This window comes from Camellia sinensis, chromosome 8 (assembly GCF_055761805.1).
Source record: "Camellia sinensis isolate YWXY chromosome 8, ASM5576180v1, whole genome shotgun sequence".
Taxonomy (NCBI): Eukaryota; Viridiplantae; Streptophyta; class Magnoliopsida; order Ericales; family Theaceae; genus Camellia; species Camellia sinensis.
This window is the reverse complement of record NC_138968.1, coordinates 161,190,488-161,251,435: the sequence shown is the minus strand read 5'-3', so window position 1 is coordinate 161,251,435 and position 60,948 is coordinate 161,190,488. Positions and strand designations below refer to the sequence as shown.

General features: G+C 33.1%; 4 protein-coding genes across 6 annotated transcripts; all 4 read left to right on the top strand.

The window, feature by feature from the left end:
• Window positions 1–13,246: 13,246 nt before the first annotated feature.
• Window positions 13,247–15,531, top strand: IQD33 (IQ-domain 33). 2 transcript variants are annotated; one of them, XM_082883989.1, is made up of 6 exons: window positions 13,247–13,510; window positions 13,602–13,925; window positions 14,017–14,226; window positions 14,520–14,633; window positions 14,721–15,071; window positions 15,221–15,531. In XM_082883989.1, exons 1-6 carry the CDS (start codon window positions 13,439–13,441, stop codon window positions 15,392–15,394), a joined length of 1,245 nt encoding a protein of 414 aa, XP_082740115.1. In that variant the 5' UTR covers window positions 13,247–13,438; the 3' UTR covers window positions 15,395–15,531. The 2 variants fall into 2 exon arrangements, with proteins under 2 accessions (XP_082740115.1, XP_028111803.2); XM_028256002.2 differs by having other exon boundaries at window positions 14,721–15,080.
• A 7,128-nt stretch (window positions 15,532–22,659) lies between these two features.
• On the top strand, window positions 22,660–29,558 carry LOC145797272 (lipid-binding serum glycoprotein family protein). Its single transcript, XM_082883994.1, has 6 exons — window positions 22,660–23,352; window positions 24,494–24,636; window positions 25,842–26,193; window positions 27,134–27,382; window positions 27,783–27,908; window positions 29,137–29,558. The coding sequence occupies exons 1-6, from the start codon at window positions 22,936–22,938 to the stop codon at window positions 29,332–29,334; spliced, it is 1,485 nt and encodes a 494-aa protein (XP_082740120.1). The 5' UTR covers window positions 22,660–22,935; the 3' UTR covers window positions 29,335–29,558.
• Window positions 29,559–32,059: 2,501 nt separating this feature from the next.
• On the top strand, window positions 32,060–38,967 carry LOC114309465 (protein-tyrosine-phosphatase IBR5-like). Of its 2 annotated transcripts, XM_082883992.1 has the most exons (6): window positions 32,093–32,782; window positions 33,704–33,803; window positions 36,210–36,317; window positions 36,650–36,707; window positions 37,064–37,170; window positions 38,429–38,967. In XM_082883992.1, the coding sequence occupies exons 1-6, from the start codon at window positions 32,546–32,548 to the stop codon at window positions 38,716–38,718; spliced, it is 900 nt and encodes a 299-aa protein (XP_082740118.1). In that variant the 5' UTR covers window positions 32,093–32,545; the 3' UTR covers window positions 38,719–38,967. The 2 variants fall into 2 exon arrangements, with proteins under 2 accessions (XP_082740119.1, XP_082740118.1); XM_082883993.1 differs by lacking the exon at window positions 36,210–36,317 and having other exon boundaries at window positions 32,060–32,782.
• Window positions 38,968–45,224: 6,257 nt separating this feature from the next.
• LOC145796732 (uncharacterized) lies at window positions 45,225–49,308 on the top strand. The gene is made up of 2 exons (XM_082881893.1): window positions 45,225–45,864; window positions 48,603–49,308. The coding sequence occupies exons 1-2, from the start codon at window positions 45,459–45,461 to the stop codon at window positions 49,064–49,066; spliced, it is 870 nt and encodes a 289-aa protein (XP_082738019.1). The 5' UTR covers window positions 45,225–45,458; the 3' UTR covers window positions 49,067–49,308.
• The last annotated feature ends 11,640 nt before the right edge of the window (window positions 49,309–60,948 follow it).

The following is a 60,948-nucleotide window of genomic DNA, read 5'->3' as shown; positions in this document are numbered from 1 at the left end:
AGGATCAGGAACCAACCGTACTATAGAGCACCAGAGAAGATTCCTGGCGAATTTATGGGAAGAAGCCTTAGGAAGCACTGTGCCTACCACAATGAGGATGGACATCTGAGCCAGGGGTGCAGAGCCTTGAAAACGCATCTGGAAGACTTGGTTAGACAAGGTCACCTAAGAGACCTAGTAGATGAAGCCAGAACGAGGGAAGAGCATGCAAGGCTGTCCCAGGCACCGGCAACACCACTTCCACCAGCACCACAACCGCAAGCAGACGGACCTTGAGTGATCAATGTGATTCATTTGAGGGTCAATGAGAATGAGAATGAGGTACGTGGGGAGACTCAAAGGGTGAAACACTTACAACATGTGTATCAGGTCCAGCAAAAGAGGCCTAGGACAGACGAGTATCAGGGACCAATGGTGTCATTTACGGAAGCCAACCTAGACATGGTGCAATATCCACACAACGATGCTTTGGTAGTAACCCTCAAGATTAGAGAATGCCAAGTAAAGCGCATTCTGATTGACTAAGGTAGCTCTTGTGACATCATGTACATCAGATGTTACAAGGAGCTTGGCTTTCATCAAGATGATTTGGAGCAGTCCAACAGCCTAATGGTCGAGTTCAATAGAACGCCGATATGGCCCCTAGGAGCAATAAATTTGGAGGTACGGGCAGGCACAAAGAAGGTAAGCATAGAATTCACAGTAATTGACCCCTATTCCCCTTACAATGTTATCTTGGGAAGGCCATGGTTGCACGCAATAAGGGTTGTTCCCTCAACACTGCACCAGCTGTTGCGGTTTCCAACGGAGCATGGAATTGAGGAAGTCAGAGGGGATCAAGTGCAGGCAAAGAATTGCTCCATGGCAGCAATAAAATCCACCTGCAAATAGAAACAGTAGAGATTGAAGACGAGGACATGGAGGTCCTCGAGGATGTCAGCAAAGAGCCGACCGACAAAAGTGAGAAAGCCTTGAAGAAAATTCTAGTCCAGCAAAGAGATGAAGAGCGCTTCTTCCTTCTCGGCTCAGGCTTGGTCGAGAAGGAGGAAAGGGAGTTAGAAACATTCTTGCGAGCAAACATTAAGGTGTTTTCCTGGATGCCCTACGAGATGTCTGGCATTGACCCCGAGGTCACATGCCACAGGGTAAACATAGACAGGTTGGCCAAACCTGTCATTCAGTGAGCAAGGAGGCCGACGCTAGTTCATGTGGATGCAGTAGAAGAGGAAATGGACAAATTGTTGGAGGCCAGAGCCATTCGGGAGGTAAACTACCCAACTTGGTTGTCAAACACAGTTATTGTGAAAATGAAGAATGGGAAGTGGAGGGTCTGCGTGGACTTCACTAGCCTGAATAAAGCTTATCCCAAAAATAGTTTTCCTCTCCCCAAGATTGATCAATTAGTGGATGCCACTTCAAGGCATGGAAGGATGAGCTTCCTAGACGCTTACAAGGGGTACCATCAGATAGTAATGTACCCTCATAATGAGGAGAAGACTGCATTTATCACCCCAAAAGAGTTGTATAGCTACAGAGTGATACCTTTTGGATTAAAAAATATAGGAGCAACCTACTAGAGGTTAGTGACCAAGATGTTCAGACATCTAATTGGAAAAACAGTGGAAGTATACATTGATGACATGGTCGTGAAGACCAAAGAACCTGAGAATCACCTGACCGACTTGAAGGCAATTTTTGATATCCTTAGAACATATTGGCTCCGACTCAATACTTCGAAATGTGCATTTGGAGTTAGGTCTGGTGAATTTCTGGGATACCTGGTTACTAGAAAGGGCATTGAGGCAAACCCAGATCAAATCAAGGCCATCATTGACTTGAAGAGCCCAACATTGGCAAAACAAGTACAGATGTTGACAGGAAGGGTCGCAACCCTAAATAGGTTTATAAGTAGAAGTTCAGATAAGTGTAAACCATGTTTCAGTTTATTGAAAAATGCCACAGATTTTTTGTGGACAGAAGAGTGCGAAGTCGCCTTGGCTGACTTGAAAAAAATACCTAACTATAGCTCCAATTCTCTCAAATCCATTACCTGGAGAGGAACTGTTCTTATACTTGGCAGTTTTGGAGTATGCAGTAAGTGCAGTGGTAATCAGAGAAGATAAGGGAGAACAAAGGGCAGTATACTATGTGAGTAAAACCTTAGTAGGCGCAGAGACCAAGTATTTGCCCTTGGAGAAATTGACACTGGCCTTAGTGATGGCTTCCAAAAAACTAAATCATTACTTCAAAGCCCACAAGATTGTGGTGTTGACTGAGCACCCCTTGAAATCCTTACTGCAACAAGGAGGTCTGACAAGCAGGGTGGCCAGATGAGCAGTAGTGTTAGGCCAATATGACTTAGAGTTTAGACCCAGAACGGCAATCAAAGGCCAGGTTCTAGTCGACTTTGTGGCCAAGTTCACACTTGGTACCATCTCATGTCGGGCTCCAGTGAGGCACGGCTTAGGGTGTCCAGGGGAACAAGAAGAGACCCAGGTGGGAATAAAAAACCCCATAGCAGAGCAGAAGAAATAAGAAAAACCCAAGCCCTGCGATATCTACATCGGTGACTCATTCCACGTGTTTGTTGATGGGAGTTCGAACCGTCAAGGAACAAGGGCAGGAGTAGTGTTGGTATCACCAGATGGCCGAATACTGGAATAGTCTATCCGTTTGGGGTTCAAAGCCTCAAACAATGAAGCAGGATATGAGGCACTAATCGCAGGGTTGAAGTTAGCAGCAACAATGAAAGTTGATGAGATGGTAGTCTTCTGCGCCTCTCAACTTATTGTGAACCAGGCAACAGGAGAGTATTTAGCCTGAGATGAAAGGATGATAGCCTATGTCAAAGTGGTTGTTAGATTGTTAGCCTTGTTTTAGGATTACCGAGTACAGTAGGTTAGCCGAGATGACAACGATCATGCCGATGCCTTAGCTAACCTGGCTAGTGCAATGAAATCAGAAGAGGCAAGGACAATAATGGTTGATTATTTGTCAAGCCCAAGTGTGGAACCACTAATCATAGAGTATGAAACAATGTGTGTGGAGATGGGTCCAAATTGAATGGATGCAATAGTGATGTTTCTTAGGAACAGCAAGTTACCGGATGATTGCAAAGAGGGGCACAAGACCAGACTGAAGTCAGCAAGGTTTAGTTTAACAACAAAAGGACATCTTTATAAAAGGTCTTTTACTGGCCCCTTTTTGAGGTGTGTGCACCCTCCCAGGTTGAAGACTTCTTGTATGAAATACATGAAGAGGTATGTGGCAGCCATGCTGGGGGTAGATCACTCGCTCATAGGGCCATTACTCAGGGGTATTGGTGGCCCTACATACAGAAGGATACTGAAGCCTACGTCAGAAAGTGTGAGAAGTGTCAAAGGTTTCCACCTTTGATACATCAACCAGCAGCAGATTTGAACCCAGTACCCAGCCCTTAGCCATTTTCCCAGTAGGGCATGGATCTTGTTGGACAACTGCCCCAAGCAACTGGGCAATGAAAGTTTCTGTTGGTAGCAATTGATTATTTCACAAAGTGGGTAGAAGCTGAACCCCTTGCGAAGATTCGAGATATTGATGTAAAGAACTTCATATAGAAGAACATCATCACTAGGTTTGGGATCCCAAGGGCAATAATAGCAGATAATGATACACAGTTTAACAGTAAGCTAATCAAAAGCTTCTGTGCAAAGTACAAAATCAAGAACTATTACTCTACTCCAAGTTTCCCTCAGAGTAATAGTCAGGCAGAAGCATCCAATAAGACTATCTTGGATGAGACCAAAAAGAGGCTGAAAGCAACAAAGGGAAAATGGGTGGAAGAGTTACCCAATGTACTCTGGGCATATCGGACTATGTCGGGAAGATCAACTGGGGAATCTTTGTTTGTTATGGCTTATGCTACTGAAGAGGTTATCCTACGTCGGCATTGCAGGGATCATAACCTAGGGAGTGGAAAATGGTACTAATGAGGCATTTCTAGCCTGAGATCTAGACCTGCTGGAGGAGAAAAAAGAGAGAGCAACAATTCTGCTGGGGGCATACTAGTAATAACTTGCTAAGGCTTACAACAAGAAGGTCAACCCAAGAGAGTTCAAAGTTGGGGACCTTGTCCTAAGGAAAGTAGTCGGTAACAAGAAGGATCCTAGGGAGGGCAAGCTTGGCCCAAATTGGGAAGGGCCTTATAAAATCATTTCGGTCGCCGGTAATGGTGCATATCGGCTTGAAAACAATGAGGGCAACGAGTTGCCAAGACCCTGGAACACTTGCAACTTGAAGTTTTTCTATCATTAGATTTTTGGTTTTTTGAAGTTTATGTCTTAATTTTATTAGCTAAAGTAATAATAAGATTTTAGTTTGATGAATTTGAAATGTGTATGATAGGATTAACCAGTCCCATGGCGATGTTTTTAAAGTGAAACATGACGAATAACTTAGACTTATTATATGACAGAGTTGAATTATACTTGCATATAATAGAGTTGAACTAAGTTGGTGATGTTTCTAAAGTGAAACATGATGAATAACTTAGACTTATTATATGACAGAGTTGAATTATACTTGCATATAATAGAGTTGAACTAAGTTGGCAATGTTTCTAAAGTGAAACATGACGAATAACTTAGACTTATTATATAGCAGAGTTGAATTATACTTGCATTTAATAGAGTTGAACTAAGTTGGCGATATTTCTAAAGTGAAACATGACGAATAACTTAGACTTATTATATAGCAGAGTTGAATTATACTTGCATATAATACAGTTGAACTAAGTTGGTGATGTTTCTAAAGTGAAATATGATGAATAACTTAGACCCATTATATGACAGAGTAAAATTATACTTGCACATAATGGAGTTGAACTAAGTTGAGATTAACCTGGACTTGCCATATCGGCAGAGTCAAACTCAGAAGAGAACTAAGTTCATTAATGGAGAAACCGAGGTTGACAAGCCTCGGGAAATCTTTGTTTGAAACTGACTTCGGCGAAAGACCATTGACACACACTTAATATGAACTTAAGCGAAACTTAGGTTCACATTAGATGGGCAAAGAGCTGGAGAATGATGAATAAATTTAAAAAGTTTAAAGTGCTTGAGACTTGTTGAAATTTTATAGAAAAAATTACAAGTTAGAATTAGCTTAACACTTGTTGAAATTTCAAGAAAATTTACAGGTTGAAGTTAGCCGAGGTAATATTGTAAAAAGTATCCGAGATACATATTACCCGAGGTAACCAACCAAGTTGTCCAAGCTTGGAAAGGGTGAAGTATTGAAAGAAGATAGCATATGAAAGTAAAAAAGTAATATTGAATAACACTTGTAAAAATATTTTGGTATTTGTAAAGTGTTAGCCAAGGTATGCCAATGGTTGGCCGAGGAAAACATTCAAGGTTTATATCCGAGGTATTACATCCCGAAGTTATTATGAAGTTAAGGCATACAAAAATATTCTAAGTATGAAAGCAGTAAACTTGCATAGAAGAGAAGAAAGCATGCATTCAACACTTGGAAGAAAAAAATCAGACTTACATTCAGGAGTGAAACTTGTTCAGATACAAAAAGGCACTTCAGCCTCGCATAAGAGATTATTTGTTCATCTACAAAGACAAAAGAAGGCACATCGACCAAATTGAAACTTAAAATTGTTCAAACAGAATGGAGGTACAAGTTAAGGAAGAAAGAGTGCAAAATAAAGAAACAATATCCTAAGCACTAGGATTGGTGTGAGATTGCTCAACCTCGGCAGTTGGAGTTGTGTCAGCCTCAGTTGGCCGCATTATATTCTTCTCCGCCGCTATCTCGGCATCTATTTCAAGAAAAGTCTGATCCAAACTCTTTTCGGCGCATTGGACCTCGACCTCAAAAGTGGTTGGTTTGGGAGGGATGCCCTTGGAAGCCAAGTCATCCTCCTCATCTTGAGTCAAGTCTAAGACTTGCTTATTTAGGGTGGGGGACTTGGCATCAGTGGCAGCCTCCTCTTCCTCTTCATCAGCATTACCATCCTCGGCATCATCATCGTCGGCTTCTTCGCCGGAGTCCTTGGGCTCTAGAGAGAAAGGCACTTGAAATTGATTGATGTCGCAGAGGTCGGAGTCCATTAGGACATATAACTTGTTGAGCGCTGTTGTCCAACCAAGGTAATAACCTCAGTTGCAAGCCAAGTTGACTTGCTCTTTGTACTGGTCACGGATGGCGGCATGCCCCTCCTCGTAAGCCTTTTCATCGGCCGCCTTGACCTCGGCCTCCTTTGAGTCAAGGGCCTCTTAAAGCTTAGCCTCTAAATTAGTTGCCTTGGCCTTCGCAGTCTCAAGATCGGCTCTGGCGGCCTTGGCTTTAGCATCGGACATTTTTTATTTTTCCTAGGCTAAGTTCTGAGCAGCCTTGGATGCCTTGGCTTGATCCAGCAAGACTCGATTGTTGGCTTCAGCACGGTTGAGTGAGGTGAGGAGTTTGGCAGCTTCCTTAGTCTTCTTTGCCAACTCCTTCCTTGTTATCTCAGTCTTGATCGCGTATGAATGAGCATGCTAGATAGCCTGCAAGAAGTAAAACAGATTAGTGAAATTTGACTAAGTATAGAAAGACTGTAAAAAGGTAAATAAAGAGGATTACCAAGACTGAGTGCGGCATCATCAGGCCGAAGTTCTTGTACCCATGAAGATCGGCTATATAATTCATGTCCTCAGGAAGGAGAACGACTGTTGACAAGGCGGCACCAACCTCCACATCCTTGATCGCGCTGTCACTAGCCATCAAGGGTCTGTCCCCCACCATGACCTCGAGCGCCCAGGTCATGTTGCGGGGAAAGCTGTTGTCTTCGGGATGATCGGACCTTGGCTTCTTGGCCGATTGGGCGTTGGACGATGGGGCCCCGGCTAGCCTCTTGTTAGCAGAAGGAGTGCACTTTTCACCCTCGACCAGTTTAGAGATTGGTACAGTGTCCTCAGAATCAATCTGAGTCACTATAGCCTTGGCCTTAGCCTTCTTGATCTTCTTTGGCTTAAGCTTGGATTGAGAAAGAGAAAAAGAGGACCGCACAGTCATTACCCCTGGGATGTTGGCTAGAAGGTCCTCAATAACTACTGGTATGCGCCACATTTTGTCGACAAGGGAAGCAACTGTTACTTTGGTGCCGAAGTGTATTGCTGGAAGAGCGGTTAGAAGATTGGCTGGGTCGTAAGCCGATGCCTCAGAATCTCAACGTTTGTGGCTGCGAGTTCTACTGGCAGGAGCAGAAATTAGAGCTCGGTGTCGGTGTTGGCACTGGGATGGAGGAATTAGTTGAGGGGCTGAAGTAGATGGTTACTCAACTGGGTCAAAGGTTAAGGCCTGATCTGGCCTTGGAGATGAAGTTGTTGGTGGAGTTATGGCAAAAAGATGGGTCTTACTTCAGCGTGGAACGTTGGGAAGGACTGACTTGTATGTCGATATATAGTTCAGTAGAAGAGGGGCCTTGCGTTTTTGCACAGAGAGATCTAAGAGCTTCTTTAGATCTTGGCTGGGAACGAATGATTGTCGAAATCCCTTCGCTGGCTGAGGAAGAACTATAGAAAACAAAGAGCAAACATTAGCAGAGATGAATAAACTGGCAAGCCTTAATCAAAATGCAATTTCAGTATGAATGACTAAAGTCTTACCATTACCCTCTTTAAAAACTGTTCGGCTCAAAGGATGGAGATGAAGGTCATCATCAAGTGAAAACTCCCAGTTGCCCGAGACGATTAAGTAATCATCTCCAGCACCCTTGTTGGAGTCTGGGAGGTCGGCTATTAGTTTGAAGGCAGTGGATCTGGGCGTAAGGTAGTATATGTAGCTTTTTTCAGACTTAAGGCCACACATGGTATGTCATAATTGGATATCGGCTAAAGTGATCCTGGCTTTTTCTCGGTGTGCTAGTTCAATTATGTCGTTGATAACCCTATATGAGTTTATGGCTAGCTGCATAGAGTTAAGCTTAGAGTAGTGGAGGACCTCCCTAAAGAGAATGTCTAGGGAAAACCGAAGTCGACACTCTATAAAGGCCACTACTGGGAAGTGCATGGAATCCCCATCCGGTATGATAGAGTCCTCCTCCCCAGCCAACCTGAGTTGAATATCGACTAGGATGGAGAACTCTCGACGGAAATACTCTATTTTTTCTGGGGTATCTACTCTTCACTTGAACATACCCATGATGTCGGCTAGTGAAGATTGGGGCAAAAATTTAGAAAAGAGTGGTTGATATGAGTTTAAAGACCTCGGCTAAAACCTAAGCTGGAACCGGGATAAGGGTTTTTTAAGATCTAGGAGGAATTTGTTTCGATTTTCCTAAAGGATGTGATTTCTACCAAATCCCAAACCTAAGTCTATACGGAAACAATAATCAAGGGCAAGAATCTGGAAACAAGTCAAAGAAAAAAAAAAAAAAAAAAAAACATGATTCAAAGTCAAGAAAGCATCATTTTTTTTTCAAAGAAACACTAAGTAGGTGTGTGCAGATGTGCAAAGGCCAAAGACAGTGGCAAAATTGTTAAAACTTCGAATTTATGAACACTACGTATGTGCATGAATCACAGACAAAACACAAGATTCAAAATATAGCAAGGATTTAAGAACAAAAACTAATTTGCAATGGCAACGAACAACATGTAAACAGGCAATGGATTTTGAAAATCAAGGGAATAATGAAAGACTGAATTTAAAGCGGAAAAAAATTGTGACTTACCGAATCGGGTCGAGAACAAGGACGCCGAAGTAAAGTTCGCCGGAGACGGACGGATGTAAAGGTTTCGCCGGAGCTACGGAACAGAGCACAGTTGCAGAAGGCTTTGAAGGTATAAAAATGGCGATTTGGGAGAGAGACGTTAGAGAAAGAAAGTTTGAAGACAAAATACTCAAAAGTGAAGAGACGGAGAGAGAGGGAGAGGTTTGTCAAAATTGTGAAAAGGCGGCAAACCATAATGAATATGCCTTGGACGACGTGTCTGTCAAGCGGCGTGCACAGAAGCGACGCGACCTGATAGCACATGTCAGGGAGTAAACCGTGCGTGACAGCTCATGAGCAGATTAAACTCTTGGAATTCTTCATTTAATGAGGCAAAAACCTCGGCTAGAGGAACGATATTGGTTAAGAAACTTAAAAGAACTTGGTCATCGGTTCATGGCTACTGATAAAGATGGACAGTTGATGTGAAGCCGATGAGACATGATCTCGATCGAAGAAAACAGAGAACTCTTGGCCAACATAAAGTTTGGACGAACGGTGTAGGTTCCATCACCTCAAATTGCCGAGGTAATAGAACCTAGGGGGTAGTTGTGGGGGCATATTTCATGAATGATAGCATGTGGCTGAGGTGGCGCTGACGTGTCAGCCGGAGTGCCACATGGCTTGGTCATGTGCGATATGATCTTGACTAGGCCGAGGTTATCTTTGGAGATAAAGGAATCCGAGGTGAACGGATAAGGGACAAGAGTCCTAGAATAGAGGAGTATCTCAGTCAGGATAAAGATAAAACTCTTAGAGAATTTATCTCTATCTAACTGGGAGTCCAAGATGATCATTGAGTTAAAGTCCACTGAAGCTAGGCTTCTACAGGGATCAGGTTGGTGCTGGCTATAAAAGTAAGGCACCCTCGCGGGTCTAAGGTATGCTTTTTATGCTTTATCTAATGAGTTAAGCACTATTGGTTATCTTTGAGAGACATTGATTACTGACTTGATCGTTAGAGTGCCCCCGGGTGGACGAACCACCGGCGGATTCTTATCTTTCTGTGTCAAGTTGTTCGGGCTTAATCTATTCTGCCGATGCTCTCCTGCTGAGTTTCCCTGTTTGGTTGTGTGGTCGAAAATCAACACCCATACACACCATTTAAAATTTAAATGAAAATTAAAATAGGAGAAAGCAAAGTAAAATCATAAGATACAAAGTAAAATTTAAATAAAAAATGAAGAATAAAAGTGTAATTTGCTAATACATATACTTACAAGCTAAATCAATTCATTAGTGACATATTGGATTCAAATTTGGTTAAAGGTGCTAAACGTTCAATACTTATACAAAAATCAATCATAGAATTGAATATAACTTTCTCACATGAGTATAGAATTCAAAAAAAAAAAAAGTATAACTCACCTTATGTGAGAAGGTTGTGTCTAATTATACAATCGATTTATGATTTGATAAATTTTCCAAAAAACAAATGAGGATAGAAAATGGAACAAGAGGGGACAAAACCAACTGAAACATTCAAGCACATACATATTCTCTTACACTGTGTTTGGTTGGGAGATTTGAGAAGATATTTGGAAAAGTAAAGAGAAAATATGTGTGAAATTAGATGAAATGTAAGTATATTTTATTCACATTTCACTTACATTTTTCTTTTTTGTTTCCAAATTTCTTTCCAAATTCCTCAACCATACACAACGTTAGTTTTTCTATTTTTGTTTACTTGTAATGTCAAAATAAGGAATTTCACCTTGTTATAAGGAATTTCACCTTGTTATTATAACAAGACATCAAAGAAAGAAAGAAAAAAAAAAGTGATGGTATGAGTGGCTGGCTGTTGTAACTATAGGCAGACTCTGTATATTGTGTCACTGTCATCATCTTCAATTATGTCCATGTGAAAATGTTGTCAAAATAAAGCAAACAATTTTTTTCTGGACCACCTCTGAGAATCTAAGATGATGAATTTTATGTAACTTTCATGCCAAGTTATTCACTTTTATCCAGAGCTCCAACTTTACGCTCACCAATTAATCTGTGCATATTGAAATCCTTCAGTGTGCAGCACATGACACCTTATATTATAGGGGAAAGTACATACAGGTGGAAATTGAGAAAAAAAATTACAGGTGGAAATTGAGAAAAAAAATTACAAACACATGGGAGGTATAAGTATGTCTATGGTGAAATACAAATAAAAAGTTGTGAGAGTGCAAATACTTCCACCCCTCCATGCTGTCTTTAATTATTTTTGTATGAGCGGATTGGATTATTGAAATGAGATCTATAGTAAGCTCTACAAACTTGAATATGATATAGTTAAGTTTAGATTTGAATTTGAGATAAACCTCTATCGCATGCAAGTCATTTTCTATTTGACTGTAGTGAACTAACACATCTAGTTATATGACAGAAAGACGTGCTGGTTGTGTGGTTTGCAAACATGGCTTGTCATTATCACTATCCTTGTTAACACAAACACCCCGTATAAGCTACTCCATTCCATGAAAATAAATAAATAAATCTTTTATTGATTTGTCCCTTCCTATATAAGAAAACAATGAGAGCTTGTTTGGATATTTACGCTGTGTTTGGTTGAGGGATTTGGGAAGAGATTTGGAAAGGCAAAGGGAAAAGGTGTGTGAAACTAGGTGAAATATAGGCATGTTTTATTCACATTTCACCTACCTTTTCCATTTCCCTTTCCAAATCTCTCCTCAAATCCCTAACCAAACACAGCATTAAGATTTAGTTGAGCACCACCTATACCAACCTCTCTGTCTTTGCTAAAGGCCAGCAAGTTTTGTTTGGTTAAAAACAGCTTTTTTTTTATATAGGTGTTCATATACAAACATAAATTGTACTTAGAATTTTTATACATAAATATGTGGCCTTTATCCACCTTTTATTTTTAACTAAAGCCCCCTTTATTATGATTTATTATTTCTAAGTGCCATATCATTCTATTATTTGCACATTGTAAGAGTAGAAAAAAAAAATGTGAAAAAACTTCTGAGTTGTATGCTTTATATTATAAAATATAATAGATGAGGAACCCCCACCAAGGTTGGGTCTCTTTGGACCCAATCAGTGGTGGGAAAATTCACAATACCAACAACTACCACAGACCATAGGTAAAGATAAGTCAAGGTATTCTCAATAATAGTTGAACTCATAAGGTTCTTCCCAAAATATAACTTAGTAATGAAATTTGCATGCATATCAACTGGCTTGATTCGTATCGATTCATAGTTTATTCACAATCAATATAGTCATCAATTTGATTACTACAAAACTTTTTTTTCCTATTGATATTTAAAAAAAAAAAACGATTGTGACATCTAATTCTTAATATATATCACTTGTACTTTTTAATATCGATACATCTCTTAATACCGTTATTTAATATCTTCAGGGTTAGATTAAAGGCAAACCTTCCAGAGAGAGCCTTTGGTCTTGTCAATTTGGTGTGGACTAGACACCACTAAGCTTCTTCTCAAACCAGCCCTTAAAAAGCAGAGACATGTTGGCAAGGTACAAGAAGAGCTGAGCACGTCCAGCACAACCACACTTTAATATATAGTAGAAGGGCAAAAAAGCAATCAAAAACAAAGGAATAGACGTAGCCCCAATGGCAAGCAAACTTTATGAACCCAATATCTGCTACAAGACATGTGCAAAAAGTAAAATACAAAAAAGCAATAAAAACTACATATATATGCACTTCTCAAGTGGGTACATATCCTTTATTTTATCTAATCTTCCACTTTACAGTTTTTATTTCTATTTGTTGATTTAAAAGGGTCCCCCAAGTCCAGCTCTAAAGTTCTGCAAATCTTGCATATCTTCTGACTTAATTCTATCTAACATGCGGTTTATTAATTAATCACCAATAATTAAATCTTTGTTTTAGCTTTAATTATAACGTACACGCAATTGAAGCTTACAAAGTTGAGTACAGCATGGTAGTTGTGCTACTTGCACAAAAAAAATTCACAGAAACTTGCACACAAGAGAGACAATCGGATGAGGCCACATGTGCTTATATTTTCAAATACATTAGTAAAAAATTTAATTATTGGCATATCTTAAGTTGTAAGTAGAAATTACGCCAAATACATTAGTAAAAAATTTCAAATTTAAAAAATATATATAAATAAAAGGGTAAATTATAAATACACTCCCTGAGATTTTTTTAAAATACAAATTGCCTCATGTAATTTGAAAAATTATGAATACCCCTCTGTTATAATTTTTTATTTAACTGAATTAACTGAAAAAATGAAATTCATAATTACTCTCCTAGACAATAATAAAATTACCTAAATTATTAATTGAAACATATTTCTAACATCATTAAAAACTATTAATTGACTTGATAATTTATTAATAAAATGGGTGATTTGTTATGAAATTAGAAATCTCAGGGGTAAAATGTAATTTCTAAAACTATAAGAGACGATTTGTATTTTAATCAAACGTTAGAGGGTATTTGTAATTTATCCTAAATAAAAATTGTAAGCAACTCTAATAAGCTGCACCGAACAGGGCCTTCCTTCTGCACGTTTTTTATACTAGGATGAGACATTACTAGTAATTATCATCTTTTCTACAATTATTTAATATTTTTCTTTTGCACAGGAAGAAGCCTCAGTGATTTATAATGACTTTTTGGAATGGTTGGAAACAACCCACTTGAGAATTTTGCTTTGGGATTGCTCCAACTGAGACATGGGAATCACTGGGGAACTAGTGAGAAGTGTCTTCTCCAAAAGCCACTCTGTTGGAACTCATGACACTAATGTGAGTCATTCAATTCCTCCCAATCTTTAATTCCTATTAATAATTTCACTCCGCTCATGTATTTCTCTCTGTATTGCCTTTGCTTGATTAGGCAAGGAACAGTGCAGTGGAGAGGAGAAGATGGAGGAGCTCAGTGAGGTCATACCTGTGTGGAGATGAGTTCAATTCAGTTGCTGCAGAGGAGGATTCAGCTTCTGTGAGGAGCTATGGACCAACTATGATACAACAACCAATGCTAGAGAGCTCTGAGGCCTCTGTGACACAACCCATATTGGAGGACTTAGCTGAGAAAGAAGATATCCAAAGCAATGACACCAAGCAAGAGTTACAAGAGGAAAAACAGAACTCAACTGCCACTCTGTTTCGCAGAGAAGACGCAGCATTAGTCATCCAGTCAGCATTTAGAGGCTTTCTGGTCAATACAAAATTACCATGAAAATTTGATTCTTTTTTTTAAAATAAATAGATTTTGGTTTGTTATAGCAATGTGAGTGCTGAAATTTCAGGCTAGGCGTCGAAATGGAGCAATTGAGACAGTGGATGGTAAGCTGGGGGTGCTTGGAGGAGGAGAAAGTCCAAGTAAAGAGTCTTTGGGGACATCAATTGAAGTTCAAACTGGAAATTCTATGGAAGTTTTCTCAATTCCAGAGGAAACCATGACTGTCCACCATCGATTCCAACAGCAGAAAGCTAGGACTCCTGTGTTAAAACTAAAGGTAAGTTTTTAACAGTTAGGAAAAAAATTTATAATGTGGTAATCACTTGAGGGAACAAAAAAAAGTGATCTAGTGCACGAGACTCATGTTAAAGCAAAGTACGATCTTAAAATCATTTTGCTAAGAATAAAAAGAATTCGACTCAAATTTCTAGTACACACGCCCAAATGGGAATTCATTTGATTTAGTAGTCTTTGACAGTTTGTTGAAAACTTCTAAAACTTCAAACAAAATTTTTGGAAAACGAGACTTTTTTTCAACTCCTACTATATTTTAATACACAGCTTTTGCAGGAAGATTGGGATGATAGCACAGTGAGTAGCAATATATCAAAAATGAGGATGCAGAACAGACTGGAGGCAACAACCAGGCGCGAGAGAGCTTTAGCTTATGCTTTTTCACAACAGGTACAACAAAAATTTATATACAATATGAGTTTGGGGAACTAGAGAAGAGTGAACCAATTCTGCTTTTTTCCAATCTGTTTATTACAGCTCCGAATATGTTCGAAGAAGAAACAAAACAGATCCGATGGCACTACTGAACCAAACATGGGTTGGAGCTGGCTAGAGCGGTGGATGGCAACTCGTCTTCCAGAAAGTTCCCCTTTTGAAAACAGTGCAAGTTCGATCAACATTAACCAAAGATCAATGGTCGCAAGGAGACTTTTCGATGTAGGAGGTGAAGAAAAGGAGAGTTGTGGATCGAATGATGTGTCTGTTCAGTTTGATAGCATTTCAGTATCAGCAGCAAGAGAGAAAGATGATACTAAACCAACTAAAAATAGGCTCAAGGCCACAAGAAACAAATCAAGACGGAAAACTTTTCCGAGCTACAATTATAAGGTAGAACATGTACGTTTGGTATGAAGGAATGGAATGCCCGTTCTAGCATTACTCTTTGAAATAACATGTCTTACTGCAAACTAAGTCATTTTTTACATCTTTTGTGTACTGTTAGTTTCTTTATATTGTTCTGCTTCTATTTGCTATAGGTAAGCAAGGAGTGTCCAGGGGAGGATGAAAATGATAAAAAGCAGAAGCAGAAGGAGAAGCAGAAGCAGAAGCAGAAGCAGGCAGGAAGAAAGAGAGAAAACACATGTAAAGATGCAACAGTCTCGCCTGAAATTGCAGCCAGCGACGACAGCTGCAAATTGGGTTTTTATTGAATCTGTCAAGAGTTTCTTCAGTTGTGTTTGGGAATGTATTATGTGTGTAGTGGCTGCTTCTAAGTTGAATTCACTTTGTACATGTTATGACTGAAAATCAGTTTCTTGGTTGATATAAATTCTCAAGCATCAACAAACATGTCAGTTTTACTTGCAATCACCCATGAAACACTAGTCAGTGAGGAACTTAAAACGATTCAAGTTTACAACGCTCATCTCCTTAACTACTCATGCAAGTTCTTAATATTCTCCTCAAATTTAAGAGTAAATTATGCCAAAGTCCTAAAACTTGGCATCTTTTTTTTTTTTTTTTTTTAAACATTAGCCCTCTAACTTTTCAAATTGATTCAATTAATCCCATGGTTTCAAAATTGAACTTCTCTATTTCTGTGTTTTACCACAAAAAAAAAAAATTTGTCCTCAATTGAACGGCCTACAAAAACAATCCAGAGGTTGATTGTTCCTTTACTTGTCATTCAATACACTTGTCGAGTAAAGCCAAGTTTGGAAAGTCTCAAAAAAGTCAAAAAGTTACTCAAAAGTTAAAAAATTATTACTATTCACCAAAAGTCAAAAATTACCGCTGCACAATTCTCAATACTAATTTTTCTCTACACATTAATTTATATAATTTTTTAATATACATTTTTCCATAAAAAGTTAAAAAGTTAACCCAAACATTCATATTTTCAATCTCAACTTTTTAGTCTAAAAAGACAAAAAGTACACTTATTTAGAACACCCTAAACAACCCCTAAGCATCATCAATATCACTCACTCACTAGCATATTAGAGGTTGTTTTGACAATTTACTATTTTAATTAATTTTTTTTTTACAAAAAAAATATAAAGAATAAACTCTTTTTTAATAATTTTTTAACTTTTTAATTATTTTAAACTATTGTCAAAACAGGTCTTATTCTCTACATCGAGTTGACAATTGGTATCCACAACTTGATTGTTCCTTTCCTTCCACACAAACCAAAATAAAATTAATAGACAAAAAAAGCACCCGACATATATGTTTTTTTTTTGGGGGGTGAACTAAACCCCACATGACATGAAGTTGAGGCCCTCAAGTTTTTCCTTCACTTTGGTATTGTCATTGATCCACTTGAACAAGGAACAATGATCTCCCAGAATTTCTCGTACATAGCTGCATCCAATTTATTGCTTTGAAGGTGCTGATCAAAAAAAAATTATTGCTTTGAAGGCTATGCCATGCATTCAGTATTTGAAATGCAAAGGAAAAAGGGGAGTCCAATTATTGGGTAACTCACAAATAAGTAGAATGTAAAGAATATGAGTAATGCAGGAAATATTAGTTAGTGCATAATTAACACACTAATTTAAAGTATTAAAAAAAAAAAACTATAAATTCTTTTCAACTAAAATAACCATAACTTCAAAGTTAGTTGTCATTTTCAATTTATCTCTAAACCCTCATCATAATTTCAATTTCAAAGTTAGTCATTTTTAAACCCCCAATCTTTTAAACTCTAAAATTTCATTCTGACTAGGAGTTCAACTCGGGCGGATTCGGAGATTGATAGGTTGTCCAAACCCAATCCAAGTTGTCCTGAGAGCTATCCATGCCTGCCTACGCTCAAATTATAACTTGAGATTGTCTATCCAAGTCTGACTCGTATTAAACCCAAATTGTCTGAATTGTACATAAATTTTAATTTTTATATTTTTAGTGCAGCTAAGTTAATTAATTTGTTAAAATTAGACTTTATTTATACATATATATAACATCAAAATAAATAATTTATATAATGTAAGAGAGATCTTTACAATTTATGAGTCAAAAAAAAAAAAGAAAAAAAAAGGGTAAGATTTTTTGTTGTGTTACTTGTGTATATAATGGGAGTATTTGGTGCAGCTGTTACAACAAATTATAGATTATGATTAATCTGTTTGGTGCAACTGATGGATTTTAAATTTAAGTTATTGAGTAGTATTTGGTAAATAAGCTATAAAATAACTTTATCATATGTAAATATCCTTTACCCATGTTAATTGTAAATTGAATTAAGCTTTATTAATTGTAAATTAAATTTATTTATTTATTTTTGTTATTTACTACTAATCCACATTTTCCATTAAAAATAAATAAATCAATCCATAGTCCATTCGACTTTTTTTTATTTTCAAAAAAAAAATTAAAGATATAATTATAAATTAATATATTTACAGCAGAAGCTGATAATCAAAAAATAGAGAATAAACAACTTCTCAGAATTAGTTTTCTTACGCTAAAAGAAGTTGTTAGAATCAGAAACTATTTAAAATAAGTTTAATCAAACCGTCCAAAATAATTTTTTTAAAGATAGAATTTATAAGTTGGCCAAAATAAGTCATACCAAATATCCCCAATATATATTCAATATGATAATCTAAATTATTTGATAATCTAAATTATTTGAGTAAATTACAAATACACTCCCTATATTTGCTTAAAGTACAGATTACCCCTGTGATTTGAAAAATTACAAATATTCCATTGTCAGAAAAAAATTTATTTAACAGAATTAACTAAAAAATGAAATTCATAATTGCTATTCTATATAATAATAAAATTATTTGAATTATTAATTGAAACATATTTCTAACATCATTAAAAATTGTCAATTGACTTGATGATTTATTAATAAAATGGGTGATTTGTTATAAAATTAGAAATCTCAAGGGATAGAATGTAATTTTCAGAACCACAATGAGTGATAAGGGCTAAACTTCTCTCTAGTCCATGATTGAGCCGGAGCATGCTGTTGGGCCCGTGACAGCCCACCACGGGTCTTGTTTTGATAATCTAAACCGCTTCAATATGTATAACTCATCGAATACTTTATCCTTATAAAAAATCACGTTGATCAGATATCGATGACTACTTGATCGAATTTGATTTTTGTCAACGGTAAATATAATTTTTAAAATAAATTATTGACAAAAATCTGATCTGATCAAGTAACTATCGACATCTGATCAACATGATTTTTTACAAGAATAAAGTACTCAATGAGTTCTACACATTCAACAGTTCGAATTATTGAAACAAAACTCGCAGTAGGCCCCACAAATCCAATAGCACTGTCCAATCCATTATGTGGACTGGAGACAAGTCCTTTCTATGGGGCCTTTTTTGTGTGAAATCCATCAAATAAAATAATGGTTTCAAAAGTCCCTCAAATGAAAAAATATGGTGAAAAGGCTGAAATACCCCTCCATATAATCTGAAACCCTCGTTGAACCATTTCTCTTCTTTTCTATCTCCACATTACTAGTATCCTATATCTCATTCCTTTATTTTCTCTCTTTCTAAACTCTAAACCCTTTTGATCTCCATCTTCGATCCATCTCACAAAATTGAAATCTTGAAATCGTCCATTGAAATCCATCACATCTCAGATTTGTTGCCTATGAACTCATGTTTGAGATCAATAACTTCATATTTGAGATAAAATGACCTCATATATGTCAAAAAAATGATAAATCGATATATTACAATGAAAAATCGAGAGTTTTTTGTTTGTTTGTTCATAGATCTAAAGTAAAATTCGACTATAATTTCTTCATCTAGTATGTACTCTGTTTTCGTAACAGTAAAATTTTACTCTTGTTAATGAAAAATAAAGTTTGCTCTCTTATGCTCTTTGTATGCTTTTTTTTTGGCATTGTGATGTTTTAATTTGCTTAAATGTCAGATGAATGGATTTTATCTATGTTTTTGTGTTGATAATAATGGATAATTTTTTTTTATTACCATATATGGATTATAATGCGAGTTTGTTCGATATTCATTTCCTCTCTTGTTGCTTTTGACCTGAATTGAAACCCTATAAAAGGTCGATTTTGATGCAATTTGGTGTGTTTGGTTGATTTCGATTTTACTTTTCTTGTTGTTTTCTTGTTGCTTTTATGTGATTTAATTGCATTAATTTCGAAAGTAAGTGATAGTGTAGATGCTTGCCTGCTTGTCTGCTGCTTTATTGACTTATGTTACAAACAAAATTGCTAATCAATCAAGGTAAAATTTTACTTTTAATGAAAGTAATATTTTACTTCTAAACAGAGTAAAATTTTACTTTCACAATAAAATTTACTGTTTCATTACAATGTTTGTGCATTTTTCCCTACTCTTTTTTTTCTTTGGCCTCATGAGTATTCTTTGTTTATATGTTAGAAATGGTAAGCTTTATGATTTTCAAATTTGAGTAAATCTAACAAGATTTTGATTTCTATTAATAGTATTGATTATGGAATTATTGTATGTTATATCATGCGTCAAATCATGAGATATGAGCCTATTGCAAAGTCTATGGAAGAAGATGAAATTAACAATTTTCAAGCATCAATAGTGCATTAATTTTTGAATAATTCTTCAAAGGCATGAAGTGAGGATCAATTCAACCTCAAAAGAAAAATAGCCAAGTAATAAGACCTCATGGACGGCGATGTGGACGACTTTTGAGAATTACTCTTTTGTATCTGATGTGAATGTTGAATGTAATTTTGCTTTTTTGTAAATGAAAGAATGTTGAAGGAGTAATTATAGGTGAAAGAGTGCTAAAAGAGTAACAATATGTTATACTTGTTATGGATTAAGATGGAACATTGTTGTAGGAACATTGTTATGGATAAAATACAATGATACAATTCATATTTGTGTCTCTTGATAATATATGTAGTTATGGTGTTATATTATTTTTGCACAAAGATTGCGTTACGAGCAGCAGGGACTTTGTGTATTGTTGTTAATTTTGGTACAGGTTGAAAATGTTTTCCTCTAGAACTCACATACTTTAAAGTAAAATTTTACTTTGCAATAGAATAAAATTTTACTTTCAATTCAGAAAACAAATCAGAAACTTCATAGACAAACATTCAACAATACAGTAAAATTTTACTTTCAATTCAGAGTAAATTTTACTCTAAAATACAGTAAAATTTTACTTTCATGTTAAGAAAACTAATGTTTTACTATCTTTTAGACTAGAATTTCACTCCTATTAAACAAACTCTAACATAGTAAAATTTTATTTTCAATTCAAAGTAAATTTTACTCTGAAATACAGTACATTTTATTCTGAATGGGAGTAAAAATTTACTTTCATGTTAAGAAAAGTAATGTTTACTATTTTTAAGACTAGAATTTTACTCAAAATCTTCATGTTAATAGACTCCATTATAAGTTTTTTTACATGAAACTAGTCCAACCACATGAAAAAAAAAATATATTAAAATGTCAAATTCAACCACAAAGCAAATCATAAATTTGGATAGACAACCATTCATCAATATAGTAAAAATGTCTTTTATTGAACACATAGTAGCGACCCCACACTTGTCATTCTTTACATACACAAACTCAAATCCTATCTCAATGGCATATTTACATAACGTAGTCCTGAAATCCTTTGCACTTCTAACAAATCTTTGACCTACATGAGTAATTTCATTCACCCATCCAGAAGACAACAAAAGTCCTTTCTTCATTGCGACAAAACATAGGAAGTAAATCCATTTCATCATCAATAATGTTGGATCCATTCGCCTCACCCAATTCTCTAATTCCATGTTTTTCATTTGAAATGCCCATTTCAATAATAATCACATCAACTCGGTCAACACCAAGGGGATAAACAAACGACAACATGATTTGAAAATCAGAATCATCATCAATCATGCATTGCGAATGTCCAGGTAAACAGTACGATAATAGTATGCAACCACTATTATCAAACTTCTTCAATATACAACTTAAGAAATCAATTAAGTCCTTCAACGTGCAGTTTGACACAACCTTGAACACAATGGTACGATCACCATACTTGTATAACAACACATTCAAACCTGCAATGAATTGACAGTAAAATTTTACTGTCAATCAAAGTAAAATTTTATTGTCACTAGGAGTCCAAAAATAAATAACAGAAGTACACAATAACAGAGTAAAATTTTTCTGTCATTGTATAAAAAAATAATTAAAAAAAGAACAAATAACACCAAAGTAAAAGTTTACTATCATTTTATCAAACAAAAACATAGCACATACCAGAGTAAAATTTTACTCTCATTTTATCAACAAAAACAGAATACATATCAAAGTAAAATTTTACTCTCATTTTATCAAACAAAAACATAGCACAAACCAGAGTAAAATTTTACTCTCGTTCTGTCAAGCAAAAACAAAGCACAAACCAGAGTAAAATTTTACTCTCATTCTCTCAAACAAAAATAGAATACAAATCAGAGTAAAATTTTACTCTCATTCTGTCAAACAAAAACTAGAGCACACACCTGATTGAACTCAACAAATCAACAAAAATAAATCAAAAACAAAAACAAAAACAACAAAACTAATCAACATACTTGATTGAACTCGAACAATAATCAAACACGTGATTGAAGCAAAACCTCTAAAACTCCATCAACACTCACAATTCTTGATCGTGTATTGTTGACTAAGGACGAGATCGTCGACGGTGAGATCTTAATATTTTGAGATCGTCTTCATCTTCACTGATTTCGTAGATTATCTTGAGCTGAGATTGTTCAAATATATGATATATATATATATATATATAGAAGAGGGCAATATGATAAAAAATATATATATAAATTATAAAATGTCCTTATTAAACTTGGCTTCTCTTACTCGGAGACTTTTTGAAGGAGAATTAATTGAGTAGTCCTTTATCTTAAAAATAAGCCCCAAAAAGGGGGTTTCACCAAAAATCCCTTTGATGAAACCTCGGAAAATGTATGAGTGATGTTAGAGACCTTAAATGTTTTACTAAATGTTCTACCAAATATTTGACACTCACATGATAATTAAGATCCTTAACATTTTTCGAAATGTATTTGTAATTTACCAAATTATTTTAACATCATGCCCCCTAATCCCAACCGCCTACCATCTCCACCATCTACCAGGCACAAGTCATCATCTCCTTGAGCTCTCTCCTTATTTTCCTATTTATAACCGTTGAGATTTATTTTGAGTTAATTTAATAGTTTAGATTTAGCTATTTAAAAATAAAAAGAATAATAAAACAAATTCAAATTTGCTTTTCGCGTTCAAATCTGAACTATCGAATCAACTCAAACTATATCTCCACTATTACAAATTAAGAAGAATAATGATACATACCTCTAATTTGAAAGTTCTAAAAAGAATTTTAGTGAGGTGAAAAAGAAAAATAGAGAGAAAAGTGTAGACTTTACCTTCATATAAATACTCTTTATATTATTAAAATTACATTAAAATTTTTAAATTAGAACTCTAAAAAATTATTGAATTAAGAAAGAATACAAAAGAGACGATCTCAACCCGCATCAGCACCCACCGATTCTCGTTCCCTTCACCTTCCTTTCCCTCCTCTACACCTCAGACGACGTCGTACCAGTCTCGATTATGAAAGTGTCTGATTTTGATTTCTCATCCCAAATGTTCTCTCTCTACCACCCATGAACCTCTGATTACCTTCTCCGATCACTCTCTCTCCCTCTCTCTCTCTCACTCTCTCTCCACTTCAATGTCTCCAACAATCTCTCACCTCCTCCTCATTCTCTCTCTCTTCCTTGTTCCCTCACAATCCCTTCTTAAACAACCACCAGACAATTCCTTCATCTCCCTCCTCATCTCCCAAACTGGCCTCGATTTCGTCAAAGATTTGCTCGTAAACAATGCAATCTCTTCATTCACACCCCTCCAACTTCCCCAAATTCAGAAATCTGTGAAAATCCCAGTTGTGGGTAACGTTCACATGGTCCTATCCAACATCACAATCTATCGAATCGACGTCGAGTCGTCCTATGTCAAGCCCGGCGACACCGGCGTCGCGATTGTCGCCTCCAACACCACCTGTAATTTGAGCATGAATTGGTATTATTCTTATAGTACTTGGGTTGTCCCTCTCCAGATTTCTGATAGTGGGTCTGCTTCTGTTCAGGTATATTTGCTCCTACTTTGCTTATATGGTTGTTTTTTTTAATCAAATTTTTGGTTTTTATTTTATTTTTTATTTTTTGGGTCTGTGCAATGGTGAACTTTATGCAATTATTTTTTATGGGGCTTACGAATTAGGGTTTATGGATTCAGGGTTAGTTTGTATTTTTCGGGTTTAAAGCAATGGCTAAAAGCTGTGATCTTTCTAATGTTTGCTTGATGTGATGGCATTAGTTGAATCATGAATGTGGGAAGTGTAACACCCAATTTTATGATTTACCAACTAAGAGATTGTCAAAATTTATGCTATTATATGGATAAATTGAATTAGTACTTATACAATAGTACAGGTATAGAAGTATATGTTTTCTACATGTTAGGGTATGCCCTCAATGCTCTTATTGATTCAGTTGAAGACCGCCATTGAAATATGTGTGTAGTTTTTTATGAGCTCACTATATGCTTAGAAGCCAATGAATTACTACTGTACAATGTGTTCCAGTTTTTGAATTGCAACCTTAAATTTTTCCAGTTATAATTTACTTCCAATGAAACTATTATCCATACCTGGTTTAAATTTTTTTTTTTTTTTTTGTAGGTCAGCTTGTACCTAAAATATCATGCATGGCATCATGGGTTAGATTCATGTTTGAACGGATAAAGAAGTCCCTTTGAAGTCCCTCTATCATCTCTCTTGCTGTAGGAAGAGACTTTTTTTGTCTCATTTATGTACAAAGATTACTCTTAACATTTTTGCATTGAGTCTGTTAGACTAGTTATCTTATTGTGCTAGTATAGTATGACAACATCAAAAGATATTTAGAATGTACAACAGCACAGTTAAGTGATGTAGAGAGCTTTCATTAACTGATGTGTGATACTGCCATCATTTGAAAGACTTGTCATGGCTTTCTTATGTGAAACTCAATTCACTGCTGTAAAAGATCAGTCTCAAGTTCTTATCTTTTTACCCAAACAAAATGAAACCAGTTTTAGTTATTTGTAAAGTTAGGGGTAATTTTGCTGACTAGAAAGTGGTAGGCCTCTTGTATAACTAAATGCGATCTGTTTATTGTCTCTATTTTTGTGCTCATTTTGAATGGGTTTTTCAAAAGGGAATTTGATGAGTGCTGCTTCTGGATAAGGTTGAAGGCATGGAAATTGGGCTCACTCTAGGCTTGGAGAATCAAGGAGGATCCTTGGCATTGTCCGTAATGGAATGTGGTTGTTATGTTAAAGATATCTCCATAATATTGGACGGAGGAACATCCTCCTGGCTTTATCAAGGGTATGAAATTTGTTACAGAATGCAACTTATTTGAAGTGGCTATTGCTTATCTTTCTTTTTTCCGTTTTTGGCATTTTGTGTTGGTAGTTGGCTTTCTTCTTTTTCCTTTTCTTTTTTGATCGGCAACAACAAAAGGAAAAATATTATTAAAAGAGAGTAAAAAGAAAATTACAAGATACTGAGATTGAAAAAATAAAAGTGAAAATAAACACCATTTCAAACTACACATTGCATACACTGTCCTCTGATCGCTAGAGATCAAAAAGAGAGGAATTTCTCTAAAGGGAGAGAAATTGAGGCCCAAAAAGTTGACAAAAAGCAAACTCTATCCCGTAAGGTATCAATGTCCTTCATCTTGTCTTGGTTCCATTTTTCTAAAAACACTTTTCAGAAAATTTTACTTTCTTATTTTCCGTGTTTTTTTTGTTTATACTGAATTTTTAAAATATTTTAAGTAATTTTTTTAAATTTTTAGACATACCTAACATAAATATACCTAAAAAGTTAAAAAATTGTGAAAAAAACCTTTTAAAAATTTACTAAATACCAAAAATACAAAAAAATACGAGAATTCAGTACAGTTTTTGTATTTTTATGTATTTATTAATTTTTTAAAATATTTTTTCACAAATTTTTTACTTTTTAGATACATCTAAGTAAAGGTGCATCTAAAAAAGTTTAAAAAATGTTTAAAATTTTAAAAATATTCACTAAAAACAAAAAAAAAATACGAAAACCAAAAAACTCAGTTTTTAAAAAACTTAATCCAAAAAACTCAAACCAAACACACTTATTGTGTTTTGTTCTAACCAAATGACTTGAACAATTGTTAAAAAAACGCCCCACAACACTGTTGCCTTCTTGTTGAACCCAAAACCCTGAAAATCCATAGCAAATGGGAAAAAGAATTTGGAGCCACCCAACAAATTTCCACCATTATGGATAATCTGTTCCACAAAGACAAAGCAATAGAGCAATGCAAGAATAAAGGATCCAGAGATTCTTCCTTTCTTTTACACATGATTCTTTCTCCTAGCATGTTTGATAAATACCTGGGGTGCTCTCTTTATTTATTGTAGGCAATTGATGTGGATTTCTACCTGCACTGTTATATAGATTATCCAAAAATTTAGTAGTTGAATTGCATCATTTGTTTGTATCTTTATTGTTGAAGAATTTGTGGTTTTATTTTCTTAATTTTCCAGGATTGTTGATGCTTTTGAAGGGCAAATAGGGTCTGCAGTAGAAAATGCTATTACAAAGAAACTTGAAGGGGGAGTTTCAGACCTTGATTCCTTTTTGCAAGCTCTTCCAAAAGAGATCGACGTGGATGATACTGCCTCGTTGAACGTTACGTTTGTGAATGACCTTTCATTGAGCAATTCTTCCATTGGGTTCGAGATCAATGGGTTATTCACAAGAAAAAGAAAAGATGCATTTCCAAATTATTTTCTCAATAGTCCACAACCTTCAGTTTCTTGCACGGATCCATCTAAAATGCTTGGAATTTCATTAGATGAGTCTGTTTTTACCTCTGCAGCAACATTGTACTACAATGTAAGTGTGAAATTTTACGTATCTCATTATTTACAAGGATATACCTTTATCTTCTCTAAAATCCACATATATATTTAGTATATCATAGTATCTTTGACCCCCTGCCCTAGGAAGGAGCCTCAGGCACTAGAACTGCCCTTTTTATTAGTTATCTTTCATAGATATGGGGCTCCAATAGGTTGAACAAACAAGGTTGTTTATTACATTTTATCGTTGGCCACCACTTTGTCCGGCAATTGTCTCGGAAGGGACAAACGTGTACAAGGAGTGTTCGCTGCCTGTCTGGCAACAGAAATTTAAAAAAAAAAAAAAAAAATAGACCTGGAATTATGCATGTCCAACATGTATCACGTGGCATGTCCATGTCCGACACATACATCCCCTAAGGGGATGTATCCATGCTTCTTAGTTGGTGCCCTAGTAATTCCTAGGGTCCATGAAAAAGGCCAAGGCAAATGTTGTATGTCTAGCCTCTTAAGGCTATTAAATTGACCAAAAACCAAGAAAATCATCTCATAAACATACCCATTCTGGCAGCTCACCTTTTATACTGCAAAGCACACAATTACAAAACTGCCTGACTGAAAATTAAAGAAAAAATATGAAACAGTTGTAGGAAATTAAAATATTGTTGATTCCCTTGGCAAGTTTTAAGTTAAAATATGTAATTCCCTTTGCTTGCTATGCTTTGGGATGTCTCATGTTGCCCTTATGTTCACCCCAACCTCTGTTTTTTTGTTTTCAAATAAATAACTATCTATTTGTTAGATTCTATTTCACATTTATTCTTATTTTTTGCAGATTATTTAAGATGTATTGCACCTTAGTTTATACAAAATGGATCGCACAATTTTATGCATGATCTGACCCTTATGCTTCACTGTATTTGCCTTTAGTGATTTCTCTGCTTGTTAAATAATAAATTTATTTTCTTGTTCAGGCAAAATTTATGCAATGGATTGTTGATAAAGTACCAGATCAGTCTCTTTTGAACACTGCTGGATGGAGATTCATTATTCCCCAACTGTACAAGAAATACCCAAATGATGATATGAACATGAACATTTCTCTATCCTCTCCTCCGGACATAAGGATTTCATCCAATAATATTGATGCTACTGTTTATGCAGACTTGATCATTGATGTTTTGGAAGCCGGTGATGTAATTCCAGTTGTTTGTATTTCATTGGTAAGCTTATTGATCAGAAACAAAGAATTTGCTTGAAAGCTGTTATTTCACTTGTTTTTAGTATCTTTTAATTTTATTGGTGCGCTTTTTTTTCATTGCTGCCTCCTCCACACCCTGATCTATTGCTGGTTGGTTTGTTTAATTTTAATCTCTATGGCCTCTTTGTCACTAGCATCTTTAATGTGGCCTGCAAGTAAGAGTAACAATAAGCATAGCCACATAGGTTATGCATTTATGCTCTACTGAGATGAAGTTTATGGTTTTCATTTTTCTAAACCTTGACTTCTCAGACAAGCCAATTCTTTGGTATATTAAGAATGACTGTGGAGATTTTATCTGCAGTTGGAACCCCTTTTTATGTTCTTCTTATCACTGTGACACTGTCTTATTCTTGGTGCAGGTAATCCGTGGTTCTGGTTCAGTTAAAATCATAAAGAATAACCTAGGTGGCAGTGTGAAATTGAATGATTTTTCTATGCTGTTGAAGTGGAGTAAAATTGGCAACCTGCGAATGTATCTAATTCAGGTAATTGACTGTCACCATGAAACAAATTTGCTTGATCAGTTTCATGCTGCATGCGCTTATATTTTTGGTGAAATATGTAAGATTCTAAGTTTGTGGATGTTTACCCAAGTTGGTGGCAGTGGCAGTGGCAGTGGCAGTGGCTGTTGTTATTGTTGTTGTTGCGGTTCTTTTTAAGAACCTAGAAAGGCCTTTTTCTTAGCAAAATACCACCAATGAACCCCTTAACAGGGAATTTGAGAAACATAAATTTTTTTCTCCATTCAAGCCTGGGATGTTCACTATCTGTTAGAACGGGGGGTTAAGAGTTTTCCTACATGCTCCATGCATGAAAGGGGTTTTTTGTATTGCTTCCCGAATTAGGCATTTCAGCCACAAATGAAGCTCTGACTAGTCAAACTCATATCATGTCATGTCCTCTGGTTCAAAAAATGCTGCAACTTTCTTGAAACTGTGTAAACTCCCCTTTTTTTTATTGTTTGATGGAGTTGGTAATGCAGTGTTGTGAATTATATTATTTAGTTATTTCCTAGTTCAGCTTGAATCATCATGTGCCCTTTAGGTCAAAGAGTATGGTGACTTTTTTGGGACTATTTGTACATTGATCTGACTCCCTAAAAGTTTAATTTTTCTACTGAATATGGAGTGCATCAACATTGGTGTGGAAGTTTTGTATGTTATCGATGCAAATGATAAATGTGCTCTCATCACAGAAGGAATTCATTATATAGGAGGAGGGAGGCCAATATAGCCGTTAAACCTAAGATCACGATTTTTCTTATTTTAAATGATAATTATTTGCTTTGGTTACAGGTTCACTATAGTAGATACTAGATACATACATTTCCAGGCAAAGGCTTTAGTTGTTTCAATGGGTATAGATCCTTGGAGAAAAGAACCCATCATTGTTTGAGGAGGGTTTTGTTGTGATTGTGATATGATTTTCCATACTTCAAAATTCAAACAAAAATGAAATGGAAGATGCTCTCTTTAACTTGTCGAAGATATATTATGGCTTGATATTTGAATATTTTGTATGTGATATGAACATTAATGTGAAAATAAATAAATATATATATCATAATAAAGTCAGCAAACTTGATCCTATCTTCTAAACTCCTGTTTTCTTAGTCTGCTTCCATGAGTGGAGAACTTGGAAAAGTTTCACTTACCTTCTTGAAACTTTTTATTTTACAACTTGCTGTGATATACATATTTTGTTTTTTGGCAGCCATTTATGTGGACTATCATCGAAACTGTTTTCGTGCCGTACGTGAACTTACACCTCGCGAACGGATTCCCTTTGCCCATCATTCACGGGTTCACCCTTCGGAATGCTGAAATAATCTGTTCGGACTGTAATGTTAAAATTTGCAGTGATGTGGCTTATGCAGAATCATATGATCTTCGTTGGCATCCAATTTATTGAGAAGCATTTGTTCTTGTGCTTTCAGAATGGTGCTATAAGTAACATTTTCAGCCCATGTATAGTGTTGTTCCATATGGAGGGTTCTGTTTCAACCCATGTAGAGTTGTTTCATTTGTACTCGCTTACGCCACTCAGATGTGTAAATTGGATGAAATCTTACCATCGAATTATAAAATTGAAAACTATAATGTCATCTTCTTCATATTAAGATGAAATTGTCCTCAGCTCAATTGTTAAAATGGAGTAAGCTGGCTTTTTCTTTTGGGAAGTTCAATAATTTTGGTGTGGCTGGATTGGGTGAAGTTGTCAGGGATCAGGTAGTTTTTTTTTTTTTGCTCATTCTTATGATTCTTGTTCTAACACGGTAGCAGAGATCAGCTATGTTGGATTGTCTTCAGTTTTGTTGTACTGCTCATTTTACTCGTGTTTATGTAGAATCAGATTAAAAAGTGTTAGTAGATTTTCTAATTGGTTTATCTTCCCTTCCTTTCTTTGAAGCTAAAAGTTCATTGACCAGTAGGGTCTCTTTGGTTGTTCATTGCTACTGTGAAATAAAAGTATATGATATGTTTCAAACGCCTCATTGAATTAAATGGTTGAAAAGCATTACCCGCAAGTTGTTAGTAATAACTCTTGACTGATAGAGGTGTGCAAAAATACTCGTCAAGCCAAGTGAGTAGAAAAAATGGGAGTTTGGACTGATTGAGTAGATTTACTTACATTTCTTCAACATTTTTCATTGATTTGTAGGGTCAAAATATTGCAAATTTGTTGAGTAGAAGAAATGAAAGTTTGGACTGATTGAGTAGATTTACTTGCATTTCTTCAACATTTTTCATTCATTTGTAAGGTCAAAATATTGCAAATTCGTTGAGTAGGGGGATGAACTAATGTTTTCGTCAATCTTTGATTTGACTTGTAAGTTTCTAATAAAAGATTGTATCTTTGATCCAAATTAAAGTTGCAAGCAACTCGAAATATTTAAGAATAGCTTGAGTTGCCTTTAATAACGGATAGATTTGGATTTTAATCATCAAGAAGCAAAAGTAATCGTGTATGCTAAGGTTGTGTCAGGTTTGTTTCTAGTATATTTTGTGAACTAGATAGTGTTATTGGGTCGGATTCACCACAGGTGTTATTTCGATAATCCGAACCATTGAATGTGTAGAGCTCGTCGAGTATTTTATCCCTGTAAAAAATCATGTTGATCGAATATCGATAGCTACTTGATCGGATCAGAGTTTTGTTAATAATTTATTTTGAAAATTATATTTACCGTTGATAAAAATCTGATTTGATCAAATAGCTATCGATATCCAATCAACGTAATTTTTTATAAAGACAAAGTACTCGACGAGTTCTACACATTAACGGTTCGGATCATCAAAACAAGACCTGTGATGAACCTTTATAGAACTAACAACATACTCCAACCTAATCACAAATTGAAAAGAAGCCTGTCCGCTAAGCTTTGTATTGGTTTGATGCTTTATATAATTTGAATAATCCTTATATATCATCCATCATCATCAATTTTAGAGAGATTTTGTGATAAGTCAGACCACCTTTATTTTTTATTTTATCTATCTACTATTTAATAGTGCCTATAGAAACTCAAATAAAATTTTATGAATAAAGTGTGCCTCCCACTCATTTTTTTCACCTAAACACAATAGATAATGTTATTGAATCACTATACTGTGGTATCAAATGTTACCGTATTGCCTTATCAAGGAACTCACGTTAAAATGACTAAACTCCTTAAATTATTAATTCAATTACTTCCCTTAATAAGAGTGCACGAATAGTTTGTAATTCATGGGTGGCCTGAAGCCTGTTAATGGCTTGGAGTAGACTGTTGGCTAGTTAAGACTCTGGGCCTGATCCCAACCTGGGATCATGAGCCGTTATTTTGAAGCCCAATCTGACCCATAAGTTAAACCCATGGCCCGTTCTATTAACCCACTCAAGACCTGATCCATTTGAGATTCGGTGCCATTTTTAGTAGAAAAAATATAAAAAAATTGTTCAAGCTTAATCCAAGCCCAAGCTTAGGCATAGGCCTGTCAGCCCCCATCCGAGGCCTAGTCCACCGGCTCGTCCGAGACCCAAATACCCTTGGGCATAGGCCTAATTTTCTGATCGGTGGACAGACTCGATTTCGATTTGAATTTTGACAGGAGCCCGCAAGGCTTGCCACGGGCCAACCCAAGCCCAAGTGAACTGGGTCAAGCCGGATCATTATTACCCATCTCCTTAGCATCAACCAAATGTAAGTATATGATTTTCACGAAAAAAAGAAAAAAAAGAAGTATATATGGTTAAATGGGATTTAGTACTTTTCTTATCAAAATATCTAAGGTTTATCCCTTATTAATGTCAATGTAACGTAATATTACGATTAACAATAGATTACTGTTCAATACTTTTAAAACATTACTTTGGCTTTATTTGATGAAGTTTTTTTTAAGTTAAGAGTTGATAATTAAAAAATAGAAGTTAAAAATATTCCTACCTTAACTTTCAAATAATCAACTTTTTTTTAACTTATTTAAATTGTTTCTAATTAATAAACTATAAACAAAAATTATACTAAACAACATACTCCCAAACTAAAATAAGTTATAATCTAAAATAAGTTATAATCGCCTCAAAAACAGTAACAAACTGTCCCTCTACACTATACATTTTGTAATATTTATCTACTTGCCAAATATAAATAAATAAAATAAAACAAAAAACTCATAATATTTTCCATGATTGGCAAATCAAGGCACAAAACAAAATTATGAAAGTCGAGAACCAGCTAAGGAGGCATCTTTGTGAAGCACCATGTGAAATGAGAGCATAAAAACGGAAATCTTTTGGGCTTTTCCTTCATTTATATATAATACCGCCTATCAAAAATCCGCTCCAATCCAATACTCTCCTGTCTTGTTCTCGGCTTTCTACACACACAACGAAACGCAACAATACCCGCAAACACCCATGCTCACCAATTCTACAGAGGACAACAAACGCTAACAAATCCAACAAATCTTTAACCCCATTCTTTGTTGAAGCTTCGCTACTCCTTTCCAGTCCTCTCTCACTCAATTCACTCATACCCATCTCCAATTTTCACTTTCTTTGTTTGAATCCTCGTACATCTAAGCTCTATAGTCGAATTCTTGATCTGGGTTTTTGGTTTTTTGGGTCTGAATCGATCGGTATGAGGAAGAGAGAGAGGGAAAACCCTTGTGGGGTTTGTGGGCACTACCACAAATACGAGGAAGGCGAGGTTTGTGGGATTTGTGGCCACCGTATGCCGGAGGTATCGGAGAAAACTTCGCTCCAAGTTAGTGCTTTTCCGTCGGAGATCTTGCCGGAGTTCCTGTATCTCGGTAGCTACGACAATGCGTCGAGGTCAGAGCTTCTCAAGACTCAAGGGATTTCTCGTATTCTGAATGTGAGATTATATCTTTACTGATCAGTTTTTTGAGCAGTTCAACCTATTAGATCATAGCTGTGCTGTTTAATCTTTTGGGTCATAGTTGCTGTGAATTTTCTTGTAAATTCAATGGGAATTGGTTGATGGAAAAAGAGTTCTAATTCAATTTTCTGGGTAAATTGAGTTCAGTATAGGGATTTACATTTTTATGGACTATATTAGTTAATGTGAATCTCTTACAGAATTGTTTGGAGTTAGGTGATTGAATTTAAGGTTTGGGATGAAATTCTTGCTTATCTATTTGTGTCTGGACATCGATCAATGAAACGGGATTGTTTAATGATATTTGTAGATATCTGCGCTATAGACAGTGACAATAATTGGGACTACTGATATTATTAGTTTATGTGAATATGATTTTGGATTTGACCTGGGTCCCAATAATAGGTCAAGCAGATGCAGATGTCTCAATATTTGTTGTACAATGTTGATGCACTTAAAAATTAAAAAGAGTTTTTTTTTTTTTTTAATCTTTGGATGCGGAAGGTCGTAGCCGCTGGACATGAATTGGGGGATCACTGTGTGGTTTTCTCAAATGGTGATATTAGTGTTTGGTTTTCTTTTTTTATTAATGACTAAATAACCCTAAATTTATTGCTTATTATTGTTGTTGCAGTTTTGTTTAGCATTAGGATATGGGTTCATTTCTATTAGTGAAAAAGTACATCGATCCATTATCTCTTTCTAGGAACAGAATTGCTGCGAGTAATTTTTTTTTTTTTATACCATTTAGCATATGAAACATGAGTTTCTTCTAATTGGTGTACAACAGTTTTTTTTTTTTTATCTTGCTATAGGCCATTAAATTGAAATAGTGACCTGGTCGAGTTTAATTGGGATCTGACATATTCTTCTATTGGTTATTTTCTATGTCTGCAGACGGTACCTTCTTGTCAAAATCTTTATAAAAACTCCTTTACATATCATTGTCTCCAAGATGACAAAAGCTTACCTTTTGACGATGCCATCCAAATTCTAGGTGCGTATATCTACATCGTATGCTGTGAAATAATGCTTCTTGTTAAAGGTTTCTTCTTTTGGTTTAGAAAGTTCTTCATATTTTTATGCTAATCAGGACAGGATTGTAATTATTGTACCAATTGCGTATAGCTTATGAGATTTGTATTGGGGAAGACATTGTTCATGTTGTTTTCGATAAATTTTAAAAGGCCTCCTCACAATTAATATTTGGAAACACCCTTTCTTTTGCTAAGTATTTTTTATTATGTAACTCATTAGTGATACAAGTACTTGAGGCTTTAGAATAGCAATCTTGAATCAAGTTTTGTTATAGCTCCAAATTCAGAGGAAGCTTCAGAATGTTGGTTGTTATGCATAATCTTTAATTACAAATTAAGTATTTGTAAAGAAAGAAGAGGATGTTAGTTCCATCAGGCTGATATGCTATGAACACTTTTTGGTGACTTGAAATTCATTGAGAAAAGCTTATCTAAATTTTGATAACTCAAATGCATATATAAAATATAAAGATAACTCAAGGTCCCAGGAGTGCTCTATATGAAATCCTTATTGTTTGTTGTAGATACAGTTTATGTGGAAAAACTAGAGTGAATTTTTTGATAAATACAAAATATTGATTAAGGAAATAAGAGATAGAGTGATAAACTACTGGCTGCAACTCCCGAAACTTAGGGCAGGTGGAAATCTCCTTAGACAGTTTCTCTAATGAATTTATATGTAGCTTTTAGCTGAGCCCTCCCTCTTTTTGGACACATCATTGGAGTGATAGAATTCTATTTTTTACCACTTTCTTCATGCACAAGTTTGTTGGTTTAGGACCTAATTGAATTATCTCTTTCTCTTCTTGTATTTTGCAATTTTCTTCCCCCGAGTCTAAATTCTGTTCATTAAGGTAAAACATTTTTTTCTCTCTTTTTTTGTTGTCATCTTTCTGGGTTGAATAGGCCTTTTTATTGGATATGATCATCAATGAAAGCCTTTGAAATCATTGGGCACAAGCTTGTAGAGGGGGCTGAATAGGACAAACCCAAAGGAACATTTTAGCCAATTAAAGTTACAAAGTCCAATTACTAATTATGCCAATTAATGATCAATTCACGTGAAGATAAGGCCATTCACACACAAATCGCAGTAAGATGGTATTCACAATGATTTAACATGGGAAACCTTGAGGAAAGATAGTATAAACAATGGCTTGGCCATATAATGTTTGATCAAATTGAAGGAAACATATTACAAGTTGATTAAAAGATAGATTAAGTATGTTTAGATGAATGAGTGGAAATATAAGAAAAGACTGAGGAATTGATGTATCTTGAAGAGAAAATCATGTGCTAGTTGAGGATAAGATGAAAGACGGTTGTGTAAGGTGGTTTGAGGGAGCTAGGAAGTCTTTGATTGCCTATTTTATTATCTCAAGATGTGGTCAAGCATGAGCTGAATGGAAATAAATACTTGGATGCCCTTTAAAGCAACTTATTGCAAATTGACATTAAAAGCAGAATAAAATGAATAAATGCAAATGAACAGGGGCTGAGCCCCCTTTGGTGCCTCCAAGTGAAATAATTTTATCAATCAAAAAAGAAAAAGAAAGAAAAATGTTGAATAAATAACTATGGAGGATGCTTTTGAGGCCTCTTAATTGCATCAATATGTGCCTATCAAAAATAAACAAAATAAAATAAAATAAAAGCATCAATATTGGTAACAAAGCAGTTTGTTCATTTGCTTTGGTGTGCTCGTACAATGACGGTAACATGGAAGAACCTCAAGATTGAATTGGTTGAAACTAAAAAAGTAAGATGAATTTGGGTTTTGAATTAATTTTGCTTTCAAAAATCAGAACACAGATAATTGGTTTCACATCATTTCAATGATACCTCTGATTCTCTATAAGTTTTAGGGATTCTTGGTTCACAGAGACAACTTAAAGTTCATGTTAATGTGGATAGATTATCAAGTCGTATTGAGTACTGTGAGGCAACTGAGGGTATTTAAGAGGCTGAAGAATTCTAATGTATTGATATCTTATCATTATTGTTATGTATGGTCTTCATCTGGTTGGTGGACCTTTGAGGCTTTGCAATGTATGACCATTTTGCAACAGAAGTTGCACAAATAGTCAATGATAAAACTTTAGGTTTATATGGCTTTTTACTAGAAGGGTTGGGAGGTTGTTAAAGAGGACTGCGTTAAAGTGACGGGAGAGGTTTCTGAAAGGGATAGCTGTACAAATAGTGTGAATGCTACCTTTTTCATCTTGGTTCCAAAGAAAGAATCTATATCTAGTATCCGCTGTCAGAAACTTTCTGCTACTTCAAAAGTGTTAAAATTCATATTGTATGCGGTAGGTGGTAATCAGCTGCTTCATTTTGTTTTGTTTATTGTTGGAAGGGTGGAGTAGGTATAATTTGCAACGTGGATTGGGTAATGCCGTCTTCTGTGGGTGAACAACTTTCTGGTTGGAGTTTTGGGTACTCAAAGAAGGAGAGAAAAGGGTTGGGGGAGTCAAGTAATGTTTTTTTCCTTCCCCTTTTTGATTTGGTCTCATTTGATTTGATTTTGTTTTTCGCCCTTCAGTTCTGTTCTAGTTGAAGGAACTAATCCCACACTTCATAGTTATAACTGGCTGATCTTGTACTGTGCTAACCTATCACTTATGGTTTCATAGGCTCCATTGCATGTAAAATTTAATCAGCCATGTTGTTCCAATTACTGTGCCATAATTAATCTGTATTTCTAAGTTGCATCATGAGAACTTTGGATGCTCTTAATTTCATTGGCAGTTGTTGTTTATGTTTACTGTAGTTTAATTGGCTAATTTGGCTGAACTTTGCTTTGCAGAGCAATGTGAAAAGGACAGGGCACGTGTTCTTGTCCACTGCATGTCCGGAAAAAGCAGGTGAGTTTTATTATGAGCTTTCCCCTCCTCCCCTCTCCCTTAATTTTTGGTTGACTTCTGCTTGTGCGCTAGTAGACCATCATTAAGATGTTAAAAAATGGTATCATTGACTATAAATATGATGAGAAGGAGCTTTAGAGGACTTTATTTTGTGACTTCCGCCAGCTAGGTGGACAAGTATACCATTGGATCGCAGGCCAGGTTGTACTTTATAGGTGTAGATAAATTTAGCTGCTTAATCTCCTGTTTGCAAGATTTGTATATTAAATATATGATCTTTTTGCATTTGCCCGACCGAATAATTTCTTACTGGAGATCTTGTTTGTTGGTACTATAACTACGCTACTTTTCAACAGGTCGCCAGCAATTGTGATAGCTTACTTGATGAAGAGCAAAGGATGGAGACTTGCACAAGGTTACCAATGGGTGAAAGAGCGGAGACCATCTGTTGAATTAACTCAAGGTCTGTACCGATGCCATGTAGTTTATACAGCAAATAAATAAACTTTCATCCATTAATATACACAATCACTTCTTATGAGTTACTAGCTAACTAAATTTTTAATTTGTTGCTAATGAAATTAAAATAGTAGTACCCGTGTATGCATGTCATTTTGTAGGATTGGGCGGTAGAGAAACATCATTATTGGCCAAGAAATAAAACTCGGATGCCTTGTTTGTATGTGTTTGTGTATGGTTGTGCTCTTCTTAAATACACTACGAACTCCAATCTCTATTACTGTATTACATTTAGCGCAACTCTAATACCGGTCAATAGTGGCTTTTGTTTTTGCCTGAGCAAAGCACTTTAGCTCTGGCTATAGCATGAGCCAAAGTTCTTTTCACGGTTAATTTGTTGGTTTTTACAGTAAATATTTGTTGAAGTCGTTAGTGTATACAACCTTCTGAGGTAGCTGATTATATTGGATTTGTTTTTTAGCTTTTGGGTAAATTACATGGGCACCCCCTGAGGCTTGAGTTTATTACAGATTCTCCCTCCACGTTTCAGAAACTGCACCTGTTTTCTTGTGACCTTGTTAAGAGAAAACACAAAATGATGTTATTACCTTCACATGCTACAATAAATTTACCAAATTACCCTTATTGCTCAGTCAACACACCAGACTCTCATCCCTCCATTGCCATCATCATCCACCACCACCATCTCCACCCTCCCTCTCCATACCCACATGGGCACCACCATGCTCTTCACTCAGCCAAGCAATAATGACTTTTGCTTATGCCTGAGTGAAGCACCTATGCCCTGGCAATAGAACGAGTGAAAGTTATTTCATTGTTAAACTTGTTGGATTTTACACTAAAAATCACTGAAGTAATTAATCTACACAACCTCCAGGATAGGTGATTATAGTGGACAAAAATGTGCATGAAAAAGGATTGTCAACAGGCTCTTTTTTTTTTGTTTTTTTTTTTCCCCTTCTCTTTTTACAGCCCTTTACTTCTGTTTAATAGAACAACAAATAATTGTCCATGGAAGTGGAGAATGCAAAATAGTTCTCAACATGTCAGCACCCTAATATTTAGAGACCACTGTAGCTGGACCCACTAGCTTTTGATCTTGACATCCTTTTTATTTTGTGTGTAAGATGTAAGTTATATTTTCAAAAGATGGCAATAGTATTGATAGCCATTCGTTTTGTTATTTGACAAGCAGAATTTCTCAAATTTTTAACATTCCGTTTTTCATTCATGAAATGTAGCTGTCTACCAGAAGTTACAGGAGTACGAGCAGAAGATCTTTGGATCGACCGAGAATAGCAGTCCTGTCTTCCAGTCATTGGGTGTGCCGTCCTTCAGCTTTGGTTTTCCAAAGCCAAACGAGCCAATTCCTGTCCCTGCTTTCAACAGTCTTGGCGCCACCTCAATTTTTGGTCATCCAACTTTGGACATTAATCCTCGCGAGTTTACTTTTGGAGCTGGCTCCGGAGTCCCTTTTGGGGAAAACCTTGCAAATCCAAATAGTAATGACATTCCTATGGATGGTACTTGATTTTGACGCTCCAGTTTATTCCTTCTGCAGAGGGTGGAGTCCTAACTTAGAAGATTTTGAATCTGAAGTTTGAATGTGAAGTGGGAACAACAAATACTAGACTTTTTGGTTTTTGTAAGGTTGTGGACATGAAATACATTTTGGGTGGTTTTTTTGAATTAAATGTTCTGGAAGTGAAAGGTTCTCATTCCTTCATGTATGTTTACAGAATTTTGTTTATATTACATAAATGAAAGTTGTTTTTTATCTTGTTTTGGGTTCTATTAGTGTTGAGTTGTTTTCTAATCTTGGGGGTGCCGAGTAAATGTCCAAACAATTTTTGGAATTTTCCAATTTTTAGGCCAATTTTGTGGAATGGTTGCAACGATCACCAAAATAAGAAATACATAATTTTATTTATTTATTTATTTTATTCCTCACATTTAGTAGGCACTATAACATATAAAAATTTTTTGTGTGTTTGTGTGTGTGTGTGTGTATAAATATAAATTTTTTTGCAAAAAATATTTAGAGGTTAATTTCAATTGTCGCAAAGATAGTCGCTAAAAGGTCATCTCGAAAAGTTAAAAAATGAGCTTTTAGGGACAATTTTAAAAATGTTGTTAATAAATATATTTTTAGAAACAAAATAATTTGGTCCAAAAAAGATTTATTTTTTGAGACAACTTCTAGTCCCAAAAGGTTAGTAATTCAACGCTAAATGTTTAATTTTGTAGTTAAAAATAAAATAATAACACTTTTGGAGACAAAAATATTTCATTTCTAAATTTTTGTCTCTAAAACTTTAATTTCTTATGGTGAGGTGAGGAGGGATTTGGGGAGAGGAAGTTGCATGGTGCAATGATGGGATTTGATTTATATTGGAGTAATGTTAAAAGTTTCAAAAATTTTACCAAATTATTTATCAAATATCTCACATGAGTGTAAGACCTACTTGAGACCCATATGATGTGTGTTCTACACTCATGTGAGATATTTTGTAGAAAATTTGATAAAACTTTTGAAATCTCTAGTATTTGTCTTTATATTGCTCATCCATTGATTCTTGTTTTGGAAAATAATTGGGTAATGTTAAGAATACAGGGTAATGTTAAGAATACAAAATTTTCTACCAAATAAATTACTGAATGTCTCACAGGTGTGGAGTTTACACTTTTATGAATGAGATATTTAGTTATTCATTTTGTAAAAAAATTAGGATTTATAGCATTTCCCAACGTAATTTTCATGATATGAATTTTACATAACACAATATGTACTGGTCCGAGTTAAATCTGGCCAATAATTGTGACAAAATTAAATTCTCAAGTCCATTCTAAAACCATTCTGAAGCTTGCTGGTGTAGCCCATCAATTTTTACAAGTTAGGTCTGGCCAATAATTTGTTTAATTCTTATAATTAAAAATATAATTTTTTAAGTAAATTAAAATTGTTTATACAATTGTTATTCATATTTTAATATGAAGCGTAAAAATTGGAATAAAAGTTGCCATCTTTTTCCATGCATATATCTATCTATTAATTTCACATTGTTGGGTTCTTATAATTGGCAATCTTGTTTGACAAAATTTTTTTAGTTATAATTTTATTCATTTTTTTTTTTGTTTCAGTGAGGCTGTGGGTGTTTAAATGCAATTCTAACCCGAATTATACATGTGTAAAGGAATTTGTGTTGACATTTCGTACATTGAGCATTCTTTATTTGTCACTTGACTGACTATGTACGAGGATCGAGCGGTCATTTGTGCGCAAGTGGTGAAGTAGTTCATCCAGTATCTCTACCTACGTCTGAACTTCTAGGAGACAAGTTTTACCACTCGAGCGATAGCCACTCGAGCGATAGATGTTGCGTTCGAACGGTTGGCCTATATGTGAGTATCGCCTTTTAGTCACGCCGCTCAAGCTGTAAAGTGTGCGTCCAAGCGGTCTTCGTGGCTCTATTTAGTATGAAGTGTGCTATTAGCTATTTTTAAGGTTTAACCCGTCCAAATTCTCAGAGAGGAGAGTTACCCAAGTTTTCTATATTGAAAGGTGTTTATATATTGGTTTCCTTAATGATTTGATAGTGAACGATGAATTTACGAGTTTCATATTAACATCATCAAGGGGTTTGCTTTTATTATTTCACTCACAAAAGAGGAAAGGTGCTCTTCAGTAGATTCCGAAAAACTTGAACCTAAAGTTTTGGTGGACTCTAGAGTGACTCATCGTCATGGATTCGACATCGGCATCATGAATTCAACATTGGGTAAAACAATTCCGAAGTAAACATGGTGGTGGAAGAGGCACATCGGATTTGGTTCAATTCGATCGTGGATTTACTAAGTGATTGAGGGTACTCATGTGTAATTCTTTTTAGTAGATTGTTTTGTGGCTTTGGCCTGTGATTTTTTTTTTTTTTAATATCACAATTGAAAGTGCTCTAATTGTGACTTTTTCATGTTAAATCGTTGTGTCGATTTGTCATTGATTATTTGATTAGGATTGATATTCACTATTTAAAATTGAAACATAACCACAAATTAATATTTCGAGGGTTTTTAAATTTTTCATACATAATTTTTCATTTTTGCAAATTGTTTTATTATAATTGTTACTCAACATTGAAATTTATACTTTTTTCATTCCCACACTAAACCAAAGATTAATTAATTAAAAGGTTTAATCACTTCTTAGCTTTAAAAATTGCGCCTCAAGTTTTTATTTTTAACTCTTGCGAAGCGTGGAATTAATGCCACAAAATATTTGTGAGTGTCACATTTTTATTGTTATAAGATCATTTTGACGCGACTTTAACAAATTGAATAAGGACATTATTATCTCACAATTATCAAATAACTTGAACTTCATTTTGTCAAAAGAAACTTTAAGTTTAAAAAAAAAAAAATTTGACTTTTATTTAGTAACGTATAAAATAGGTTTAGATTCTGAGTGATTACTGTAATCTTCATTGAAGTTATTAATATTATACCGTACATCTTTGAGATTATATTAAAAAAAAAAATAAAAATAACTTTAATGCGAGCCGAGTCAACGAAGAAAAGAAAAACTTAAAAAGTTGACCATAATATTTATTTATTTTTTTTCCATTTGAAAGTTGGCAATATTAGGCAATGAGCCTAATAATAATAATAGTGAGAAGGTGACCCAACTATAGAGAGGGAGGTGTCCTGCTAGTGAGCATTTTATTGAGTTTTCATTTTCATTTTGGAAATTGTTATACAAACCTATAAATTTTATGAATTATTTTTATTTGTAGATGTAATAATAACACATTGATATTCAAAATAAAATAATAGTACCCACTCAATCATCACACATCTAAGCGAAATTAGTTCATGAGATTTATATGTTCATAAATTATTATTCTTTCATTTTTTCTTTTACTGCTATTTTGATTAAAATAAAATAGTGAACATTGAGATTGTACATTTGTTACCCAAAAACATTAATAGACACGAATTCATGTATTCAATGGATGTGATTTATTGAGATTGAATCCTTTAATCTCATTCTTCTTTTTTTCTCTATCTTAATTCGTTTTTTTGCCACATAATTTGAGATATTATCAGGTGCTAAAGATAGAGGATTTGTCTTTGTTTGGGAAGATATAAATAAGGGCATTTTTTGTCTTTTTACAAAAAAATGTACAGAAAAGTAGAGAGGTGATGTGCTGAAAAAAAGATAAAAAAATAAAAAGATAGATTATTTTTGAGTTGCCAAACTTGGCCGAGATTTAGTGTTGCACTCAAAATTATTTATTGTTTAGTTCAAAAACCAAAAATTGCAATCTACGACTAGTATTATAGTACAAGTGGCATATTCTACTATTTTTAGGAATTGTTATTGAAGGCACTTAAACTTCCTCCAAGAATACTCAATAATTTCTCTATTGTTACACATTGATTTAAGTTTTTTTTTTTTTATACTACACTATATCTATATGTACCAAATAAATAATAGCGTTGAAAGAAATGAAAAAGTGTAATAAAAAAAAGATATGAAAAAGAAAAGAAAATAATAGTTAAATTTTTTTTTTAAAAATGAAGTTAGTAAAATTTTTATAAAAAAAAGATTAATATATCTAAATATTTCAACAATTTATTCTAAACATAGTAAAGTGTAAAAATTGTATTGATTCCATTACATCAATACAATTTAACAAAAATTAAATTGGAGAAAAATAGTTTGCAAAAATTAGTTAGGAAAAAGGGCAATCAAAAGTAAATGCATGTAGGATACAGATAATCAACCTTATCCATAGCAAGGTGATGATGCCTAGTATGAACCTGTCCCTGAAAATTGGCCACTTTCAATACTTTGACAACTAAGACAATCATTTAACTCCTCCTTAAACCAACTGCTTCCTAAAAACAAAAACAAAAAAAGTATCCAAAGTTCACACACTCTCTCTCTCTCTCTCTCTCTCTCTCTCTCTCTCTCTCTCTCTCTCGCTCTCTCCACCTTGTGTTGGCTTCAAAAATTTGTCCCTTTTCATGCGTTGTCTTTATACCACTACAACGTATAAAATTTTTAAAAATTAACTTTTTTTATTTTTAAAAATAAAAATTTTATTACAAAAGATATTTAGAAACTAATTTCTATCGTCTTAAAGATAGTCACTAAAAGATAATTCTGAAAAGTAAAAAACAAAGTTTTTAGGGTGTGTTTGTTTGGACGGACTGAATAATGAAGAATTGTAGCCCATCGGACTGTTAGTCTTGAGATATACTGTCCCCGGCCAATTTGGTTAGACTAGATTTGTATCCTATGTTTGTTTAGTCATGAGATTAGATGTCTAGATTGGACTATTTTTAGTAAATCTAATGTTTGGTTGGATAGACTGAATAAAGATAAATGTTCAAAAGACTATTTTATGTTTATAATTTATAATTTATATTTAATATATAATTTTAAATTTGAAATCTATAATTTATAATTCAACAACACTAAAAAAATTTAATTTATAAGGCCATAATTTTTAATTTATTATTTTCAATTAAATTAAATTTATAATTTATATTTTTTATTTAATATGTAATTTTAAATTAACAACACTAAAAAAAATAAATTTATTTAATATATAAATTTAATTTTTTAACAACACTAAAAAAATTATAAGGCCATAATTTTTAATTTATTATTTTTAATTAAATTTAATTTATAATTTATATTTTTTTCTTAATATATAATTTTAAATTAACAACACTAAAAAAATAATTTATAAATATTCAAAAGACTATTTTACTATTTTCTAATTATTTATTAAGTAATAATATGAGGGTAAAATGGACATTTCACACATTAGTCCTATGGGACACCAATCTCATGGAAATAATCTCACCCCTCCCCCTAGGATACAATAATCCCTTATATGAGGGACTAATAGTCCGGAGGGACTATTAATCCGGAGCAAAAAAATTGAACCAAACAATAGACTATTAGTCTGGATGGATTAATAGTCCAATCCCATAGAATAATCCCTCAAAACAAACACACTCTTAGTGACAAAATTTTGAAAATATCACTAATAAATAGATTTTTAAGGACAAAATAATTTGTTCTCAAAATAATTTATTTTTTGGGACAAAAAATTTGGTTAAAAAATGATAATAATTATCACTAATGTTCAATTTTCATTTCTAAAAATATAATAACAACACTTTTTACAATAAAAATATTTGATTCCTAAAAAATAATTTTGTCCCTAAATTTTGATTTCCAAAACCTTAATTTTTTTATTTTTTTTTTGTAGTGTATCAAGCTACAATAGTTTTTACAATTCTAATATTATAATATTAACAATTTTTTATAATACTTGCATCATAGATTTGAATAAAAAAAAATTGAAAATAATTTTTTTTATATTTTATTTACATTTTTCTTATATTTTCTTTTCTCTTTTTAATACCAAAATTCATAATTCAAATATAATCTTCAAATTTTAATTCACATAATATTTAATCTTATTTTTATCAATAATTTGTCAATCATATTAATTAAAAAACAACTTTGTCATCAATTTTACACTATGATTATGTATAGCTTCATAACATCTGCAATAATTTTAATTCTATTTAAAGATAAATTAGTATAAATATATTAAATTGTGAGTGTTGTATTTTTTTTTAAACATAAAATAAGTGTAGTTTATATATCAACTAAAAAAAATTAAAGTCTCGTTTGGGAACAGAATAATTTAGTAATTTTTTAGTTGTTTGGTTAAAATATGAGGTAAAAAAAATTAGTATATTTGGGATGACTTTTTGACTTTTTACGAAAAGATGTGCAAAAAGTAGAGAGAAAATAAAATATTTAACTTTTTTATATGAGTTATTGACTTTTTGATTTTTTTAATGACTTTTTAACTTTTTAACTAAAAAAATCACTCGCCAAACGAGTCCTAAATAATAAATAATCAGAAAATGACACGTATACCCCTAAGTATTCAGTCAGTAGTATATATATACATGTAACAGACATCCCCATCAATTCATACATCTCTTTCTCCCAAAACAGCCAAAACTCAGAAAAAGATAAACCAGTAATGAGTAAACAGATAATTATCTATCAATAAAGTCATGCAGATTATGCATCCATCTAAATAAATCTATACATACACATATACATATATGTATATAGTGTAGAAGAGATATATATATATATATAGAGACAGAGAGAGAGAGAGAGAGAGAGAGAGAGAGAGAGAGAGAGGACTGACATTTTTTTTGAGAGCAAGAATGGCGAAGAATGCTTTGGGGTTCAAGAGATCTTCGGCGGCTTTCGATGATCTAGCTCGGGCTCTGCTGTTCAAGAGCAGCGGAAGCGAGCACTCTGCGGTGGCGGAGGAGGAGAGATCGGTGGATCTGTCGGAGCTGGTGGAATCGTTCTTGGAGAGAGATTGCAGAGTTGGAGAAGAATGCGAAGAGGAAGAGAGGAGTCGAAAGGAGGAGGAGGCGGAGACGAAGAAGGTGTTGATGAGTTTGATGGGCGGCGGAGAGGGGGCGGAGGAGGCTGAGGACGGCGGCGTCAGGCGGATGATTCTGGCGGAAGCGGAGGAGGCGTGGCGGAGATTGGGGAGTGGCTCGCCGGAGGGTTTTAAGCGAAGCGTAATGGGTTTGTTGCGTCAGAGAGGTTTAGATGCAGGTAATTACGAGGGTATAATTGTCTTTTTCATGATTTATATTTCTTTTCTTTTTTTTAACAAGTGATTTAAATTTCTTCCATGTTGCGTTAGAGATCCGATTGAAACATGTTCTTGGGTTTATAAGGTCCATCACGCCTTCTGTTTCGATAATTCGAATTGTTTAATGTGTAAAACTTGACGGATACTTTATTTTTACTTAAAATCACGTTAATTAGATATCAACACCCACTTAAACAAATCATATTTTTGTCTACGGTAAATATGATTTTTAAAAAAATTATTGATAGAAATTTGATTTAATCAAGTAACTATCGATATCCGATTAATGTGATTGTTTATTTAACGAAATTCTCGACAAGCTCTACACATTGAATGATTTGAATTATCGAAACAAGAATCCTGGTGAGCCTTATGGGCCCGAATAGCGTAGCCCAATCCACATAGTTGACTGGAGAGAATCTAATTCCTAAACTATTTGAAAATTAATTAGAAAATCATTTTTTAAGTACTTGTTAATAAATCCATCAAATCTTAATTCTCGTATTTAAGATATTTAATAAACAATTTTATTATTATAAATATTTTTTTGAACGATTAGTAATTTGGTGATATAAACACTCATATTTTACAATGAGAATATTTACATTAACTTATGAATATTCACATTTAAGTTGTGAATGTTCACATTACAGAACATTCACATTGTTAATGTAAATATTATTATTAGGAATATTATGATAACTATGTTATTCATAGAACTTATGGGAACATAAAAAAATAATTTAGACTAAAATAGTGAAGAATAATTTATAAATAAGTGTCCCTAAACTATTCATGAAAACAAAAATTAATTATTTGATACAAATTTTGAATGGTGGCACTATTTTATATTAATCCAAATAATTGATTATTTATTTATTTATTTATTTTTTTGGTTCAAAATTCATATATGATGATATGAATTGACACCAAGTGTGACACGTAAATAGAAACTCCCTTACTAATATTTGTTATAGTATTGAGAAAAATATATATGAATGAATAAAATTTTATATAAAGAAATTTCATTAATAAAAGTTGTAAAATTCTATATATTTGTATGTTTTTTGTTTGATTAGTTTTTATATTGAATAATGTTAGGAACCTTAAATGTTTTACCAAATATTTTATCAAATGTCTTATATAAGTGTGACCTACATGGGATCCACATAATAAATGTCTCACACCCATATGAGACATTTGATAAAATATTTGAAACCTCTAACATTATTCTTTTGTATTTGTAAACTCTTGAACCATTATTTAGAAAGCCAGACCGGACCGGCCAGTCGGACCGGTTGGATCGAGAACCGAGTCTTGTTCCGGTCCGAAAAACCCTCTAAACTTGAACTAAGGGCAAAACCGGTGTAAAATTGAAAAACCGGCAGAACCGGCGGTTGAATCGCCAGAATCAGCGACCCGAACCGAGTTTTGAGAGCCGGCCGGTTCTGTTATATATACTTTTCTTTTTTTCTTATATATTTCAAAATTTTGACTAAAAATTCTTACTTCATGAGACTTCTCCCTCTCATAAGGAGGAGTCTCATTGTAAGTTTGAGGAGATTATGAAAATCTATTGCTATTTATAGGAGAAGATTTTTCAAAGAAAACCAACAAAATTCTATGCGAGATTCAATCAAATTATTTGAATCATATTGATTGAAGAGAGAGTTGAAAATTTCATTTCCCTCTAAAATTAAATCTAGCATTCAATCAATTTGTTTGGAGAGAATGTTAAAAAAATTTAATTTCTTTAAAACATTTTAAAACAAGTGACTTTTTCTTGTCAATTATGACTTTATTAAATATTATTAATAAATACTATGTAACAATTTTTATTTTTATTTAAGTATTTATATATATTTTTATTTATTTATAATTTATAATCTTAATTATGACGTCACGATTCGACCGCTTTAACCTAACAGTTGAACCGATAACCCATCTATCAATTTCTTTTTCGATTCACTCACCGATCCAATTTTCAAAACATACTATTGCATCGAAACCCGGAGCTCACACTAGAAACTTTTATATGTTGGGATGCAAACTTGAAAAAATATATTTGTATCATTATTTTGTTTTTGGTAACAAAAACAGTAGAAAGTTAAAAAATGCATCATTTTCGTGTCAAATATATATGTATTTTTTAAATTGGGACAACAATTTTTGGTGTTTTTTTTTTTTTGGGGTATCAGCATCATTTTCATATCATATTTTACTTTTTTGTAAAAAATAATTTTAAAAAATTGGGAAAACATTTTTTGGTATTTTAAAAAAAAGGTGAATTTTTTATTTTTATTTTCAAAAACAGAAATAACTTTCCAAACATTTTGTTTTTGTATTTTTTTTCTAAAAATGAAAAATAAAAACAGAAAACGAAATTGTCATCCTTTGTACCTTGTTGGAGCTGAATTCTACTCACTAGCTTTTCTTTCATCGGAAAATGTTTAATACCAACTACTAATATATGATTGTATTACTCGTATCAATATACTTGTTAGGAATCATGAAAAAAAATATCATAAAATATATTATGAAGATTTTTTATTATTTAATTAATGTATGATATTTTATTATATATGTAATTTAAAAGTAAATAATCTTTGGTAACTATTTTTATGATATAACGTTACTCGTACCTATTTACTGTTATTTAAAACTTTCGTCTCTTTCGCAACCCTAGTCTAATTTTCAGGTCTATGCAAGTCCTGGTGGGAGAAAACCGCCCAGTCCAAACCCGGTGAGCACGTATACATCGACGTCATAATCGCCAAAACTCGCTACATTGTGGAGCTATCCCCAACCACTCACTTCACAATCGCCCGCCCAACCGACACCTACGCTTCCCTGCTAAAACTCCTCCCTCGAATTCTAGTTTGCAAGGAAGACAAGCTCAAGGTGGTGGTGAGGCTAATGTGCACCGCCATGGAACAGTCCTTGACAAAGAGGGAATTGCACGTGCCGCCGTGGAGGAAGAACGGCTACGTGGAGGCCAAGTGGTTTGGGTCGTATAAACGACTGACAAACCGGGTTTTGGCAACAGAGGTAGTGGATCTTGGCGGAGCCTCTGCCGAAAAAAGTTTGCTAGGGTTCGAGGGATTGAAGGGAAATTGTAGAGGGGAGATGGTGAGGAAGGTTGGTTTTAGAGTTTACATGTAAATGATAAGGCTAAAGAATAATACTTGGGACCCCTTTTGGGGGTCACCCCCTCACCCCCCTTTGCCACGTGGCGGGTGGTGATTGGAGGAGCAGGAAAAAAAAGAAAATGTAACCAATCAGAGAGAGAGGGGGTCAAAGGGGTGGAAGGAAAAGGGAGGATGAATCATTATTGAATGCTAAAATAGTGCATTATCATTTCCCATTGTGTGGCTCATTGGATATATAAGGTTGTGCTTGGTAGAGTTTTGTAAATATGATTTGAAAGTATGAGTTGTATTTTGAGTTTGTGAGTTGTGGAATTATGATTTGAGTGTAGAAAATTTGTTTGATTATGGTTTTTGAGTTGAGTTTTGAATTGAGTGTAGAATTGAGTTTTGAAAGTTTGGTTTGACATGTGAAGTAAGAAAATTTGTTTGGTTATGAGTTTTGGAAAAAAAATTCAAAACTTAATTCAAATTATTATAATTCATAACAAAATACACTACTTTCAAACTATTGAAAATTCTGATCAATACTCATAACCAAACTCTTTTCAAAATTCAATTAAAAAAAATTATTATTAACAGAAAATAACATTAATCAAATTTTTAATTAAAAATACTACAGAGGAAATAATTTTTTTTTCAAAATAAATATTCAAAAAAATTAAATCATAAATATTTAAATAATTAATCTAAAAAATTTAATAAGTAAAAAATTAAAATAAATATTCAAAAAATTTAAATCGTAAAAATTTAAATAATTTAAATATTCAAAAATTTTAAATAATTTAAAATGTTAATATTTTAAATTTAAAAATAACTTTACACTCAAATCGTAACCAAACACATAAAATAAAACTCAATTAAGAAATTATTTTTAAAACTCATAACCAAACACATAATTCAAAATTTCATACTACTTTCACAACTCTAAACTCATATCGTAACCAAATACATAACAAAAAAATTAAAATATTTAAAAATATTTTTATAAAATAGAGTTTGAATTTATTTTTATAAAATATTTTAAAATTTAAAAAATTAAAATCATAATATTTTGAAATTAAGATATTTAAAAATATTCAAAAAATTAAAAAAATCGTAACATATTTAAATATTAAAATATTTAAAATCTTAACAAAATTAAAATATTTTTAAAATATTAAAATATTTAAAATATTAAAATATTGATTTGAATTGAGTTTTAAAAAAAGTTTTGAATTATGAGTTTGGTTATGAGTTTTGAAAAGTAATGATTATGTTTTGAATTGAATTTTGAGAAATGGGTGTAGAATTATGATTTGAAAATTCCAAACAAATAACACACTCAAATCAATAGGTAAAATTATATTTTGATAGGCTTACCAAACTTTTGAAAAGGGAGAATGGCTTCTCTCCCGCCCGGATGTTGTCTGAACAGTCAAATTACAATTCTTAGATTGTGTGTTGTTTTTCTTATTATTATAAATTTCTTATTATTATAAATTAAATGTTTACATTGTATTCGCCTATTAATTCAATAGAATTTCATTCAAATCTGAGTGAATGAATAAAATTTATTAAATGTGTAGGATATGACATAATTTGAGAGTTAAAACTGAACTCTCCGTCTATATCTAGACTTGAGAAAAGATAAATTTATTCAAATGAGTATATTTGTTGTCGGTGGTAACAGGCCACGTATTCGTGCTTGTTTGAGGAAGAAATTGCATATATATGGAAACTAGAAAAAACAAATTATACAAAATTGAGGAATCAATTTTAATTGAAAAATGTTATAAGTCTTAAATTTTTTATTAAATAAATAATCAAATGTCTTACATGGGTGTGGGGTTCACACTATAACCCCATATTGATGTGAGACATTTGGTTATTGAATAATGTTAGATGCTCTAAAAATTTTACCAAATGTCTCACATGGGTATAAGATTTACACCATGTGAGTCCCACACCTATATAAAATATTTGATAGAAATTTCAATAAAATTTTTAAGATCTTCAATATTTTTATTGGTCATTTATTTGATTGAAAATTTAAAACCTATAACTTTTTCCAATTATTTTACATTAGGGATTGAACATGTAGAGTTTCTGGAGGGGGTTAGGGAAAGGCTAGAGTGATAGTGGTGCAGTGAGCGAGGGAACTGAGGTAATTTTATTTGTTTTCTACCATTTTGCAATTATTTGTTCCAAACTTCATTTTATATATATATATATATACACACACTAAGTATAACACCAGTATGGAATAAAATCATATATTATTTATTAAAAATACGGTAATTATATTTAATTTTTTTTATATTTTATCTCTTATAACTAAAATTTTATATATAAGTTTAAGGGTTTTATTTCAAATATTCCTATACTATAATATATAGTATATATAGATTAAAATTGTTGTATTGACAATTAATAATTAAAATTATACTTTGTTATAAAAAAAATGACATGGTTCTAATACTTAACTATTTTAGAATAAAAATGTATGAATTTTAAAAAATTATCATATTAGTTTTTGAAAGGGAAATAATTATTAAAAAAAATTTAAAAACTTAATGAGTAACAAAGAATCATCGTAACATGTAAAACTGTTAAAATCACGGGTAAATCAACAAATTATTCAAACCAAAAATGGTTTAGCTTAATCAGTTAATTTAAAAAACCAACCAGCTTACACAAAAATTAATTAATTAAAACTATTAAATTTTATTTTAAACTGTCACTAAATATGAAAAATAATCAATTAATTTAAATTTAAAATTCACACAATATAAATTTAAAAGTATAATAATCTATCTCATAATTTATAAGTTTTAAATACAAATTTAAAATTATCATACTTATCTCATAATTTTTGTATTAAGGAACAATAAGAGTAACATTGAGATTATCGATATATCTATATATTTTATAAAAGAATACTTTTAAGGAGAGATATTATGAGAGTTTCAAAATCTCATACAAAATTATTTTTAAAATCAAAACCTCTACGTGGAATTGTAAAATAAAAATTAAATGAAAATTAGCCAATTAGGATTTTCTTAATTGTTAAAATTAAGAAAAAAAAATAAAAATAGTATGAGATGTTGATCATAAGGTTTCTCATTAAAAATCTCATTTTACTTATATAAATAGAAGTATAATATTCACTTTATATAAGTGAAACAATTCACTTTTTCTTTTTTTTTCCCGATGTGGGATTGTAAAATAAAAGTTAAATAGAAGCTAGCCAATTTAAAATTAAGAAAATCCAATAATTTATATAAATTAGAGCATAAGATTCACTTTATGTAAATGAAACAATTCACTTTTTTATTTTTTCCCGATGTGGGATTGTTAAATAAAAGATAAATGGAAACTAGCCAATAAGAATTTTATTAATTGTTTAAAATTAAGAAAATTCAATAATTTTAGAATGAGAGTTTGAAACTTCAAAAAAAAATTTCCCCCAAAACCCCTTTTATAATATTCATTATATATAAGTAAAACAACTCACTTTTTCTTTTTTTCTTTTTTTCTCGGTGTGTGATTGTAATTATTTTAAAGTTAAATATTATGAGAGTTTCAAAATCTCATACAAAATTATTTTTAAAATCAAAACGTCTATGTAAGATTGTCAAAACAAAAGTTAAATAGAAGCTAACCAATGGTGATTTTCTTAATTGTTTAAAATTAAGAAAATCAAAAAAATGAGTATAACATATTGATCATAGGATTTTTCATTAAAAATTTCCTTTTACTTATATAAATGGGAGCATAAGATTCATTTTATGTAAATGAAATAACTCACTTTTTCTTTCTTTTTCCGATGTGTGATTGTAAAATAAAAGATAAATGGAAGCTAACCAATGGAATTTTCTTAATTGTTTAAAATTAAAAAAATTCAATAATTTTAGAATAACGGTTTGGAACTCTTAGAAGGTTTCTCACTAAAAACATCATTTTCCTTGTATAATATATTGATAGAGAGATAATGAAACAAACTTTGCTTTTTCTTCTTCTCCCGATGTGGGATTATAAAATAAATCATAAACTAATTAAAATTTTATTTTTATATGGTTAAATGGAAGTTAGTCAATGAAATTTTTTTTAATTATTTAAAATTAATAAAATCAGTATGAGAAATCGCAATTAAACTGGTGAATCGGTCAAACCGAAAATGGTTCAACCTAATCGGTTAGGTCAAATGACCAACCAACTTATAGAAAAATTAATTAATTAAAACTTTTAAATATTATTTTAATTTTAAAATTTAAATTATCTTGAATTAAATTATACACAATACTACATTATTAAGATTTACTTTAGATAAGTGAAACAACTCTTTTTTTTTTCTTTTCAATGTCAAATCTCTAACCATAGTGTATGGGAGAAGTTGAAAAGGGTAATGTAGTAAGTATGAGAGAAGTAAAAAAGGTTTGTGGGTTGGGAGAAGTCAATAAATACTAAGATTTTTTTTAAATCAAAAAATTAAAAAATTAAGATTGAAATATTGGAACTCCCACAAAACTTGTGAGTTAGAAATTCCCTTATCCTTATATAATATACTAGTGGTAACCCGTGCTATGCACATGATTTTATAAATTAAAAAAATTATTATAATTATCTTGAAATAATTTAATATTTTGTCTTATGATATATATAAAATTTATAACTTAACGTTTATGTTTATAACTTTTTAAATTATTAATTTAAAAAAATTAAAATATATATATAAGTCTAATTAGTGCAATTTTAATAATTTATATTAAAAAAAAGTTAAATATGATTAAATGAGTTATGGCATACCTTTTCTTTGTTATGAAAATATATAAATTTAAAAGTTATAATTAAGACAAATATACAGTTTTATTATTAAATGTAAAGTGAAGTGATATTTAACAATAATTAATATGATGTTTCTATTATTAATCCTATAATTTAAGACATTTCTTTTGATTTCAATTTCATAACTAAAATACAATATGAATATAATACACATATGGATTTCTAGTCATTAATAATAAGAAGGTTTTAAAATATTTTCAAATTTTCATCATTTTCTTTTAATTTTTTTTTATCTAATTTGATTTTAAATTTGAATAAATTTTTTGATTTTATATGAATTACTTTAACTTTTTCATTAAATTTTATCAATTTTTAAAAGAATTTCATTCTTATCTCAATTTTCTTTTTCTTTTCACCAATTTTGATGGAAAAAACAATAATTTTCAACATTTCATCTTTTTTAATTTTTATCAAATTATTATTTGATAAAAAAAATATTAAGGGTTAAAGATTCTCTTAATTAGAATTATAGTGAAATAACATCTTGAAATAGTCAAAATTTGAGTATGTGGTTAGTTGAAATGTATAATTTAATTAATTCTTTTCTCATATTTGTATAAAAATTGATACTTATGATTACATCATTATAAGTCAGATTATGGGGAAAAAAATTAACACTACAACAAAAAGCATTTTTGGCGACGTTTTTTAGCAACCAAATTGAATTTAGTTGCCAATTGTATGTTTTTGGCGACAATATAAGTGTTGGTCGCCAAAAAATACACCATTAGCAACAAATATCTCAATTCGTCGCCAAAAATAGTTGGCGCCAATTTAATTTTTTGCGCGGGAGCGCTAAAAAAGTTTTGGCGACGAAATTAATATATGGCGACGAAAATGTTTGTCGCCAATTTGGACTTTTTGGCGACGGAATTAAAGTAGTCGTTGAAAGGTGAATGATATTTATGGCAACATAATTATTTTCGTCGCCAATAAATTTCTTGTCAAAACAACGTGGTTTTGAATCTGTCTTTTTTTTTTTTTTAATGACCGAATAAACAAGATTGACCTAAAATGAGTCTTCTTTGTCTTCTCATTCCACAACCTGAAGCGACACAACAGAAGACAAAGAGGTATGTCTTCTCTCCCTCTTCTTCATCTCTCTTTCCCTCTCCCTCTCCCTCTCACTCTCACTCTCACTCTCTCACACTGTCTCATCTTCCTCTCTTTCTTCTTTATCATCAATTTCATTCTCTTGTTTGGCATTGCAGAACACAACACAATCAATGAGACTGATTTTTCCCTCACACTCTCACTCTCTCATCTTCCTCTTTTTTTTCTTTGTCATCAATCTAATTTTTCGGACTGATATTCTGATTTTTTGGACTGATGTTGTGATTTCGGGACTGATATATTCTAATTTCGGACTGATTTTGGAACTGATTTTGTATTTTTTGTGGACTGATATTATAATTTTGGGTATGGATAATCTGGTTTAGGAGGGTATAATAGTTTTAGGCTCTGAATCTGAATGTGTAGGAGGATAGGATTGAGAGTTGAGTTGAGTTTCCTTTGTTGTATTCTGTTCTATTCTAGTTTGTTTTCATTTTTTTGAACTGAATATATATTCGGTGCCTTTAGTTGTTGTTTCATTGGACTACAATTGACATTTTTATCAGCCACCCAGTTTTCTGTTTTACATTTGGACTTCTTGATATGGTGATAGCATCAAGGCCTCTCCTAAGCTCATTGTAGGATTTGCATACTATGTGATAAGCCTTGTGAGTCTGTTCAAAGTTTGACCTTGATTGCTTGCAATCTTCATGGATATATCTGTTGGAATAAAAAAAGTAGTATGACATAGAAAACAAAAGAATTGAAAAAGACTTTCCATTTGTATTTAAGCCTCTTCTTGGAGGGGAAGCAAAAGAAAACGTCCTGCATATTATGTGGCAAAATCTTGATAGTCAAACTGTGTGCATCTTTGTTCCAAAAAAAAAAAAAACTGTGTGCATCTTGATTTAAAATTTTCCATAATTTTTAGTTTCTGAAAGATTTTTTAATGCCAAAGTCTATTAAAACTTTGTACAAATTTCTATTTTCTATGATTATTGTGTGATTGATGGACATGATTTGCTCAATATATATTTGGATCCAATTCTTTTAGGATAAATTGCACTCTGCCCCTTTATTTTTAGTCATTTTTTTATTTTTATTTTGATCATTCATGTTTCAAGTTTTTTTCTAATTTACTCCTAAAACTAACTTTTGTTCAAAATTAGATAGAAAATGCATGTTACCTGCCACATGATATAAAAAATATATAATTATATGGGTTTGAGTAAAAAATATATTATTATATGGGTTTGATCCCCAATCCACGAAGCTCCACTTCTCGATCAATGACTTCCTCTACAACATCTCAGCTATTAGGCATTGTCTCAATGAAGGGTAGACAAAAAGTGAGCTACAATTGCAATTTAGCATCTCTTAGGTCCACATAGGCTAACACACAAAAGGGTGCTCAGTGAAGTTTAATGACTTGGTTTAGATTTGGGGGTTCAGTGATTGGGGATTCCAGTAAGCTACTGCTGATATGTTCCATTTTGATAGTGAAGTTTAATCTGTTCTAGTCTGTTTCTGATTTGTATATTTGCTCTATGGTTGGTGAATGGTTAATCTGGGCTATGGATGGTTAATCTGGGCTGGTTTTGCATATCTGCTCTATGGGTGGTTAATCTGGGCTGGTTTTGTTCTGAGTTTGCATGCTGCTAGTGTATAGTCCCTATCTGTGCTTGTTCTGGTCTGCTAGTGTATAGTCCTTTTCTGTGCTTGTTTTGGGTTGGTTCTCATCTGAGTTTGCACGCTGCTGGTCTGTTATTGATATGCTTTGATATACTCTGAGTTTGCATGCTGCTGGTTTGTTCTTCATTTGCTCTGTAGCTTGTTCTGCAGCAGCTTCGTGTATCTAATTTTGGACATGAATTACCTTTTGGAATAAATTAAGAAAAACATGAAATATGAAAGGTGAAAGTGGAAAAATGGCCAAATATAAAAGGGCAAACTGTAAATTACCCTTCAGTTTATATGTGGTTCATGCCACATTATGGGACTGTTTTGTATGGTTTATATGAGTTGTTTATAGTTATTTATTATTTTCAGAGTCAATTTAAACTATTTTGTGTAGTTTCTGTTTATAGTTTATTAGGTAAGAATAGTTTAAGAGCAATGCTACGTCTATTTAAAGTCTTGCTAACAATATTACTAAAAACATATATGTTCAAATATCATTGGATGATTAATATCATTAATTTTTTAACAACCAATCACATTTGGCCTATTATATTTTTGGTAAGATTTTTAGTAAGTTTGTAGTATAGCAATTTATGGGCCATTCTTAGTTTCTTGGTTATGGATGTTCTGTTGATTGGTTATGGATGTCTGCTGGATGTTCTGCTGGTGTGGCTCTGCTGTACATTGCTGTTGCTGTTGTGCTCTTAGGTTGCAGGGCAATTTTGCTGTGCTCTTAGGCTGCTACTGCTTGTTTGTTAAATTGGGTGAGCTGGTTGCTGTAAGTCTATTGCAAAATTTGTCAGAAAATTTGTTAATGGTACCCAACTGTTGGAGCATGTTTAGTGATGTAATTTCATGCACATACACCATGCACCTACACACTCAACACTCAGACACACAATGTTATCCCTCTCTAAACACAAATTCAATTATTGATTTTTGGTGTTGTCCATGAATCATGACATGTTTAAACTTTTGAAGAAAAAGTTGGACTTATCATACATGCCCACAGTGGTTAGTTTCCTCCATTACCTAGTGATCTTACTTATTTTAGCAACTCTTATGGCTTGGTATATTCTTCTCCTTGGCCTCCTACTCGTTGGAGGCACTTGGTATATTCTGGTCGACTTGATTTCTGCAGATGTGCGTTTCAACTACTAATTAAGATATACTTTCATATTTTTGGAAATGAATAAAAACCTTAACTACAAGAACTCTTATAGGACTTCAGTTCAAAAACAAAGAAAGCTGATGGCACCTTTTAAATGTAAAGATATAAACCTCAGGGTAGACTATACTGACTTAAACTTCAGTTGCATCCCATTCACCCTTCATAAACTTTTCTGTTTGTTTTATGATATGTACCAAATGCTAAAAATGTAGATTAATGAAGGCTGCTGAAATTTTATTCAAATATGCTCAATACTGCTTCGCAGTTGCATAACCATGAAACTTCACAGCAACTTAAATCCATCATCTATTTGATTAAATTATATTAAGGGAGTCATAAAAAGTATATATATGTGTTTAAAATAAATTAAATTAAAAAAAGGTGCTACTTATTCTGTTCATTAAATGCATAACATGCATGACGTAGGTGCTGTATTATCACTTGTTAGTTCTACAGATTATGAGTTTTATTATATTGATAAGCTATATATTTATTTTTGTGCGAAAGCGTTAACAAAGATGTAATCCATATGCTCATACTTCTGTGCACTATAGCCGACTTTGTCAAAAGAAGATAAATTAAGTAAAATTTAAAAAATATAACTCCAGATTTAACTATAAAAATTGCAATTTTATATCAGTGATGTTCACTACTATACCACTTAATAGGTGCAACATGAATACAGAGATACAACCACACAAACGTACAACTATTCATTATTTGCAATTTTATTCCAATGAAAATGTTGACTACCATTACACTCAATAGTTGTATTTGTAACATGATTACAGAGATACAACTATAGAAAGACACAATATCAAGAAAACACTAATTATTTGGTCATTAAACATGAAGGCGAATGGAAAGATCACAGTACAATTTTGAATGGCTAAAGCTATATCATGGATAAGCTAAGAAAATATACATCATCAATTCTTGAGGAGCAACTTCAGCTCCTAAAAATTTATACAAAAACATATGCTACTTACTTTCATCAGGAAAATCAAAATATTCCAAGGAATACTTCCCTCTGCTGCACCTAATTTCTTTTATCTGAAAGAATATATAGATATGGTGTAAGTGCACATAAAACTCTTCCACTCAAAGATCAATAGAAGAAATGATGAAGTTTCTCCAAATTCTAAATACAAGCCAAGATATAACTCTGGTCAATGTTACATGGACCCTTCAATTCTCCCTAGTGTACCTGTGTCCACACTATGTGACAAGGACAAGGGTGTGGGAGCGTCCAACCCCATAACCAAATTAGATACTTGGAAGAAGAAGCAGCAGCAGCTTACATTTGATAATAAACTACTAATAATTGTCATCTCACCCAAGTGGGAGAGATAAATTCCCTTTGTCCCCTAAATCTCACTTAATTTCCAGTACATTGTCACATAAAAACATCTTATGCCATAACATTATATACTACACAATATACTTAAATGTTCGAGACATGTCTATATCAATAGAAGGTTATAAAAAGAGCATCAAATCTAAATGTAGTGCTCAATGATAACTTGCATCGGAACCATGCACCACGGTACCCTGGCAGGAAAGATATTGACTCAGCCAATTGTCCAACTTTAAAAGGCAGCAGATCTTGCTTGTCAATGATGTTTCATCAGACTATATACTGCACCATAGGTGTCAGCTTTTAAAAGCAACATCGCAAAAAGGAATTCAATGGATTATGATTCAAGAATATAACAGTAATCGGTTAAATGAAGACCAACACAACAATTCACTCCTTTTCCTAAATGCAAGTAATTTATACTTGTCAATGGAATTGAATATCATCTATAAATTAATAGTTCCATATGAAATTTGAAAGGGGGGGGGAACGCTGGAACTAGAGAATATAAGTGTAGTGATGTAATTTCATGCACATGCACCATGCACCTACACACTCAACACTCAGACACACAATGTTATCCCTCTCTAAACACAAATTCAATTATTGATTTTTGGTGCTGTCCATGAATCATGACGTGTTTAAAATTTTGAAGAAAAAGTTGGACTTATCACACTTATCATAAATCTGTGTGTGTGTTTCTGACAAGGATGATCTTTGCAAGGGTAAAGTAAACAGCTGATTGAGGGAATGCATTATAGTTTGTCTTGTTTGTTATTTTAAATATTCTATATCTTAGCAATATTCTTAATACATTTAATTTACAGATTTCTTTGATTGGTTATTGACTACCATATCTTAGCTTGGAACCTTGCCTAAAGACTTTTTGTTCAGACTAATAACCTTTTGATTCAGTTGCTTAATTATTTTGCTAGCTAGGTCCAAATGAACCTTGGTAATACTTGTATGATTATATCAGTTTCTCACTTTCTCTAGCTTGTTCTGTTTGCAGATTCTTAATTTAAATAATCTCCTTTTGCTTTTTGGACCAAAGTCACTTCTACTCACTTTTCTGTCTATTAAATTTTACATGTTTCCTTATGCAGAATCTATTCAATCATGATCCACATAGATTAGGTGAATGGTTGTATTTTTTGTACTATGCAGATGGCATTTTGTGTCCTAAAACATATGCAGGCTCATTGGTATAAAAAAAGTGGGACAAGATTGATGAGATTCATAAAGCCCCAATCATTCAAGCAGTTCGGATACATGTATTTATTACTTTTCAGATAATTAGATTATCACCATTACTTGCATTTTGATATTAATAAAAGCATTCATTATATTTGTAGGATAAATTTGAGATTGTTGATTGTGATAAGGATGAAGAGGTTCGGAAAGGAGTCAATAAAAAGTGTAAAACTCTTTACAGAAGTTGGCGTAACAAGATGAAGACTCATTACTCGAAGTTGGTAGACACTGGTGTTGACCCTCATAGTAAACCATACAAAGGGGTCGATTATGAGGCTTGGGTATACATGATCGATCATGTATGGCTTGATGGCGATTATCAGGTAAAATTTCCTGATTTAGAGAATCATGTTGTAATTTCAATTTAATTTTACTAATCAATTAATTTTGCAGAACTTGGCTAAAAAAACAAGGGATAGTCGAGCGAGGTTACCATATAATCATACAATGGGCTCCAAGTCATTTCAAGCTGCAATGTATAAACAGGTGATGCTTTTATTATATCTAACATAATGATTGAAATTAATTATGTATGCTTACTTTTAAATGGAATTAG

Coding starts and splice junctions, on each gene's coding strand:
- IQD33 (XM_028256002.2), top strand. CDS start 13,439: ATGGGAATCACTGGGGAACTAGTGAGAAGTGTCTTCTCCAAAAGCCAC. Junction 13,926..14,016: donor CAGCATTTAGAGGCTTTCTG/GTCAATACAAAA, acceptor CTGAAATTTCAG/GCTAGGCGTCGAAATGGAGC. Junction 14,227..14,519: donor CTCCTGTGTTAAAACTAAAG/GTAAGTTTTTAA, acceptor CAGCTTTTGCAG/GAAGATTGGGATGATAGCAC.
- LOC145797272 (XM_082883994.1), top strand. CDS start 22,936: ATGTCTCCAACAATCTCTCACCTCCTCCTCATTCTCTCTCTCTTCCTT. Junction 26,194..27,133: donor CAGCAACATTGTACTACAAT/GTAAGTGTGAAA, acceptor TTTCTTGTTCAG/GCAAAATTTATGCAATGGAT. Junction 27,909..29,136: donor TGCGAATGTATCTAATTCAG/GTAATTGACTGT, acceptor GTTTTTTGGCAG/CCATTTATGTGGACTATCAT.
- LOC114309465 (XM_082883992.1), top strand. CDS start 32,546: ATGAGGAAGAGAGAGAGGGAAAACCCTTGTGGGGTTTGTGGGCACTAC. Junction 36,318..36,649: donor AAAAGGGTTGGGGGAGTCAA/GTAATGTTTTTT, acceptor TTTGCTTTGCAG/AGCAATGTGAAAAGGACAGG. Junction 36,708..37,063: donor TGCATGTCCGGAAAAAGCAG/GTGAGTTTTATT, acceptor ACTTTTCAACAG/GTCGCCAGCAATTGTGATAG.
- LOC145796732 (XM_082881893.1), top strand. CDS start 45,459: ATGGCGAAGAATGCTTTGGGGTTCAAGAGATCTTCGGCGGCTTTCGAT. Junction 45,865..48,602: donor TCAGAGAGGTTTAGATGCAG/GTAATTACGAGG, acceptor TCTAATTTTCAG/GTCTATGCAAGTCCTGGTGG.